The 72,089-nt window shown below is 33.7% G+C and overlaps 2 protein-coding genes across 4 annotated transcripts; both read right to left on the bottom strand.

Moving 5' to 3' along the window:
* Positions 1-6,058: 6,058 nt before the first annotated feature.
* Positions 6,059-15,953, bottom strand: LOC149419175 (uncharacterized). 3 transcript variants are annotated; one of them, XM_089638135.1, is made up of 3 exons: positions 15,766-15,953; positions 11,297-11,536; positions 6,059-10,284 (listed from the first exon to the last, which is right to left on the bottom strand). In XM_089638135.1, exons 2-3 carry the CDS (start codon positions 11,505-11,507, stop codon positions 8,345-8,347), a joined length of 2,151 nt encoding a protein of 716 aa, XP_089494261.1. In that variant the 5' UTR covers positions 11,508-11,536; positions 15,766-15,953; the 3' UTR covers positions 6,059-8,344. The 3 variants fall into 3 exon arrangements, with proteins under 3 accessions (XP_089494261.1, XP_089494260.1, XP_089494259.1); XM_089638134.1 differs by having other exon boundaries at positions 15,762-15,953; XM_089638133.1 differs by having other exon boundaries at positions 15,571-15,953.
* Positions 15,954-18,192: 2,239 nt separating this feature from the next.
* On the bottom strand, positions 18,193-30,055 carry LOC149419176 (uncharacterized). Its single transcript, XM_089637942.1, has 3 exons — positions 30,035-30,055; positions 21,231-28,517; positions 18,193-20,380 (listed from the first exon to the last, which is right to left on the bottom strand). The coding sequence occupies exons 1-3, from the start codon at positions 30,053-30,055 to the stop codon at positions 20,105-20,107; spliced, it is 7,584 nt and encodes a 2,527-aa protein (XP_089494068.1). The 3' UTR covers positions 18,193-20,104.
* Positions 30,056-72,089: the final 42,034 nt, after the last annotated feature.

Consider the following 72,089-nt stretch of genomic DNA (forward strand, 5'->3'; position numbering starts at 1 on the left):
AAGTTCTAACGACCCAGCACGCGAAGTGATAGATACCATAAACTATTTGAATTTGCACCAACATAATTTTGTTTACAATGTACATATGTGATCGCCTTTTAGATTTAGCCCTTTCTAACTGCTCTAAGCTATGTGTTGAAATGTCAAACAATCAGCTCGTACCGGTTGATAGTCATCATCCTCCCTTACATATTGCAGTAAATATGTACATGAACAAACCCCCATTGAAACACGCAACGCTCACAATCAAAAATGCCAATTACGATTTATTAACTACCAACTCACAAATACAGACTGGACCTTTTTGACCGATGACAGTGATATCCATAAATAAACCACTCTCTAGATCGATATCTTCGAGCTTTTTGTATGCCCCCATTTTTTCACCCCCTTAACCACAGACGACCACAGATAAAACGGTCGTTTGGTCCAGACAGGTAAATATATCGTGGACCATAAAGAAATCTTAAGGCCATTTAAAAAAAGAGCAACCATAGACAATATAACTGCACCCAGCTAACATCGTTCATTCACTAGCCCAAAAAAAAAATATTTTAAAAATAAAAATATTGGAATGCAGGAAAAGGAAAATAAAAAAAAACCCACAGCTATGCACACATCAAAATATTTTTTTATTTTCAAAAAGACAATGAACAAAATACAAAACAGGGTCAGTACAACCGATGCATTGAGCATTGATTTATCATTGAAGTAGAAGATAATACTAATATATATAAACAAAACATGAAACAGAACAAGACACAGAAAAATAAAAAGTAATGGTCTCAACTAGGAATCGAACCCAGGATTTCTGTCTTACTGCAACAACTTAATAGGATTTAAGTTGACCTTGCACAAAAATACAAGAATATATACACAAAATACATATTCAACGTGTTGAAAGATTTAAATTATGTCAAGTAATAAAAAAAAGTAATAGAAGCAGGGCCGACCCTGTGCGGGCGCAATTGGAGCAGTCCGCTTCGGGCGCTGAATTTCAAAGGGTGATAATACCTAAACTAACGTAAGATTATCTTTCATAAAAACCACGCTACGCATACATACAAATCATCAAAATATAATTGATGACAGTGATCGCCTATCTACTACGTTAGTTTCAAGGAGCGCTAAAATTTTACTTGTGCCATGCGCCATTTGGCTCAGGGCCGGCCCTGACTAGACGAACAACAATAGTAACGTCTTTTGACTTTTACATGGTATAATTTAAATCATAATACATAAACCATAATATAAGAAATAAAAATCGTGTACATAATAAAAGCTTGTAAAGAAATATAGCTTGTAAAACAACAAAAGATATTATTAAATAGAAGTTAAGAACATGTAATTAATATTTCTATTTTGGATACTGACAATTCGTGGTGGAATCCATTATCTATAAATAGTATAAAATAAAGTGACATTCGCGTCTGTCTGTTTGTGTACTTAGTTCTTCTTAACCATGCAACTGATTTCGATAAGGTTTTCACCATCATTTAGAGAATTTCTTCCGGAAGGTTTAGATAAATAACACATGCATTGACACATATTGATAAAAAGCAGAGAAAAGTCGACATAAAGATTATTTTTGGCCGCTTACATTGCAAACGCTGGCGAGACCTTATGAGAATATCAAAATAATGTACTACGGAATTGTATACCTTAAAAAGGGCCTACAGAAAAGTCTGTTACACATATATATATACAAAAGTTATACATATCGCAGCTGCCGTCAATGGGTTTGTTAAACATAAGGAAATTCATCAAACGGGCCTCCTATTTCTGTGCAGAGTCGAGAGTTTTGCAGATATTTTGGAGCTCCAGATCAGAGGCGTCTGATAAATTCAACCGTGGGGTGCACTTGCGATTTGTTAGGTGTGGGTTAGCAGTTGTATACTATCTGCAGTATCTGCGGGCCCTGTTGGTACAGTACGCCCAGCTTCTGTGAGGATAACTTAAGACGTTACCGGGCGTTGATTTTTCCATACAAACGTAGTCCCCACTTATCTTTCTGGATTTTAACCCTAGAGCAAATATTTCTTTAACATAAAATATATATCGGCGACTTGCGTGTTGGTACGTTTTGTTTTTTTTGATAAATTGCTTCTTATAGAAGTTATGATCTTCCAAAAAACAATTAAATTGCCTGATTTAAACGCAGTCAAAAGTTCAGTCTACAAACTAGACAATATATTTTGAAAAAAAGCAAAACGGTCCGACATAGAATAGTTTCTTCTTATGTAGTTGGTAAACAAAAATTGAAAATCGGTTAACTTTTGGAGGAGAAAAATGGGGAATACAAAACCTCGATTTTTTTAAGATTTCATTTAGGTATTAGTAGCCCGAGCTGCATGTGTCCCTTTCGCTCAGTATTCGGGAGGTAAGGGTCGGGGGGACAGGGTTTAGATAAATACGTATGTATTTGTGCGAAGTGATATCACGTAGTCATAAATCGATATTCGATATTCTAGTGTTGTGTTGTCCCGAGTAATCGATGTTTTTTTTTATTATTTTTTCCGTTTGGTCACTTTTGTGTTTGTTTGGTGAAGTATTCCGATATTCTTACTTTAATTTCATATGTTTACGTAAAATAATATCTGTAAAAAAAACATCCGTTACGGCCAGACCGACTCCGAGGTGATTTCGTTCCGTATTGCCAATATGGATACAAAACACTCAAATGGATAATTTTTTTAAAAATAACTTTTGGGTAACTAGCATAATATTATAATTCTTCAATAACCTATAATGTATATTGTTATTTTATTTATTTAACTTCTATTTCGACAAATAAATATACAGCAAAGTGATGTAGCGTAGTATATCGAATTGTGTCGGTGCACTAGTGTTGTCTTCCGAGTTATTGATATATTTTATTAGTTTTTTTTTGGTTTAGTGACTTATTTAGAGTATACCATACTTGCCGATCTTACTAAAATTGGACAAAATTCAATTTGTATACGTCAAGTACTATAATAATTTTCAATTTGGGAGGTGGTTATGGGTACCGCCGCCCCGGGAACCATTTATTGGATAACCTCTGTCATAGGTCACCCCAAGTGGTTCGCTACGTTTGGTGACTTGAGCAGGGGTGCCCGGGTTCATGGGGGTGAGGATTGTCCGGGTCTTGGGGATATATGCATCGGTCCGCCAGTTGCGTGGCAGGCCGGATCGGGAAGCCACCTGACTATTGTATGTGCGCGCTCAAGTTGAGACGCGACTTATTTGGACAAGTATTATAACAAAACCCTGTAGCAACCCGATACAGAATTTGGTCGTAACACGGACAATGTACCTAGCATGAAAGTCAAAAAATCCTCAACTTACAATGAATAAAGAATTTTTTTAAATACATATTTTTAAAAAGATGCCATTTTCGTGGTGATCTGTTATAACAAAACACAGTAGGAAAAGTTGCGCCGTTTAGTCATGACATTTTCTATTATTTTCGAGTTACATGGATATTTAAATACTAGTTCATTTTTACTCATGATCAGATTTTCAGAACCCCGACATGTCTGGAGGTAGAGTGGAAAAAAATTGAGGTTTCCTCCACACCATCCGATTTGCAGTGTGGTGATTGGCAAGGGTGTTATGGCTTTCATTTCATTTTCAAAATTTCAACGAATGGCATTGGCGTTGGCTCTATTAACAAAACACAATAATAAGATTCGTAAAACAAAATAGTGAACAAAAAATTGCAATCTTATATCGAAAATTGGTCACTTGCGATGTTTATGTTGTAAAAATTGGTCATTTTGGCCAAATAATCATCGCATCTTAGTTTTATACTATATCATCTTAGTTTTATTTTATTTTAATTTATTATTTCATATAAGTTAACATGAAATAATTAAGGGAGATTAAATAAAATGAAATACTATGATAAAGACGGAAATAAAAAAAGGCATATGTTATGAGTGTATACGGTTGTATCCCAATAAGGTGTAAATGGTAATGGTATTGTGTAATAGGTATATTATATATTTATTTTATTACATTATAAAATTTTAGTAATATTGATTTATTTTTATTTAAATACAAAAATAGTGTATTCTGTACAACTAATTATCTACATTGGGTTCTACTAAAATAATTTATAATATGTCCACTCAATAGCTCACATATTATAATGTACATTCTAGCTGAAGGGTACCCGGCATTGCTGGGGGTTATCCTTAGGAGTCATATACAAGGGTGGACCTTTCTTTAGGACCTTTTTAAGATATACAATTCCGTAGTACATTATTTTGATGTATCTCACAAGGTTTAGCCAGCGTTAGCAATTTGAGCGCCCTAAAATATATTTTAAATCACTTGATTACACAATGACTTTCCTCTACTTTTTTAAATATAATACATATTTATAAATTACGTGTGTAAACCTTTCGGAAGAAAATCTTTAAATGATAGTGAAAATCCTATCAAAATCCATTTCGTAGTTTAGAAGAAAACAAAAACTAAGAAAACAAAAACTAAGCACACAAACAGACAGACGCTGATACTTTGTTCGATACTATTTAGAGATTTTAGTAAGACCCAGTAAGTGCCCAGTAAACAAAAACATTATATGCCGAGACAAAAACAGTAACGGAGAAATAAGTCGGAAAAATAACCACAAACACCAGATATACCTACATGACAAAGGACGGAAGACGGGAGATGCGGGGCGGGAGGACGAGCGTAACATGCACACACTCTAAGTTGGGTGGGTACCCCTACACATCGATAGCGCGCTCGCTAAGCAGAGTGAAATAGCAAGTGATTTTTAAAATATCTATTGTTCAAATTTCTCAGCGCCCGGGTTTCCCTCTGGCATCCAGCATATCGATGGAAGGCATGTTGGGAATATTGCTTTCATTGAAGGAGTCTAGATTGTCATTTGGATCTCTTTTAGACGTAATCAGACGTGATTGGGTGAAATCGGATGATATGAAAATGGTAACCGTCCATTCTCTGCTTCAAAACCCTACGAGCTGTTTATATTTACACATATTATATTTCATTTTGAATTATTTGATAAATCTTTCTTCATCTTCTCGACGTTCTTTACAGTAAAATGTAAAGAATTCTACCTCATTTTTTCGTTTATTGTTCATTGGATCATTTGATTTTCTGTCTTTCTTCTTAGATACCTACTTTCTCTTCACGCAAAATTGTCACTTCTTCCAAAGAAACTGAATCATCTTGGGCTGGCGCTCAGAATAAATGTTGATTTCAATGCTTGTTTTGGATTTTTAAAAATGCTCTTCACTTGCCTGCAGTTTTTTATTCTCTCGCGTCTGGTTGCCATGGCGGCAGTTTGTTATTATCGCGTTTATATTATTATAGCCATTTTAGTCTATGATTATAGCCCAACAAATCATGAGCCGTCAAATCCATTAACGATATAAGAATATAATTTATTTTTTTTTTAAATAGTTCATTTAATACTTCTTTTTTTTAACTTAACTTTTGTGTAGGACAACGGTCATATTGATGTTTTACATTAACTTCCGTCCACACTACGACATTTTGGTATGTTAGTATTACTGATATCTCGTGTTAAAAATAAAATGGGTGTTTAGGCATTTTTGATTTTAAATAACAATGTATTTAGTTAATTAAAAAAAACGTATTTGTATTTAGCGTGGCCACCAAACCAAAAGATTACAGTTATTAATTCATATATTATTATCTCACATTTCCTTGTTTAGTTAAAGATTGGTCTTTTGTTCTTCCTCTTAGAATAAAATGCAATATTCTTTAACTTTGTTTGTGTATTTGTTTATTTGTTTGTTTGTTTATTTGTTTGTTTGTTTATTTGTACACGCCCAATTAGGGCTTTTAACAGTGATCAGATGATTTCACAGATATTGGTTTTTGTTCCCAGTTCAAAGCATGTAAAATAAAATAGTCGAGTTGATAAAAATATTTATTTACAAAATATACAAAAAAATAATCTCCATTTTATGAAAATAAACACACATTATGTATTTAAAGAAAAAAAGTCAATTCACGGTCACGGCATTTCTTTACCAAACCAGCTTAAGAATACACGTCACACAGAATTTATAACATTTATTTTATTTTTGTATTCACCCCACACAAAAGGTATCTTTTGATAAGCTGTGTGGAGGGTCTTTTGTAAGGAAAAGAAGTTCTGGGTAGGTGAAATGTATAAGAATCTAGGGATCAGTATGTCCAGGACCGACGGACATACGAATATATTCCTCTAGAGACCAGTTGGGGAGGTCAAAAGAGTCTCTCTAAACAAACCTCTCCCTATCTGGCAAGCCACGCATGCTGGTGGGCTAGCACTTGCTGACTACACCGCGCCCCCGCTAAATCACCAAACAGCAAAGTAGCAAACCACTTGGGGTGACCTATGGCAGAGGTGTTGGTTATCCAATAAATGGTTCCGGGGTGGCGATACCCAAATCCGCCTCCCGAATGAATTATATCTACCATCTAAATTATATTACTGACTGATCTTAAAATACAATATTTTGGCACGTTTTGTATGTATTATTCTAAGCATCCACAATTGATTAAACATAGCCACACTGTCACAAATAAAAATTAACCACCTTCGACAATAATATTTTTCTCATACACCGTAATATATTGTCCGCTTCTGTTTTCTGTTGGTTGTTTGCACAATTCGTTTTCAGGATGAAATATGGCGAAATGTTATACTTTTCTGATTACTCGCGCTATTGAAGTTTGGATGTAAACACTGCCACTCAAACAATGACATTTACCCACTCTGGCATTGACACATTTGCTAAAACACTTGTGTTTGTGGCTGATACAATAATAAGTAAATACGTATATGTTTCTAACGCCATTATTCATCCAGGGCTGCTATTCATTATTTTAACTTCATTAAATTAACCTGTTTTATACGAGATAAAATCGAAAATGTTTTGCTTGATGTATTAATTTTAGCATGATATACACGATGAAACTCACGTAGTATACGCGGGAAGTCGATTATGTGGTATAACTTTTTGATTTGAGCTTCGTTTTCTAATAAATCGACTCTGAAGATGTAATTTTTGGGCCAAATAAATCGGTCGCTAGGGGTTTAGCACCAGCTGTTCAGTGTCTGTTAAAATGCGTCGAAGCATAGACCCGCTACAAAAGTTTTATAACCTCAAAAAAACAAAAAGTAAAAAAAAATCAAAAATATCAGATTTTTTGTTGGGTTCTCTATGTGATATAGATCACTAGTTTTTTGTTTGTACTGCAAGTTTTCGGCCACCGTGTATGATACTTTCAAACTGTTCTCTCTCCGACGCAAGCAGTGCACATCACTCTGCTCATCACACTATATGATACACAAATGGGGTTTCAATGATACTGAATTGTGTGAATGTGGAAAACAACAGAACACTGGTAGAAGAATGCCACCATTATTTACACTATGGCACATCTGTGCTGAAACAAGTGACTCCCAGTGCCGTTGATTGGCTGGATAAACTCAGCATTAAATTTTGCCCTCCATTATACTTAGAAGAAGATAAAATGTTAAAGAATTGAAATAGCCCTGTTCAGGTGTACGCTTCCGAATCCCACTAAAATATTTATAAAAACAAAGCTATACGGTTGGGAGCTCTACACTGGATGAGGGTTTTCCAATTACGAGGAGATTAGGCTGTTTCTGTCTCAACGAAATATATCTCAAGGCTGGCAGAATCCTTTTATGCGGGTATCCACAGTGATAGAAACGAGTCCATAATAAATTATTCGCCCTCTTCCGGTATAATAAAATGCGTCAAAAGATTTAGCCCCCTGTTCAAAAAATTATTTTTTTCTCAACGATGTCATTAATTTCTACAGTCAAAAATGTATGCCATTTTATAAAAAAATAAAAAAGGGGAACAAAAGGATGGATTCAGCCTAAGGAATATGAAAACTTTTGGTATCCATACAGAAAATACACACTATGTCTATGGCATAGGCAAACTTTGAGAAACACACAAAAAATGGACACAGTCCTCGAATAAAATATTGCAACTCGTGAGTATAAATATAATGGATGAGCAAAAATGAAGATGAACGAAGGAAAGATAAGTGAAAATGAGGTTAATCTATCCCTAGATCCCCATAATTCCCATATTATATGCTCTCTATTGACGTGCATACCTCCTTCCCATCTGAACAGCGTTCCCATGTGTATCGGTTGCATAGGGAAACTAGCATAATCTAAAATACTTCCGAGGATAACTTTTCAGCTTGGGAAGTCACCATCTTCAGCTATGAACTATGACGATACTAAAATACAATGGTTAATTAATTATGGTGCTTCTGATCCAGCCGGCTCCTATTTTTAAATAATTTCCTTGGTTACAGCAGCCGTCTATGATAAAAGGGTGATGCCGTTGCATTCCGAATAACTTCGGTCTCCGCAAAATGATTTCAGTCCATCGGAAATGAGCTCATCTGCTGCATAGAAGTTATCTTTCTTTTGTAGAATAGCTATAAGCTGTCCCAAAAAGGCGTGGCATGGTTTCCTAGTAGAAAGATAATAGCCAGCTTCGTCGAGGGTGAGAGTCAGCTTTGTTGGCATTGAAAATATATTCAACTCTTGGAAGAACTTCAACTGTTTGTAACCATTATTTTCTCTGATTTTTATGTTAGGTCTGCGGATTGTGTCTGAAACGGGGTGCAGTTTATTGAGTTTGTCGTAAAGTGATTGTGTCGAGTCACTTTCCGAGCTACTGCTGTCGTAACTTCCACTGTTACTTGCACTGAGGTAAGAGGCTGAACCACTTGAGTAAGAAGAGGTGTCTGGTTTCTTCTCCAAGGAATTGTAATCGTTTTGGAATTCCATCATTGGTTTGGCAAGAACAGCTTGTCGTTGAAGCGCGTCTTTGATTCTTCGGATAACTTCGTTCGATGTACTGTCGGAAATGTCTTCGATACGTTTACGAACGACAGGCATATGTGGTGGGTCGTACCTTATAACCATTTCTGGTTGTTTCGGAATGATTTCGTCGCTGTACTCACTTTCAGACGATGATATAGCATAAATTTCTCTTCTCATTCTGTTTCGCTTTTCCATATCTTCTAATCTTTTCTTTATAATATCATTATTTGTGATTTTTCCATTAACAAACCGTTGAATTTCATCATTGACATTCGCTTTCGGTTTGAAATCTAATTCATCAGAGCGAGAGTGAGACTCAATGGAACTAGGAAGACCATCGGCCGATTCGTCAGAATACTCGTAGGATTCATAATCCGAAGATTCATACCTAGATGAGTGATCGCCTCCAGGGATTTTATTAAGGTTTTTTACAAGCCTTGTTTTACTATCGTCCTCGGGAGAAGATGCTCTGGACGAAGACCTTCCTTCACTTAAATCATCGTATGATTCATCACTAACACTTTTTGAATTGTAATTATGATTAGCATACGAACTTGCCGCTGCTTGCGCATTGGCACCTTTGAGATTCATGAAAGCTTCTTTAATATCATCCGAATGTATTCCCATTTCAGCGCTCACCCCTCGAAGGCCTTTTTGGAATAATTTTAGTTGGTCTTCCTTATTTTTGGCTGCTTCGATCGAATCAATGGCAGTTTTCGAATAGTTTTTCTTCAACCCCATGACTAGATCGTGCAACTTACTGTTGGCGCTTTTATTTTGGCAATATTTGCTAGTTTTGTCCAGAAACATTTGAATGGGTAAAGATATGCCTCCGTGTTCCCACAGAGTCAGCACTCGTATGACTACTGGAATGATTTCATGCGGGATATTTCTCCAGACAGACCTCAGGGGACTGTGTCTGAAGTAGTTTGTAAACGTAGACTGCACAATCTTGATTTTTTCATTGTTAAGATTGCCATTTTGGCCACCAAAGTTGATGGCAGCAGCGTCCGTATTGTCATCAATTTCTGCGGACGATGTGCCGAAGAATTTGTACTTGCCAATACCTTGGTGATAGAGTTCCCAGTCCTTGAAACGTGAGTTTCTTCTATAACTGCCTTCCGATATATCGTTGAACAAAACAAACACGTTTAGGATATAACTGGGGTGGTGTTTGACGGTGGCTTCGAGAACGGACTTGAATTTAGAAGGGTCGAAGATCTCGTTGTTGTTAACAAGGACATGAATGTAGATGTTGGTATTCATGGTGGCCATGTTCCCCCTGGCGGCATGCGTGTTGCGCAGAAGACACTGGTCCTGGTAATTATCGGTGGACAGGGAAGTCTTCCCGAGGTGAGTCATAATCATGATGCACCCAATGGTGATCATGATGAATGCGATGGATCCCAACCAGCAAACGAGTAGGTGGTCTGAAAAAAAAACTGACATCAAAGCACAATCTGTAGAAATATAAAAGCGATCTAAATTTTGCATCATAGTCTTGGCAATACAATGCAATCGAAAAAAAAATTGATTCTACTGTAATTCATGCAGAGATTGTTTATAAATCGGTAGAAATTTATTTATTCATGTTCTCCATAAAATGGTTATCCACCAATATATTACAAAAAAGATTACAATTTTGAGTTACATGTAAGAATAAAAGGCCATGGAGACAACTTTACCATTTTGTGACATCCGTGAAAAGAAAGTAAGTGACGTTAAAATTTCGATGGTCAATACAAAATCGTCAATCAGTTGAGTCGCTATGTTGATTAGCGAGTTCTGGTAGGCAGCAGTCCTCGTTTTCGGAGTATATAAGAGTGCATGAGATTCCCAATCAGTATACTTTTTAGGGAAAAATAAGTTGACCTCTTTCAATATAAGTCGATTAAGTATTATTTTGAAAAAAAGTTTGCATAAAAATATTTTTCGGAGTCCTTCTAAGGTGTTGAAATCGAGTATTCCTGTTTTAAGTGATGCAAGCATCGACCAACAAGTATTTTGTGAGCCAAGCGTTACTCCGATAAGTGTTGGCATAACTTGAAAGGTACCTACCCGCCTTGTGACGAAATATTATTTACAACTTTTATTCTTCAATGAAATGCTGAAACCGATTTTTATAGGACTGGAAGATACTCTCAATACAGCACTGGTCGATCGACCACCATTCTGAATTAAAACGTTGTTTGGAATAGCTTTAGCCGTGTTTGGTGGTGATCAGATCTCAATAGTCAGGTACTTGTCCTCTTTCCTTTTTCCAACGCCTTCCTTTTTTTGTTACCTTCAACTTTACATAATAAATACCACATTTGGGGATGCGATTGTCTCACTGGCTCTAGATGGTGTCACGAAGTTTCGTGACAAGGTCCACGTTTCAATATCTGCTTATATAAAATATTTTAAATGCCCTCTCTTAGTTTTCACACTTTCTAACCCTACCTGGCCACTTATTCATGACTGAGGTTGCCCCCATGGCCATGGTCCTCGCCCTGCCCTTCCCGACCCTGCCCGCAGTCCTCATTCTCGCCTTGAAGCTCATGGGCTTGCTCCACTTGTAATCCATGTAAGTCTCCTCGTCAGACCCTTTCTGCGAACGCGCCTTGTCGAGGAACGAAACCAAAAGGGGGCTATCTTCCTCCCTATCACACATCGGGCGCAGGGGTGGCGGAAAAATCAGATCTGAAAACAATTAGATATTTATTCATACTATAGGCAACAACGGGGTAATTTCACAAACTATGAATTCCGTTTAAATGTGTGAAATGTATTTTTTTTTGATTCTGATCATTGTACCAAAAATGTGTAATTTTCATTGAAATATTATTGATTTTAAAAACTATCTAAAACCACACATTTCCCATGGTTCCAACTACTGGCTACAACGTCATTATGACACAGAAAACGCCAATATCTTTTTTTTTTTTTTTAATGTATATTTATTTAGTTATAAGAGTTTACATCTTATACCTAATATATTATTTTCTATGACTACTACAATATCTGGTGTCGCCCGGAGTCACGTGACAATAACGCAGCCGAATTCACGAATAAAAACAAACAGGCGGCAAAATAGAAAATGGAACAATTTAAATCATCATAGAAAATGTATTCATTAATATAAAGATAAAACAAATAACTTCATTGCGGTAATACAGGGTTTTCCAATAAGAGGTGATATTTTGATATTCAATCGTAAAAGATCAATGGTTTCGTTACTTGTGTGGCACGTAGCGCCGTCTTGTTAAAAGTAAACGTTGTCCAGATCAATACCATCCAATTCCGGCCATAATCTCTCGATAGCGCAATCCATTCACCGTAACTGTTGCTCCAGCCTCATTTTCGAAAAAGTAAGGTCCAATGACTCCGCCGGACCATAAAACGCACCAAACAGTCACACGTTGAAGATAAAAAGGCTTTTCAACAATAAATTTTGGGTTTTCCGAGCTCCAGATGCAACAATTTTGATTGTTGACGAAGCCACCGAGGTGGAAATGGGCCTCATCACTCAAGATGATTCACTAAAGTGAAGTTGAAGTTGCATTTGATTCACTAAAGTGAAGTTAATAATTTCAACGCGTTTTCGAAGCGTGTATCGTTCCATTTTTATTAATGACGTAGTTTCTACTTGTCAAATGTCAAAAAATGACAGCTTCGAAAGTAACATCTACCGAAATAGCGGGCTATTCAAAATAACACCTCTTATTGGAAAACCCTGTATATTTGAGAATAATAAAAAACTGACAACGCGCTACTATTCCATATTAATAATACATTTCGTCCAACAAAAACGATAAAGCGTGTTGTATATTTAATTTTAGGAATTCGGTTCGTGTTTTCAGAAACCTTCAATAGAACGTTTTGTGGAAAACTGAACAGTTGTGTGTTTACAGTGTTATGTTTAATGGTAGAAGCATTTATAAATTGCATTAAGTGTGACATAAAATTACATTGATGATAAGAAATATTATTTACTCAAGTTGAATTATATTTTGTTTAGGTTATTAGTCGGTTTCTTTTGCTAGGTCATTCAAAAGATTTCCCTATCACAAATTCTAAATACGTGCTTATGCATTTTAAGCAGATTAATAAATGTAGGTAGGTACCTATTAAACAAAAATAGTTTATTCATATTTTTATATACATAGGTATGACAAATATTTCCGGGTTACGAATAACCTGACAATAATTTGAATATCTCCTAGTATTATATTACGGTAAGAGGAAGCTACAAGCCAAAAATGTGTATATTATTGGTATACCTTATATTGTAGGTAATAGGCATTAAAATCGCTTGACAAACTAGGCATTAGAAACGTCCGATTTCAAGCACTAAACTTGTTTTTATTTATTTTGTAAATAATTTTATAAGAAAGCCAAAAATTTAATCAAGTGAAACTGTCACAGATAATCTTAACTATAATACTGTATATTTTAAAAGTTGTTTTCTTTACGCGTTCATACATTTCTATCGAAAAAAAAAATTTCAATAGAACATTTAAAGAACATTTGAAGTTTACATTTATATTTTTTACAGAGTAATTTTTTTATACCTATGTATTTGTATTCTACTCAAACGGAACGATAGAAAAACCTTCAAATTTATCTAAAACAATTAAAATTCGTAATAAAGATTAATCAAAATAGTGATTTAGCACTAAGCTTCGCCGTAAGTGGAAAATGTTGCTTGTGTTGTTATTAACTTAGCTAGCCGAAAAATTGAACTCACGACGCTTGGGTGGGACCCAGATGCGATGCCAACTCACCCACTGACCGGACAAAAGTTAAAAAATATATAAGTGTCATCTTATATTTTTTCATACCTACATTAACAACGCTACCATACTTTGGAGGATTCAAAAAAGTGGTGGGATAGATTAGGCTTAGTTCTATAAATGGAGTTAGTGAATATATTACTAGTAGCCCCAAACATGTTGCCCAGTAATGCCCAGTCATGCTTCCTATTGGTTAGTGAGTGCGTCTGATACTTAGTTGTGTATGTAAGACTAAGGACTCTACTTCATCAAACTTCAAAGTTAATTTTCAAGTTCTGTAAAAGATTTTGTCAAGTTCTATTATTATTTTAGTTCCATCAAGCAGCTAACCTATGATGATATAATAACATAACTTGAATAGGACTTTCACAGAACTTGAAAATGAACGTTGAAATTGTTCAAATTCTCCGAAACATTCCGTCCTAAGAAAGTTACATTTTGTCTTCTGTTCCGTGAAACAGAACATGAAATCGTCGGTACATGAAATTTAATAGTTGTCACGATTGCTGGACTATCAATTAAGTTGTTAATGACTCACTATAATTCAACCAGGTCTGTTATGATTCTCCTATTCTCAGACAGCGTTATTAGATGCAATTGATTCATCGAACTGACATAATTAATGTATTCAATTACGATTTTAAGATAAAAAATTATATCCTTAAGAAATTTGTGCTGACCTCCTTCTACATTGTTAGATTGAACTTATACAAAGGGGACCAAATAGATGAATTATATACCACTTGACTTCGAAGAAATGAAATATAGAGGGTTCTAGTACAATCTATGGACCTAAAATCAATTAATGTTTTGCAAAGGAAGCCAATCTTCAGCCGCATTAGTTATATTGTTAATGTGTGCAAGGAATGTCAAGTTTTTATCGAACAATACACCCAAGTAACAAATTTGCGACACCGGTATTAATTTAATATTATTTAATGTATATTCATGTAAGATATTATAATGCGTTTTGGAAAATCGTATTACTTAACATTTCTAAATGTTCAAAAATAAAGCATTTTGTTCACACCATTGGTGAAGTTAATTTAAGTTAGTTTGAAAATTTTTGCAATCGTTTACATATCGTAGTCTTTTATATATTTCAGGTCGTCTGTAAAGAATAAGACTTGTACATTAGGATGTCATTGATGAATAATAAGAAAAATATCGGGCCTAGGTGGAATCCTTGAGGAACCCCACTTGTGACCTCAAATATACAGGGTGTCCTGGGGTAAAGTGTGCTAACTTCGGGGGGTGGGCTACATGCTTATAAAAGTAAAAAAGATGGAGAACTTTTTTCAAAATTCGAATGTTTTAAGTAGTTTTTAGGTAAAACAGTTGAATTGTTTGTATGGGAAAAATGAAACAATATTTTAGTATGGAAAAAAGGAAGTGCATTTTACTCCCGGAAACCCTATTTAAGATTGTACAGAAATAATATTTACGCTAAGCACCCTATTACTAAAGTAACTGACAATCCAATAGTGAATTTTATGTTATCTGATAAGGTGAGGTAAGGTAATGTATCACATAACTGTTTTTTTATTTATTTTATTTTTGTTTGATGAATATATTTTCTATAAAGGTTTAGAATGTCCCATTTTCGACATGTTAGTTTATATTCGGGAATTCGGCGGCGTTGACGCCACAACAGGCGACGTTGGTGACAGTCGTCTTACTAGACATCTGTGTTTTCTATGCCGTAATGATGTTGTAGCCAGTAGTTGAAACCGTTTCAGAATGTGCGGTTTTAGATGGGTTTTTAAATCAAAAATCATGAATGAAAATATTAAAATTACACAATCAGAAAAATAAACTTTAAATCTTCCACACATTCTAAATTATACAAGTAGGATTTTTATTTGTGTTTTCGGTTGATGACATAGACATAATAATATATTAAAATTAAGAATTACCTAACCATATGCATAATGTACTCACCGCTGAATTACTTACAAAACCACATTTTTAATGCACTCACTTAGAAACCATATCAATAATAATAACTATAATAAAAATATAATATTATTGAAAAAAATGGCGCCTAATGTCAAAAAATTGCAAAGCTTTTGTTTTCGTCGAAATTTATTTGAATTTCGAAAATGTTCACATGGATAGTTGAAAACAAGTACCTACTAGTTCCGCAGAGTATAATGTATGGTCTATCGTTTGGTGCACCGTAAAATAAAAATTATTTTAATCGAAATATTGTGTCGACTTTTCGACGTTTAGTGTCGATTATTAGCGACTCGAGTGCGCACTGACAAACTGTTAGAATAATGGATCTTTCTGCCTGAGAATTGAGGAGCTCTATCGCCGAACGTGCAAATGTAATAAATCAAAGTGTTTAGTCATTATTATTGAGTTTAAACAAATGTTTTAACCGCTGAAGTCACTATTTTCCACGTATTGTCCTTGCGGAGCAATTGTACATACAGGGTGTTGAACGAAAAATGCTGAGCACTTTTTTTTGTAGTGCTTGCGTAATTCTTCTTCCTGCTTTCTTATGATATATGTTATACGCATAAATAAACTAGATATTGTGCATGAGTGGTTACTACCCGGATGCGCCCGAATTTAAAAACAAATTTTTCAAAATCATTTTATTGAACAAACAGTAAGGTATCGTGACTTATTTCTGTCACTTAATGGACACTTCGAAGCTCCATAGCTAATGATTGTTGATAATTATTGTGTTGATCTAGAAAATACAGATAGTATAGTAAGAAACATAAATTTTATCATACCAGAGCTGATCGTTCGAGAGTTCTTTGCGGAGTAAGCCAACACTTTTTTTTATATTTCGTAGTGAAGGTATAGCAAAGGTTTAATATAAAGTTTAGGGATGTTTTATTGTGAAAATGGTTTCCGAAAAAAACTGTAAACCTGCCGAACAGTAAAAATGATCTTAGACCGCAAGGAATCATAAATAATAGAAACAAATCGGGATTTAATGGCATGGAAGCGTGCTGAATGTCACCAAGCTACAGTCAAACTGTACGGGCTATCGAACCAATGAATATTACACGTTTAGTGTGTATGTATGAACAAAGGCGTGGCTCCGCTGTATGTACATGCGATCTGCAGTAGTATGGGTGAAAGTTGTTGGCGACACTGTGTGCGCGGTTTCATATTAATTTTGCTGTACGGTCCATCTCACTTCTTTATTATCTATACAAGGAAAGCACGATTCAGAATTTTAAATTCATTAGAAATTAACTCGAATAAGGTTATTTATCTTAAAATGACGCCACAAATTGATTGTGCAATTATTGAAGAAATATTTTAATATTTACCGTCGGATTTCAAAATAATATATTTTTTTAATCGTACCTACGAAACATATGTACCTGCTTGTAATAATTTATCTAATAAACACCTGTACATTGCTATTCGTATAAAATAATGCTAAGAATCATTTTGACACTTGTGTCTACACCCAACAATGAAAATAGAATTTTAAATGTAACCTTTCTTTACATGTGTTGTTAAGGACGCATACAACTGTTGCATCGGTTTAAATACAAAAAAAATAATAGTTAAATAGGTAATATAATGTACATTAAAGGTACACGTTGATATTCATTGTTTTAACTGCATTCTATTCATATAACTGGACGATAATTAACTAATCACTTTTTTCATAATACAGAAAAGGTATTTAGGCTAGGTTAGGTATTCAATTTGGGAGGCGGGTTTGGGTATCGCCATTTATTGGATGACCAACATCTCTGCTATAGGCCACCCGAAGTGGTTCGCTACGTTTAATGATTAAGCAGGGGTGCCCGGGTTTATCGGGTGTGGTGTGTTCAGGATGCGGCTGCACACCAGCTGCGTGGCGTGCCAGATCGGGAGAGGCTGGTTTGGGGAGACTTTTTGACCTCTCCAACTTGCACCGCAGTGGGAAGGATATTTTTATATATCCGTAACTCCATGACACATAGATCCTTAGATTCCTACCCAACCCTCATACCCTTAACCTTCCCAGAAATTCCTCAGTTCTGTCTGCCCACGTTCAATGTAAAACACATGAAAAACTCTTTACTGCCGCAATTTTTTTTTTTTTTATAGTGAATACCTCACAAGAGTCCCAACTGCTCCCGTCTGGAGCCAGTGAGACTATGGCATCCCCAATTGGGGAATGTTGTGAGGCTGAAGGTAAGTGGGGAAGGGAAAGAGGAAGGTGGGGAAGTACCTGGCTATTCAGATCTAGTCACTAAACACGGCTAAAGCCATTTGGAGCAACGTTTCAATTCTGAATGGTGGTCTTACACCAGGGCGATACTGGTAGTATCTTCCACTCTGGAACGTGCCGCAAATATACTATATATTATTTTAATTAATTAATTGTGAAATAACAAAAATTAATCAAATAAAATTTATTTGCGCACGCCGGGTTCGAACCCGCGACCTTCGGAATGGCAGTCCAATGCGTTACCACTGGACTATGCCGGCCGTCAACAAATGAGCAAATGATCAAGCGATCAAATACAAGTAAAAGAAGTTAATCATAAAAAAATCAACAGCTTATTTTTTAACATATTTATTATTTTCGTAATGCACTATAAATAATTTTCAAGCATATTTACACAAAGCATTTATTGATGGTATATTGTACCTACAAGAAATAAAATTACTCATAAACATAAAATATCTTAGACCTAAATACATACAAACTACTTAATTACAGATTATTTTATTTGCTAAATTATACGTTCTACAAACATGTTCACATCTAAAGTGTGCGCATAATATTCGGTAAAAGTCTATGTGAATGTTTTAAACACGCAAATAATTATGTATTATGAATAGCGGTTCAAAATATGAAATAAATAGATTATTCGAAAGAAAAAGTAATTTAGTACCATCACCACAATCCCCGCAAACAACCATTATTGTTTTATATAAATAAAACAATAAAGTTGGATGCAATAAAAATAAAATATTAAAATAAATAAAGCTTAGATGCATGAGCATATATCATGTACTCAATATTATTAACACGTTCTCAAATGGAGTACCAACTTATCTTCTTTAAATTATGGTTCAATTTATATACGGAGAAAATTTACTGATACAAAATATTGCAATTTATTAAAAATCTTGTAAATTATTCGTATTCCAATTGAAAACGTGAATGCAGGTCTTTAACGAATGAATTTCCTAGCAAAATACTTATGAGGACGGCGGAACACTTGTTCGAAAGTTTGTAATATTGTGGCATTTCGTCATTACATTTATCAGGAAAAGCACACTTGTATAAACACGAATTCCGATATCATCTGAATGGACTGATAATTTATCAGGAAATGGATTGCCATCACGTTTTTAACAGGATTGCAATAAATCAGCTGTTACTTATTTTTCTACGTGTACGAACTTTAATCCTTAAGGACGGGTTGTTTCACAGTATTTGAACAAATCAACAAATTTCAACCGTAATTTTCAAGTTCTGTGAAAGTCCTATTGACGTCATGTTATTATTACAGTTTTCTGAAGCAACTTCCCAGAGTGACATAACAACAGAAATTGAAAATTGACATCGAAATTTTATGAATTGTTCAAATTCTGCGTAACAACAGTCCTAAGACTATTTAGGTAGGTACCCCATTGATTTTAATATTAATTCTAGCTTGTTTTATATACTACGTGTTTAATAATATATATCTTCGATCAGCTTCGCTTTTCACTATTATTAATGGCATTTTTTTGACTAATTGTAATTATTATTATTGAGCTTATTAATAATGGAAGTCATTTTAAACATGATGATTTAAAAAAATATTCGTAAATTATTCAGCAAAATCTACACAATACTGTCTTAATAACTGTGGCCTTCAATTTATTATAAACTAACTAAAATGACTTAACTCTTACTAACACTAGCGACTTCTATTAATTGTAAATATAGAAATCGATGTGTCAATGCGCAAATCAGTCGCAAGTTAATATCTTACAAGTCTTTAACAAAAATCTTCTCAGTATTTATTAAATAAACTTAATGATGTCATGGATTTACTTAATTTTTATGAACACATTCCAGTCTGTCAAGATGCTACCTAGATTTTATTCCATTTCGTTTAAGTGGTATTTCTGAATTGCGACTACCTCTTTCAGTGACAATATATTTTTTAATCTGTTAGACATGGTTTAGAGTTGAGCTAATCTATTAACTCCTCAATACGGTCCATATCATCTATAAGACAGATTTTATTCCTTAAAAACAAAGATTTATCTATTATAGTAGGTGAGATTAATTTTCTAGAAGACAAGTCTTGTGTGAGATATTGAAGGAAACGATTTTCTAAGACAACGTTTCGCAAACGAGATAATAATACGAAAACTCATTAACAAAACAGATTGTCTCATAAACAAGTGTAATTATCTAGTAAACAAAACGTTTGCCAAAAGACAAAGTTTTTAGTATAGAAAACTACGTTTTTAGAACACTGTTTCTCTCGAACTAAGAGATTGGTTAGTACGCTACGTTGGACGTTTCTGTCGGAATAACCAGTCTTCTGATCCAGTTATTATGTGCTTTGGAGCATTTTGATATCCTAGACGCAATCTCACAGCGTCTACTGACTGGCCAGTAGATGTAGTTCTCTGGACACTGGTAGATATAACCGTTCATCTTCTCGGAGGTCTTCGATCGTTCGCATTTGAAGAAGGCAGGAGAACAGTGGTCTTCGATGTCGAAGGTAAAATGACCCTCTGTTGGACATAAGAGACGACCTGCTCTTACGGTGACCTGAAAAAATCATACATTTTAGTTCTAGACATGTAAATCTATACAAATACTAACGATACAATTTAAAAAGAAAATAGCTAACATTGTTTATATTTGAAGAAAAATAATAAGTTGAAGAAATTTTATATCTAGGTGTCATTGCAGAATTAAAGCTTAACTTTAAAAAAATGCAGACTGCGCAATTTAAAAAATTGGAAAACAATATTAATAGGATTAGAAAGAAAGTAAATAAAGAAACATGTCAGATAACATGAAATACAATTATAAAAAAGAGAAAACAAATAATTTGCAAATACTACAAAACAAAGGGATGCCAAAAATACCTACTAAAGTGCAAAATATGCACAAGGATATGAGACATGTTATACAGGAGCTAAATTTTATGACGATGAAGCAAACTATCTATTTCAATGTATTTATTTTTTCACATATAATTAACGTCGTTATGATGTCCAAGGAGCTCAAAAGAAAAGAAATGCTAAACAAATTAGAATGCCAATAAGGAAAACAATCAAGCACGCAGAATTCAGGAATAAAATTATGTAAGAAATCACTGTAAAACTGATATCAATACTGAAAAACAAGCAAATACCACTGCCACTATTATTAATGTTACGTTTGCAATTGAATAAAGTAAAAATTTAATATATTGAAAAATTAAATATTATTTATTTGGAATTTCAATGTCTTTTACATATATTATTAATGTTTGTAAATTATTTGTACGCATGATGGTATGAGTTACCTCAAGTAACTAATGAATTAATTAATTAATGAATAAATAAAATGCTGAATTGGTCTAATGTTATACTGAGGGAAAGTATTCATTAATTTGATGGACTAAACTTACTGGAGGTATATTGGCTTCTCTCAGTCTTCTAAACGTCTTCTTCTCTGCGATTTCTCCTTTGCATTTTTGGTCTGTATCTTCTTCTGCGAGACACTGTACTTTGTTCTCATCATAGATAGTGTCGTCAGGACAACTGAGTACTGTGACATTCATGTCATAGTTTTTGTCACTCGTTGTACACTGGTAGAAAAGGTTGCAGTACTTGGGATGCCTTCGGAAGCCAGTTGGACAAACGATGGCTACTTGGTCACCTTCGAGTTTACCTACTGGACATTCTGTTTCTTTAGATGATTCCGTTGTGCTTTCAGTTGTTCCTTCTGTTGTCATTTCGGTTGTCCCCTCCGTCGTTCCCTCAGTCGTTCCTTCAGTAGTTCCTTCTGTTGTTCCTTCAGTTGTTCCTTCGGTTGTTCCATCAGTTGTTCCTTCAGTTGTTCCTTCAGTTGTTGTTTCTGTTGTTCCTTCCGTTGTTTCTTCTGTTGTTCCTTCAGTTGTAGTTTCGGTGGTACTTTCGTTTGCTTCTGTAGTAGTTGTTTGTTGAGTTGTGGTGTTGTCTTGTGTTGTTGATTCTTCACCTTCAGTTGTTGTGGTTTCTTGTTGTGTGGTGGTTTCTTGTTGCGTTGTAGTTTCTTGTTTAGTTGTTGTCTCTGTTGTAGTTTCTTGTTGCGTTGTTGTTTCTTGTTGTGTTGTACTCTCTTGTTTATTAGTTTCTTGTTGTGTTGTTGTTTCTGTAGTTGATTCATTCTGTGTCGTAGTTTCTTGGCTGGTTGTAGTTTCCTGTTGGGTTGTTGTTTCCTGCCGAGTAGTAGTTTCTTGCTGCGTAGTAGTTTCTTGCTGCGTAGTAGTTTCTTGCTGCGTAGTAGTTTCTTGCTGCGTAGTAGTTTCTTGTTTGGTTGTTGTTTCTTGTTGAGTCGTTGTCTCTTGCTTTGTTGTTTCTTGTTGCGTTGTTGTTTCCTGCTGCGTTGTTGTTTCTTGTTCAGTGGTTGTAGTTTGCTGTTGTGTTGTAGTTTCTTGTTGAGTTGTGGTTTCGTGCTCAGTTGTAGTTTCTTCTAACGCTTCAGTTGTAGTTGTTGGTTGACTTTTGCCTGAGCAGTCCCGTGCGGGATATACAGATTCTTCATGGTTACAAGTTTCAACCGCAGGATCCCAGATTGTTCCTTCTCCGCAATCGAAGTGGTACACCGAGTACCTCTTTCCTTCGTTCTCATTTCCTTCATCCCAATCAACGCACCTGTAGAACTTTTTGCAGTCTGATGGATGTGCAAAGTATCCGGCATGAGGGCAGTTTATGGTGTCATTTTTTGGTTTATCTTTATCGCTGTTGGTGCTATTTTTATTGCTTTCTGTGGTAGACGACTCAGTGGTAGATGTTGACGAAGATTGAGTAGATCCAGTTTGTCCTGTGGTTGATTCTGTAGAATTTTGTGATTGCTGGGTTGTTGTTGAACTCGATCCAGATTCTTCACCTTGTCCATCAGAATTACATTTTCCTTTGACATCTCTTGGATGGTTGCAGTTTCCTATTTCGTCATCCCAAACGGTTCCATCTGCACAATCAAAGTCATATTTGGTGTATCCCCCATTCCCATTATCAACACACCTATAGAATTTTTTACAGTTATTTTTATTCCCATGATATCCTTCCGAAGTACATTCTTCAGATGACTGAGATTCTGTTGAATTTTGATTGGGTTCATCTGTTCCGTTTTGTTCATCAACGCTTGATTCAGTGGTTGTAGTCGAAGTTGTAGAAGAAGTCGATGTTGAACTTTGGGATGATGTTGACTCATTAGATTGAGACGATGTGGAGCCACTAGATTGGGATGATGTAGATCCAGTAGATTGAGTTGTTGTTTCCTCGTTGCCTGATTCGGTTGATCCTACTATATTCTTACCGCAACTCTTAACCTCATAATCGTGGTTACATCCTTGAATTTCTTGATCCCACGCAGTTCCATCTCCACAAGTAAAATCGTACTTAGTGTAGCCACCTTCTCCATTGTCTACACACCTATAAAAACGCTTGCAATCGTTTTCATAACCATAAAATCCTTCAGAAGTACATTTTTCATCTGACGGTACCGGTTTCGAAGTGGAGGTGGTCGTTTCTTCACCGCGGTCAGTGGCGTTAGTATTTTCTTCTGTGGGTTTTTGTGTTGAAGGTTCTGAAGACTCAGTGCTTTCAGGCTGTTTATCACCGTCAACTTCATTTTCATTATCGGTTGGTGGCTTTCCACTGCCGCCACATTTTTTAACCTCGTTTTCATGATTGCATCCTTGAATTTCCTGATCCCAAACTGTTCCTTCTCCACAAGTGAAATCATATTTCGTAAAGCCTCCTTCTCCGTTATCTACGCACCTATAGAATTTCTTACAATCATTTTCATACCCGTAAAATCCTGCAGAAGTACATTTTCCATCCGATGATGATGTTGGCTTTGATGTAGAAGTTGTTGTTTCTTCACCGTTCTCAGTGGTCTTAGAATTTTCTTCTGTTGGCTTTTGCGATGATGATTCCAATGACTCGGTGCTTTCAGACTCTTTATTACCATCGACTTCATTTTCGTTATTGTTTGGTGGTTTTCCACTGCCGCCACATTTTTTAACATCTTTCTCATGATTGCACCCCTGAATTTCTTGATCCCAAACTGTTCCTTCTCCGCAAGTAAAATCATATTTGGTGTAACCTCCTTCTCCGTTATCCACGCACCGATAAAATTTCTTACAATCATTTTCATATCCGTAAAAACCTTCCGATGTACATTTTCCATCTGGTGTTGATCCCGACGATGTAGTCGCCGAAGATGAAGAAGTCGTTGTTTCCGATCGTTCAGTTGTGGAGGATTTATCTTGGTTTGGATTTTGAGTTTCAGACGATTCCGTAGTTCCTTGCTCGCCATCAACTTCGTTTTCGTTATTTGATGGAGTGAAGCTGCCACCGCATTTTTTAACGTCATTTTCATGATTGCAGCCTTGAATTTCTTGATCCCATGCAGTACCTTCCCCACAAGTGAAATCGTGCTTAGTATATCCCCCTTCGCCGTTGTCAACACATCTATAGAACTTTTTACAATCATTTTCGTAGCCATAAAATCCTTCCGAAGTGCAATTACCACCGGATGTACCTGATTGAGGAGATGATGTGGTGCTTGGCTGTTGAGAATTTTCTATTGTTGAAGAATCCTCAATGGTAGTTTGTTGCGCTTGAGAAGAACCTGTTGTCGATGTTGATTGATCTTTGTCGGTTTTATTTTCTTCACTTTCTGAACTTTCAGTAGTAGCTTGTCCTCCACTGCCCCCACAATTTTTAACTTCCGAAGCATGATTGCAACCTTGTATTTCCTGATCCCAAACGGTACCATCGCCACAAGTAAAATCATACTTTGTATATCCACCGTTACCATTATCTACGCACCTGTAGAATTTCTTGCAATCGTTAGGTTCTCCGTAGTATCCTTCAGAAGTACAAGTACCATTATTTTGACCTGATGAATTAGACTGCTCCGTGCTGGTTTGAGATGACGAAGTTGTTTGCTGCGTAGTGGGTTCTTCTTTATTTGCGGGTGTTGTGTTGCCAGTTTCGGTACTGTTTGCTTCATTCTCTCCCTTCTCTGATTCAGATTCATTATTAGATCCAGAAGTTGAAGTTTGAGATTCGCTCGAAGATGAGTTGCTCGATTCGCCACATCCTTTCACTGCATACTCATGATCACATCCTTGAATTTCTTGATTCCATACCGTTCCATCCCCACACGTGAAGTCATACTTATTGTATCCACCATTTCCATTATCAACGCATCTGTAGAATTTCTTGCAATCTTTACTATCACCTTTGAACCCTTCTTTATCACATGCATCATTCGATTGAGATCCTTGACTATTTTGATTATTATTTGAACTAGAATCCTGGCTATTATCATTGCTGTTTGAGCTAACATTATTTTCGTTGTTATTTGGGTTGGAATTTTCGTTGTTACTATTGACATTAGAGCTAGAACTATCGTTATTGTTGGAATTAGAGTTCGAGGTAGAAGTTTTATTTTCATCAGCATTATTTGAATTTTGGTTGTTATTGTTTTGATTATTATCGTTATTACTGGAGCTGGAGTTATCGGTTTGGTTGTTGGACGAACTTTCCTGATTTTGATTGTTTTGAGATTGGCTAGTTTTTTCACAAACTTTGACTGCATTTTCATGATCACATCCTTGAATTTCTTGATTCCAAACTGTTCCATCTCCACAAGTGAAGTCATACTTGGTATATCCACTATTTCCGTTATCAACGCATCTGTAGAACTTCTTGCAATTCCTACTATCACCCATGAAGCCTTCTTCCTTACATTCATCATTTGATTGAGATTCCTGATTATTTTGTTCTTCTTTGTTAGAATTCTGCGACTCTTGACCGTGTTGATTATTATTTGAACTAGTACCTTTGTCATTATCATTTTTATCATTACTGCTTGCGTTATCATTATCATTACCATTTGAGTTAGAATTGTCGTTTTTATCATTATTGTTGGAGTTTGAACTGGTGTTAGAATTGTCGTTTTTATCATTATTGTTGGAGTTTGAGCTTGTGTTAGAATTGTCGTTTTTATCAGCGCTATTACTTGAAGTATCATTGTTATCATTATTATTAGAAACACTCTGGTTATTATTATTTGAATTTTGATTGTTGTTGGAGTTTTGATTATCGTTACTACTGGAACTCTGGTTAGTGTTTGAGTTTTCAGTATTTTGATTGTTTGATGTACTTTCTTGATTATTCGAAGATGAGGTACTTGACCCACCACATCTTTTAACTGCATTTTCATGATCACACCCTTGAATTTCTTGATTCCACACAGTTCCATCTCCACATGTAAACTCATATTTAGTATATCCACCATTTCCATTATCTACGCATCTGTAAAACTTTTTGCAATTCTTGCTATCGCCCATAAACCCTTCTTCTTTGCACTCGTCGTTGGATTCAGTTTCTTGACTATTTTGTTCCTCTTTGTTCGAATTCTGCGATTCTTGACCATTTTGGTTATTGCTTGAATTAGAACCTTGATTATTATCATTTTTTTCGTTGCCGTCAGAATTTTCGTTTTTATCATTATTGTTAGAGCTGGAACTGTCATTTTTATCATTGCTATTAGAATTGGAACTGTCATTGTTGTTATCGTTGGAATTTGAGTTAGAATTGTCATTGTTGTTATTGTTAGAATTTGAGTTAGAGCTGTCATTGTTGTCATTGTTTGAATTTGAGTTAGAACTGTCATTTTTGTCACTGTTGCTGGTGGAACTCTCGTTATTAACATTGTTATTTGAATTGTTTGAATTTTGTGTATTTTCGTTGTTATTCGAATTTTGATTGTTATTGGAATTTTGATTATCATTGTCGGTAGTTTGGTTGTTTGACGAACTTCCTGGGTTTTGGATGTTTTGAGATTGACTGGTTTTACCACATCCTTTGACTGCATTTTCATGATCACATCCTTGAATTTCTTGATTCCATACCGTTCCATCCCCACACGTGAAGTCGTACTTAGTGTATCCACCATTTCCATTATCAACGCATCTGTAGAATTTCTTGCAATCTTTGCTATCACCCATAAATCCTTCTTCTTCACAAATATCACTAGATCCCTGATTATTTTGTTCCTCTTTATTAGAGTTTGGTGATTCATTACTATTTTGATTGTTATTTGAACCAGAACTTTGATTATTATCATTCTTATCGTTGCTGTTAGAACTATCATTTGTATCGCCGTTATTAGAGTTAGAATTATCGTTCTTATCACTGTCGCTGGGTTTTGAGTTCGAATCGGAACTATTATTATTGCTGGGACTTGAGGTAGAGCTGGAACTTTCATTCTTATTGTTGCTAGAACCATCGTTTTGGTCACTATTACTTGAGTTTTCATTTTTGTCATTGTTGCTAGATTGTTGGTTGTTCGACTCATGATTGTTACTTGAGTTCTGAACGTTTTGATCATTGTTACCAGAATTTTGGCCACTTTCGTTATTACCTGCATTTGATGATTCACCTTTACCACCACAGTTTTTCACATTCCATTCATGGTCACATCCTTCGATTTCTTGATTCCATACGGTGCCTTCACCACAAGTGAACTCGTATTTGGTATATCCACCATTTCCATTATCCACACAACGGTAGAACTTTTTGCAGTCTTTCGAGTCGCCTATAAATCCACTTTCAGTACATTGGTCATTTCCACTGCCTGAGTGTTGTGAGTTATTGTTTCCATTGTTTTGGTTTTGGGACGATTGGGTTGCGGAATTGTGATTTTCATTATTGGCATTTGAATGTTCAGAGTTATTATTTCCGGAATTATTATTATTTGAGTTGTTATTTCCAGAATTTTGATTGTTCGAACTTTGACTACTAGAACTTTGGCTACTCGATTCTTGATTTGAGTTGTGACTATTGGAGCTTTGGTTTGAGCTTTCACTGCTCGAACTCTGTGAATTAGAACTTTGAGTACTAGATCCTTGATTGTTTGAATTACTATTACTATTGCTACTGTTGCTGCTGGAAGAAGAAGAGCTAGAAGAACTGCTAGAGCTGCTTGATGAACTGCTGGATGAGCTGCTGGATGAACTTGAGTTTGAACTATTTTTATTCGAATAATTGTTATCTGAGCTTTGTGAGCCTGCCCTAGCATTTATACTGAAGCATCTCAAATTATTTGCAGCCCAGGCATGGTTACATCCTTGAATTTTTCGATCCCATACTGTGTTTGAACTACAGCTGAATTCGTATCGTGTGAAACTCCCCTTTCCATCGGCGACACACCTGTAAAACTTTTGACAGTTACTGCTATGTTCCATGAAGCCATCTGCAACGCATTTGTCATCACTCTCAGTTGGTTTGTACTTTTGAGACTCGTAACGTTCATTTGTTGTTGTTTGTTTCTTCGTAGGATTTGTGCTTATGGAAAACTGTTTTTTTGGCGGACTTGTTGTAGTTTGTTTAGCAAATGTTTTGGTTGTGGTTGCTGCCTGTCTTGTGGTACCCTTTGTAGTTTTTGGTTGGTTTGTTGTTGATTGTTTTGTGGCTCCTTTAGTTGGAGAAGTGGTCTTTCTTGTCGTTTGTTGAGGCTTAGAAGTTGAACTCGTGGAACGGTATGGGCTGTTGTAATCTCCACCGTCTAATTCGTTATTATCTTCGGTTTCAAGCTGTTGAACTGATCCACCGCAGTTTTTGCGGCTACTGCTGCTGGGGTGATTGCAAACTTGTGTAGAGGGATCGTAAACAGTGCCCGGACCGCATTGGAACTGAAAAATAAACGAATTAATTTCATTTAACATACCGATATCGTTATATTATTTTTGAACTAGTTTGGTTGACAGTGAAAAGCGATGAAAATTTCACGATGTAAGTACTATCGTTTTATAGTTTTTGGGATATTCATGGGATACTACTATGGGATACTACCCATGGGATACTACTAAAGAAGCTAGAACACCTAGGCATAGTAGGCACTCCCCTGAAGTTACTGTGTAGCTACCTCTCTAATCGACACTGTCAGACCTTTGTTGGAAAAGGGACAAGCAACATGGGAACGATAAAATGTGGCGTGCCTCAGGGCTCCGTACTTGGACCATTGCTATTTTTAATATACATAAATGATATTGCTAAATGGGGACTTAAGGGTACAATACAACTCTATGCAGATGACACAGTGATTCTTTATCACAATAATGATTTAAACGAACTTGAAAAGGAAATGGAAAGGGATATAGCTTGCCTGGCAAACTGGCTGCGACTAAACAAACTTAGCCTAAACATAAAAAAAACACATTACATACTGTTTGCAAATAAAAAAAATGTAAGTCTTAATATAAGTCTTGATAATAACCGCCTTGAAAGGGTTGATGTTACAAAATATCTTGGCCTTTTCATTGATTCACAACTCACATGGAATCACCAATTTAAACATGTTCTATCCAAAATTACTCCTATAACTGGTGTTTTATATAGACTTCGCGGGTTACTTCCTCCCTCTCTATTAAAATCGATTTACCATGCTATGATTCACTCACATCTAATATATCTCGCCGGAATCTGGGGATTTGCTGCAAAAAAAATGATTTCAGAAGTCCAAGTCGTCCAAAATAGAGCCCTGCGAAATATTTTCAGTCTACCTTGGGACACACATGTCAAAGACATCTACAGAAACACCCAAATACTTCCTTTTAATACCATTCCCACTTTTGAAATAACGAAAACTATATTACAAGTAATTCAACACTCGGCACATTCCAACACTACACTCTATTACAATTGCGACGTACACCAACACAACACAAGAAATCACAACAAACTTCATATACCAAAAATCAAATCAACAAAATATGGACTAAGATCCCTAGAATACATAGCTCACACAAAATATAATCAACTACCCAACGAGATCAAATGTGCAAGTCAATGTAAAAAGACCCAAACTAACATGCTCAAACTTCAACTTATTAATGACTATCTGAAATAATAATGTTGTGTATGTCCCATCATATGTCCATTTAATACATACAACTATATGTTTCATGTAATGCGTATCATTCCCGCAATGAGTTTATTAACTCCTGGGAGTACAATGCTTTATATAATATACTATATTCTGTATTGTATACTTTTAATAAAAAAAAAAAAAAAAAAAAAAAATAGTTTTTGCTGATTGAGAAACAAAGAGTTTTTATGACGAATTAGACTACTTCATAAATTGATAATTTAGTAAAAGCACATATTTTTCTTTGTGGAAAGTAAGATTATGTCCTTCATTTAATGTTACAGGTTTCGTAGTCAGTGGCATCGCTAGTGAAGATTTTGGAAACGAGAAAAATTAAGGTATAAAAAAAATCATCCATTCATTAGTTCTTTCTTTGGCCATCTCAAACGTAATGATATTGCAGGTAACCTTCTCAAATACTTGGTAAGTAATAAAGAATAGATAATAGAAAAAAGTGAGAAGTGCCATGAAACATTATTAGTACGCAACCGACCATGAAAGCGTCGCCAACAAATACTATAGCTATTCGCATCTAAGCAGAGCGGCTTTCCCGCAATTGTTTGTACCTATCCACCAAATGCACAATTTTAATTGAATCTGCCGCTTTTATAGCCCGTGCAGTTTGTTGGTAGCTCACAACACTTCAATGGCATATCTCCCTTTATTATTTCATATAAACGTATTTCGGTCGCACATTTTTTGTTTTTAGTTTTTCAACTATTAATCTTTACCGTATAGCTAGTATATCCCCTGCCATTAGGAACACATCTGTAGAAGGTTATGCAGTCGTTTTCATCAGCGTGGAAGCCTTCTGCGGTGCAGGAGAATGGCTGGCCAGCGGAGCGCCCCGGGGCTGCGGCCCAGGCCCCCAGCGCGCGCCCCCTGCCGAGCCTCTGTCCAAACTCAGGGAAAAGGTCTGCGGATGTTTCTGTAATTAAAATGAAGAATTCACGTTGTAATGCAGATAGCCATCTACCGATTTTATGTCGAAGCTTTATCGGTGATACAAACCCTTTCGGAAATTAAACAAAGTTGTCGCTTTTTTTGCTATAGTTTATTGATGATATTTCTTACCATTTTGTTTCACAGAACTGAAATAATAACAGAGTTTGAATAGAACTTTCAGAGAAATCATGAAATAGTGAATATTAACTTCTGTTCAAATTCTGTGAAACAACTGGCCTTAAATAATTTTAATAAAATTATGCAGAAAATTAACGATCAATTCAATAGTGCTAAGCAGTTACAGATATATTCAGAATCGAAATTTTGATTGCAATGTCTTTAGCGTATTTAGTGATTATGTCTGAATAAACAATGTGAAGTTTGGTTTTAACTCGACCATTTGGCATTTCGTCTGTTTGTAGTATGTATTTATCTAAAGTAATAGTATGTTCGTTACGTTACGGTTCCGGTTGAGATGGTGGCCTGGTCGGATACTACATTTTTATTCTGCCAGAGTTCCCACGATCGTGTTTCCTGTAACGTACTGTCAAATTGGAATAATCAATATCATGGTAGGTATCTACCGGCATGAAGGAAATTTGAAAAAAGAATTATCAATAAGATTATGTTACACTTCTTTGTAATTAAGTAGGTAGGTATTTGGGTACTTATTTACAAAACATTTGGTTGTGATTGATATCAGAGAAAAATAGGAACGTACTTTTTCGGACGCGAGTTCTACTAACTGTTCACAGAACTACTAGTATAACTTATTTATTACAATCCCGAATGCATCTGTATAGTACGATTACTGTATAATAATGACTAGCCATTTAATAAATAAAATTTCGAAATTTCAAATTTGGAAATTCATATGTCATACGGCATATTTATATTCTGGTCTAGTAATGTGTAATTTCTATCACCTAAGAAATTCTAAAAAAAAGTACTATAGGATTCATATGTCTTATACTGATTTATAAATGTCTAAATTCTAACTATACAATTGTAAATGTTCTCCAAAATGCCCTGGAAAAAATCTCAGACTTGTGATGTCCCGAAAGAAAACAATCATCTATTCTGAATGCAATTAATAATGTTATCCAAATTGACTCTGGTAATAAATTACATCTTTGCGATTCTTTCAAGGATAAAGAAACCATCCTGTCACTTCGAATGCAATCAAAAATGTTCCCAAAATTTGTTTTGACAGCATTGCCATTCCAATGTAAGAATATTATGTACTAAAAACACAATTTGGCTGTCCTGAAACGGGAATCCTTCCCAGTTGGACAGACAAAGGTTCATTTTGTTATGTATTGTTTGTAATTTATATTTATAAAATAAATAAAATAAAATAAAATAAATATTTTTACTAGGCAACACTAGACAAGTTCTTAGTAGTTGCCATCGATAATTCGTCGCCGCAGTGGTGACTGGTGACGTCACGGGGGCGTTGACCCCGCCTCCAGCCAGAGTGACTCTGACCATAAACTTGACCAGCGCAACTTGTTTACTATTAGTGCTGCCAGTGTCAGTGTCGCCACAAGTCAGTCCGTAGTCCCCAGTCGCCATGGAACATTGCACGCTTGTAACACGCTACCTTGAAGCTGCAAGATAGTTGTAACAGGGTTGCTAAATTAAATAAGTTTAACGAAATATATTAAAAAAACATTTTTTTTAGATATTTGTGTGCGTTTGGTATACAAGTATCGGGAAATTCTTAGTACATACGTGAAACTGGTGAATCTACATCACAAAGAACTAACTCCTAAGTGAGCGATTTAAAATAAACATTTGACCTAAAAAATTCCAACTTCGGAGTCGATTAATTCGAAAACGAAGGCTCAAATCAATGAGGGGGTACATATAAATCACTCCTTCTCCCAATCGATACAATTAAAAAAATTCTTATAAAAATTATCCTAAAAAACCGTATTACTACCCAACAATAAATGTTTTCTAAGAATTCGCAGTTCCACCACTTTTACGACAAAATTGCACTACTTCAGCTACACAAAGATATTTTTAATGAAAATAATACCCCACTGCTAAATATTAGCATAAAGAATACTTCTGTTGGTGGACTAACTGTATTACCCGTACGAACCACAACAGCACAGAATAACTATGTATATAAAGGAATAAAATTATTTAATCAATCACCCGCTGATATGCAAACAGAAAAAGAATACGATAAATATTTAAAAAAAATTAAATAAATTCATTTAGTACCACCATATAATTTTAACATTCTCTTAGATATATTCTTGACTGTTTTGTTATTCCTAATGTTTTATGTACATTCCATATACATTTCTTGTTTTAATTACTTTTATAATCTTAAAAAATATTATAAGTCTAAATCTCTAATTTGTTGAATTGTTTTTGAGTTTATAAATAAGTTGTCCTGTCCTAACCACAAGCGTTAGCTTTTGTAGGAGAGTGTGTATATTATATTTTGTGAAACAAAAAAAAACAATTTTTTTGGCGCAATCAATAATAACATTGACGAATACAATTCTCCATATTATTTTTTTCGTGATTCTTGCTAAATTATTTATTTAATTTTTTTTAAATCCTTTAAACAGCCTTGTTTTCAGTCTATAAAAATTCATTTTTTCTCTTTTAATCAAGTAAAAAAAATAATATATTTACATATTTGTAATTTTACCAGGCCGTTAGTTTGTTTTATTCACCTAACAATATATGCATAGACAACACTGATTACAATTTATGGAAAACCTTGGAGTTTAAACAAAGTCACATTACTTTTAATCTTTAACGAGCAACTTAACAACTAATAACTTATTTAATTGGATTGTAACTTAAGTTAAAAACAGTGTGTTGATTTTCGATTTTTGGCAAAAACACCCACATTTGTAAATCCCGTAAGATTAATTACGGTTAATCAATGTGGGAAAATATCACTCTGTGATTCATTATTTCGTAATACTTTTATACTCGTATGTATGCAGAAATAACATAGCCAGTTCATTCTAAAATAAATGCATGTATTATGCCGGAGATTTATGTAAGGTTTGTGACAACCCTGCTTTGCAAGGATATCTCAACAAATAATAGCGTGGGCGAAAATGTGTAACTGTAAAGGAAATTATTTTCGTTCAAGGCGAAATTTCCTGTTATTCTACGGAATTTAATGCAAACGTAACACATACTATTATTTTAATCAATGTAGCGGAGAATATTGTAATGATTTATTAAAGGTTAATACATGTAGTTTTTAGAAATGGAGTTAAGTTAAGATAAGTTTAATTAATTAATGAGCGATATACATTTATTTAAATATGTTTTAGATATTTCATTGTTTGTTTGATTTATGTCATTATTGCAGCAAATGAGCGATATACATTTATTTAAATATTTTTTAGACATTTCATTATTTGTTTGATTTATGTCGTTATTGCAGCAAATGAGCGATATACATTTATTTTAATATTTTCAAGACATTTCATTGTTTGTTTGATTTATGTCGTTATTGCAGCAAATGAGCGATATACATTTATTTAAATGTTTTTTAGACACATCATGATTTGTTTGATTTATATTTTTTACATTCTGGAAAGAGCCGCAAAATAACCAATGTGAAATGAAACAATTTTCATCGCTCAAACAGGGTTTCGAACCTACATTGGGTCCAGTTACATTCCCCTTACTATTATAAAATAATATGTTTTAAATTCGATTAAGCATTTCACAAGCAATTATAGTCTTTGACCACTTCCTGAGAAACCAGTATATTAAACAAGATCGCATTATATTTAAAAGCATCACTAATTTAAAAAAAACATTCCATAAATGCCACATTTTCCACCGATATAAATTGTAAAGGAATATTATCCCGAGGAAATGGGAGGAACTCGTAACTCGTTTCTCATAAATTGTTAATAATTTGCAAGCCTGGCCATAAATATATACAAATTTGTATGCAAAACTTAAATTATGCAAGAGAATATTATTTCCAAGGAAGGGGATAATGTGTCAAAGGTTTCGAGCGGTGTTTATAGAATGTTGTATCTATAAATACGGGATGTATGCATTAATGGGTTAGGACGTTGGGTTATAGGAAATGTGCATAACTTCATGTTTGATCTTAGAACTAGTTGTTTACATTCATCATTTTGTTGGTAGATGTAAAAGAATAAATAAAAAATACACGCCCAACTTAGTATATGAGTCCTCTTATAGGTTCTTCGACGAGTCGTACATTAATTGTTACTTAAATTAATATGCCCCTTTCAGTTAATTCATTCTGGTTTAATATATTTTTTTACGACTGCCTTATTGAAAAAAAACAAATCACTAGATGAATCTGCGTATGATAAGATGTGATTTAAAATTTTCACTGTCGAGAGTATTATCATGATTTGTACTTCTTTAGCCAACGTTTCGGACAGGGTTACAGTAATGTGCTACACCGTAACGCTGTTCGAAACGTTTTCTAAAGAATGAGGAAGCGACACACGGCATAATACCCCAAAACAAATCACGATACGTATAAATGATAATTTAATTATAAGTTAGGAATAGCCAAAGAGTGTTAAAATGTTTATTATTATGACTTCCGTAGATATTGAACGCTCTTAACTAGTTAAACATAACTAAATGAGAGATTGTATATTTTTTACATTCCTCCAGTCACTGCTTGTGAAAATAAACCAGTCGTAATCCAGAATCCAATTATACAACACTATGAAAAGATGGAAGTAGGTACTACGAAAATATACCATTGTTATTAGTCATAAGCTATGAGACAATAACAACCATAGCCAGTTTGACCACACAAACGTATTTGGCAATAAACTATTGAATTCTTTAAGCATTTAAAACTCGGTTTTAATTCATTACAAACATCTACAAAACTATAATTGTTCATATTCTGCATAATATGAACGCTTGTATTCATTTTTAAACCTGTAACAACATTTTCAATTGAACAAAACCTGCGCAATGCAATTAATTCGATCCAAAAATTTCGCCTGCGGTGTAACCATTAACTGGGCGCAGCAGGCTTCGCGCAATGACGAACTGCTCTTAACGAGGTTTGCACTGGAGGCATTAGTCATGGGCTTTGATTTAGCGCAGTGTTTTATAAAAAGCTAACACGATTATTATTGATGGTTTAATCGAGTATGGGTATTCAGCTGCGAGCGCTTTTCGTAAAGTACTAACATACAACACGCGTTATTTACATATATACTATTGTATTGTTTTAATTATTTTGGTTCAACTATTGAAATATTATTTACTGTAGAGTTTGTCAATAACACTTAAGGCGATGCACTACGTAGTAATGCAAAATCATGTGTTTTGGGTTTGAAAATTTGGTCGCCTAGAAATTTTTCAGATGCTTTAATTAAATACTACGAGTAGAATACATCTTGGCCTTTGAAATAATTGAGTATTTGTAAGTCTTTTTATAAGCCCAGAAAAAATAATGTATAAGGCCTATGAAAACTGCTTTAAAGTTCAAAATCTCCTACTTACGAACCCATTTTCGGTTATGGTTTTATTGTATAATGTGGTAAATTAAATTATTTATAAAATGATTGGAAAAAAATTTAATATTTATGCCTGAACATCCACAAAATAAAATAAAAGGCACCTTTTGGACACGTTTTTTTCTTGCATAAATCCAAACAGGCGGATAGTGTTAAGCAGGAATTTAAACCTTATCGCCATCTACGTAAGGGCTGTTATTGATGTCGGCTCGATTTAAAATACTACACGACGTAGTGTATCGCCTTAAGTTTTATTTACCCGTAGTCCGAATTTAAGATTGGGTTGTTTCAAATAGTTTCAATTTTCATTTTCGGGTTTTGTGAATGTCCTATTCAAGTATGTTAATTTCAAGTTATTATATCAGACCAGAACTGAAATAATAACAGAACTTGAAAATAACTTTCACAGAACTTGAAAATTTAGTTTGAAATTTGAAGAATTGTTCAAATTCTCTGAAACAAACCGTCTTAAGTGTTACATTAATTATACATATAATATCTCAATTATTTCAGCATTACTTCATAAAGATTGAACTTGTTAATGCAATGCAAGTGCTTATGACATTTCATTTAGAATCCGGTCAAAGCCAAATGGTGGAAGTATGACAACAATAATATTATTATTTTTAATTGAGTCAGTGACGTATCTAATTACTATTGAAAATACTAGCCTGGCTCCGTTCTTAAACTAGGAAAAATAAATTGTTTGTATTATTTAACGAAATAAAAATATTGGTTATGAAAACCCAATCTTGTAATGGTTTAAAATAAATATTTTATTTGGCTTATTGTAATGAAAGAAGAAGTACCTACGTCTCATTTTTAAATATATTATATCTTCATATTATGTATCTTAATGTTATATATATTAATTATGAGCTTCAAACGACTTTAAGAGACTTCCAAAAAACATTGCCATTTTCCATATAGATTTGTTTAATTTAAAAAATACCCTCAAAAGTGTTTCAATAAGTTATTTTTTTGCAGATTATTACATCATTACCTAGACAAAAATGCTTCTACACAAAGTAAAAACTTTCAGTCACTAAAATAGATTAACCGGACATTTCATACATTTACCAAGTTAGTTAGTAAAAATACATCTTACCTACAAGAAGTGCACGTTATTATTCGCTCCAAATAAAAATAAAAATAAATCATAGCTAAAAACCTGTGGAAGCAACAAAAAGTTATATCGGTGTTTTACCGTTGATCTATATAGTGAAACATCCTATTTACTAATCAAATTTATCAATTAAACAAGTGATAAAATGAACAAATTGAAATCAAGTGACAGTTCAATGCCATTGTCTCAATGGTAACAAGTGAATTTAAATAACTTTCTTTAATTTCCCTGTTTATAAATTCCCTGGCGAGAGATAATTAAATAATCACAAATTGTTTCACAATTGGGATCTGTGTGATAGTTTTAAATAAACATTATTAAAAGTGATCTCATAATAACTGGAAACAATAATATAACATTTATCTAAATCACTCGAAGACTTGTTTCCTAATATATTAAGCTAACCCCACGAGTACATGGCAAGCCTGTCGTAGTGTAGTGGTCACCGCGCTTGACTTGTTTGCTAACTGCAGCTGTAGACGACCTGAGATCGAACCCTACATAATCCAAACATTTTTATTTTTATAAAATTAATACCCAATATTCGAACCATTTAAAAATGAACAGACAGAAGAAAACACAAAAGAAAGTGACATCTGGCGACTCTGAGGAAGATGAGATGATGTCTCATTTAGACCGTAAGTGGCTAGACGAAATGTTGAAGAATCTTAAAAGTGAGCTATTTGTGTACCTCAACTCACAAATAGTAGAACAGTTGGGGGACATCAAGACCAAGCTGGGGGGATTTTGATGAACTCAAAACTTCACTTCAATTCTTTTCTGCGGAGTATGACAGACTAAATAAAATATGCAACATAAATGAGGCAGAAATCAAAAAACTTAATGCTGCGAATGCTCATCTTCAGCAGAGCCAACAGGAACTTCTCACTAAACTGAATGATATAGAGCAGTCAAACAGGAATTGCAATGTTGAGATTCAGATGGTTCCTGAAAAGAGGGATGAAGTAATCAAGGCTACAGTGTTAAAATTGTGTACCGCTGTCAATTACACATTAAAGGAAGATGACATTAGGTCCTGCCATCGAACACCTCATCATCCAAACGCCGTTTCAGGTTCACGACCAAAGAATATTATTTTGGCTCTTCCCAGCCCTCGTATGCGTGACGAACTTCTATCAGCAGTGAAGGCGTTCAATCGCAGGAATGCTGATAACAAATTGAATCGTCAGCATCTTGGATCCCCGGACTCCTCTCCAATTTATGTGTGTGAGCACTTATCTCCACACAACAAGGATGTACACGCGGCTGCCAGGCGCGCCGCTAAAGACCTTTGCTTCAAGTACGTGTGGGTCAAGAGTGGGCGCATATTCTTGAGAAAGGATGATACGTCTGCTTCTGTGCTTGTAAAAACCAAAAATTCTCTCCTCAAACTATCATCCAAAATGCAATCGGCAAACAACTCATCCTCAACGCATTAGTTAATGATGCAATAACATAATTCTCTTCTTTGCTTTCTACACTTAATAATGTTAAACGTTTATTATCAAAATGTAACAGGACTGCGCTCCAAAACGAATACATTTTACATAAATATTACCAATAATGATTATGATATTATTATGATAACTGAATCTTGGCTTGTGGAAAGCATCGCCAGTGAGGAACTATTTGATAATCGTTACATAGTATTTAGACGCGATCGTAGTGAGAATAAAAGAGGAGGGGGAGTGATTCTTGCGTTAAAGAAACACCTTACACTTGTAGAGCGGAAGGATTGGGAATCGAATGCTGAAGACTTATGGGTGACAGTTATTACTAAAAATCTCAAAAGGATCAATTTGTGTTGCGTTTATATTTCACCTGGAGCCAATCACTCCCGTAACACTTATGACTTTATGGATAAATTATGTGAACTGCGAGCGCTTCATCGTGTTGATAATTTTCTTATAGCGGGTGACTTCAATTTACCTTTAATAAACTGGTCAATAAGTAATGATAATAATATGAAAATTACAAATAGTCATCAATCTGAAATTATTTCTAAAATCTCAGACACTCTTAGTTTTAATGAGCTTTCACAATATTGTACTTTTCCGAACAACAATCACAAATTCTTAGACCTAGTTTTTAGCTCTTTCCCTGTAATCGTGTCACATACCTCCCAAAATCTTATACCTGAATGTAAATATCATAAATCAATCATTATTGATATCAGTACAGAGATAGAAATCCCCATGGTAAGTAAGAAAAGAACAATAAATCTCTTTAAAACAGCAAATTATTAAAATATAAACAATGTCATCAACAATGTTGATTGGGATGCTGAATTTTCTAATCTGACAACCGATATAGCTATTTACCGTTTTTACGATATATTGGATGAAATCATTCACTGTAACGTACCATCAAAAAAAGTTCAGGATAACAGCACATATCCATATTGGTATAACCCGGCTTTAATAAAATTAACAAAAGAAAAATACAGAATATTTAAAAAGTGGAAAAAATGGTCAAATCCTTTAGATTATCATGAATTCTGTGTTCTGCGAACGAGACAAAAAAAAGTTTCGAACGAATGTCATAGACAATTCATAATAAATGCAGAAGTCAAAATATCGCATGACCCAAAGAATTTCTGGTCCTATGTTAGAAGTAAAAGAAATAGTACGGGGTTACCCAACACTATGAAACTAATGAATGTAACTGCTAACGATCCTTTAGCTATATGTAATATGTTTTCAAATCATTTTGCATCCACTTATAATCACAATGTTACTCCAAAGGCTTTCGCTAATAATCCCCAAACTGATAATCCTATAAATATATCTACTATTTCAATTTCCAAGGAACAGATAGAAAAAATAATTAATGATATCTCATGGTCGTTGGGAGAAGGATATGACAAAATACCATCTTACTTTATAAAAATGTGCAGCAAGCAATTATCTAAGCCTCTCCTACTGCTTTTTCAATCATCACTGAAAGAAGGCATCTTCCCAGACCGATGGAAATGTGCTCTCATTACACCAGTATTCAAATCCGGCTCTAAAAACGACGTCCAGAACTATCGGCCAATTTCAAAACTACCTATCTTCAGTAAGATTCTTGAAAAGATTGTTCATGAGCAACTCTATGACTGTGTTAAGTCTGTTATAACTGATAATCAACACGGCTTTATGAAAAAAAGATCAACTGTATCCAATCTTGCAGTATTCACCGAACATATTTCAAAATCAATGAACAAACGAATCCAAGTGGATGCTATATATACAGATTTCTCCAAAGCATTCGATAAAATCGACCACAGCCTATTATTGTCTAAACTTTTAGCTTTAGGAATACACGGTCATTTGTACCGATGGCTAGTTTCATACCCAAACGGACGCTCCCAGATAATAGCAGTAAACGGTTTCAATTCTGAGATTGTCAATGTACCTTCAGGTGTCCCTCAAGGATCTCACTTGGGACCGTTGCTTTTTACTATATTTATCAATGATATTGTAAAATGCTTTAAGCATGCTAAAGTTTTACTTTTTGCTGATGACATGAAAATATTTCTTTCTATTAACTCTATTACTGAATGTTATAAACTGCAACAAGATCTTAATAGGCTTAATGATTATTGTACTGTCAACAATCTCCACATGAATACTGCCAAATGTTATGTAATAACCTTTACAAAAAATAAAAATAAAATTGAATATAATTACCATATTACAAACAGTCAACCACTCAATAAAGTCAATCAAATTCGAGACCTCGGTGTACTGATTGATGACAAACTTTCATTCAAGGCACATGTGGATAAAATTGTCAAGAAATCATTGAGCATGTCAGGATTTTTATTCCGTATTGGAAAGGAATTCAACAATATCCATACACTCAAAATTTTGTATTACTCCTACGTCCGTAGTCATCTTGAGTACGCTTCTGCCATATGGAATCCTTTTTATAACATTCACACAAAACGCATTGAAGCTGTTCAAAGAAAGTTTGTACATCACTTGAACTTCAGGAGACAATTACGTTATTACGATATGGAAAGCTCTATCAAGCACTACGGACTTAAAACATTAAAAAGCAGGAGAGACACTGCGGACATGATTTACTTACACAAAGTGTTGAGTGGTCATATTGACTGTCCAGCCCTTTTGTCATCAATCAATATTAAAGTCCCAAGTAAGAAAACTAGAGACAAATCATTGTTTCATATCGAAATTCCTTCAACGAGTCTCAGGCAAAATTCTTTCTTACTATGAACTTGCAATCATTATAATTAAACTTATTTTGATGCTTATATCCTGTCGTGTACCTTAGGAGATTTAAAAAAAATTGTTAACAGAGTATTGTAATAATTAACCCTTTTCTAAATTTAATACATTACATTGATCATTTATTCATTATCACTCTTACATATTATTTGTATTTAATATCAAATGTACGTGTGTGTATGTATGTATGTATGCATGTATGTATGCTTATGTATGTATGCAACTATGTATATGTATGTGTGTACGTATGTATTTATAAGTGTATATGCATGTGTATGTATATATATGTATGTATGTGTTTATACGTGTATATATATATATATATACATTTTCTCTTATTATTTCCTTGTTTTTAACATTTATTTGTTTTTAACCTTTCTTTGTTTTCTTTGTTTGTTTTTTGATTTTTAACCTTCTTTATCTTTATTGCATGATGTGAACATTGGTTATTGGGTTGTAACCTAATTCTTTTACCTATTTTTTCTCTCTCTCTATGCATGTTATGTTATAAACCTGTTAATGTTCCTAATAAAATAAAATAAAAAATAAGTACCTATCTACAGTTTCGGATAAGCTAAAAAACTCCCATACTGGGTAGAAAAAATAAAATAGCAAAAACCATATTAGTAAAATTTTGATAGGGTTTTCACTTCGTTAGAAAACATCTCCCAGAAGGTTTATATATAGAATACATGCAAATAATATTTATTGAACGTAGAAAAAAGTCGATGTTTTGTAATCAAGTCGTAAAAAAAATATTTCGTGCGCTTACATTGCTAACGCTAGCTAAACATTATGAGTTGCATCAAAATAATGTACTACAGAATTGTATTTTATCTTAAAAAGGACTACCATAAAGTGTATTTTATAATAAGTATAATATCTCCTAAGGATAACACTCAGCAACGCCCCGGGTACACGTCAGCTAGTTTTAAATAATGCTTGAATCCATTAAGCTTTCGTACAAATTGATTATTATAATAATATTGCAAAATAAACACTTTCAATTATTATTTCTTCATGATGACTGCCTGATGCTCTTTCCCTGATAAGGGCAGACATCGAAGTCGGAACCCGTTTATTACAAGAAGAATGCCTCTTCCATTTGCGGTCGGAGCAGAATAAGATGCTGATCGGATGATGTCCTTTCTTCCTCTTTCTGATCTTGCGATCAAAAATGATAAAGGCGTATGTGCTGGCGAAATAATTGGTTTATGTACGTAAGCTTAACGTTATAAAATTACAATACGTAGGATTTACAGCTTGTGTATAAAATAATAGGCATGTTTCCCGATTTGGAAAATATAAGCAAACAAACAATATTGTAGCTTGGCCTTTTTTGATAGTTAGATGAATATATTTCAATTCTGCATGATTCACGTAGAAACGACGACACCACACGCCAAATTAAATAAAGTTGCATTGGCGCAGACTTTTAATATTACCGATGGAGAGTTTTCTTAATGAAGGAACATGACTTTTTATTGGTAGATGTACTAAATTAATTTTTAATTAAATGTGGTGAATAATAAAGAATGTCATAAAACCATGAATTTTAAACTATTCCATCACGAATTGTTAGAAAAAAAAAATATTTAGACTAAAGTTTTATTTAAGCTTGTAAAATTTGAGCATCGTTATACAAGTATCTATTTCAAATTTACTATCATGCAGAACTTCTGTATGAAAAGCACATACAAAAAATCATTCCATGAAAAAATGATAAACATCTTCCATAAGTCTACCCACTTCTCGAGCAGATACGTTTCTTAACTAGATATAACTTATCAATAACTCGATAAATCTTCCCCGTATTAACATCTACAAATCGTGTTTCCATTTACTTGAAATGGGTTCAGGATTCAAAACAAGTTTAAAAGCATATTATGATCCTGAAGTTACCACAAATCTTTTCAGATAACATGCTGGCAGTTTCCTGTACATAATATTTCTTCGCTTCTCGTATCGAAGTAAGTGCGAAAAGCTATTTAACCTATCTTGGACTTAAAATAAACCAATTTAAAAGATTTTATCGTTTAGAGTCATGTTTCCGGTTATACTACATGAACGTTAGGAATTTTAATCCTTTCGTAACTTGGAGGTCAAAGGAAATAGCAAGGAATGTACAATTATGACTGTGTGAAAATATTGTTATTTACACGTGTAATAGTGGAGTTTTCATTGTTTTTATTTTTTTTAAGTTAGCCACGCTTACGCAAGCAGGAGGCTCTGAGGAATATAACAAAATCTAATGGCGTATGTTGTCTTTGGGGTTACTGTGAGAAGGGTCTTTTTAAAGAAATAGAAGAGACGAAATTTAGGGAAGGTAACACAAAGGTAGGAATCTAGGGGAGTCAATGTGACCAGGAGTAGTGGACGTATGAATCCGTTTATCCCAGGCGATGGGTCGATATTGTATTACTGGAGAGGTCAAAGGGTCTTACTTGAGTGTGATCATTTAAGCATGATGGGACCTTTGCCCATAAGACCAATGCCATGACAAAGTTTAAAAAAGACTAAAGTGTTAATATTTTTGAGTGGCCAGGTAATTTTCCAGAGGTAACTTAACTCCATCGAAAATGCCCGAAAAACAAGGTTCATGAGACATGACCCAGCAACGTCAACAATCTAAAGGAAGATTCCCATAGTCCCTCCTGAACCTACTTCACCAGAATTGCTGAAAACATGACCAAACGACTGCGGATGGTGACAACATGTAAGGATGACATGACAACAATTAATAATGGTAACGAAATATCCACAGTCATATAATTGGATATTGAGATTTTGTGGTGCCATTGACCCTGTAAAGATTTTTTTCGTCAGCACTGTTTATTTATTTATTATGTTACATACATTATAGTGTCTACCAAATTATTAACATTTCTATATAATATATATTTAAAATTGTTGTTAATATGGTGTTTGTTTTATGCTGGGTGTAAGGTAGGTCTGAGTAGGTGACACTGTGGTGGGTAATGTTATAAGTTTCGTGAACACCTCACTGGGAGAACCTGTGCTGAGGTGTTTACGAGGTTATGATTAAGTGGTACAAATAATAATAATAATAATAATTGGATGACTTGTATAGCGCTGTTTTTGTGCAAAATCACCTTAAGGGCGCTGTACAAATTTGTAATACATTTCTACAGTGATCTATGTTATTACTAACTATTTATGGAGATAATAAACAGTACAATACGTACCTGGTAGGTCACATGAGATTAATACTTAATTAACATTATCTAATTGTTTATTAGCGAAATTTAGATACAGGATTTGGGACATAATAAAGTTTTTATGTTTATTGGTTTAATTTTCTTATATAAATGTAAGTTCGGTTTTTTTTTAATGGTTATTGAACATTGTTATAAAATAAAAATAAGGCAGTTTTTCATGGAATTGCCTATATAGGCAATATATATAATATATATTTACATATATTTATTTTATGTATGTGTATATTTAGGCAATTTCATGAAAAACTTGTTGACATAATCGGTCTTATTTATAGTTTGATTATGTTTGGTTCGGTGTTATAATGTTGTCTATGGTTCCATGGGATAAGGCTAGGACTCATTCAGCCAATCGGATAATTTCTACAATCTTTTTTCTATCCCCACGTTTTTCTCTTTCAAAAATTATTTTAGATTTTTATAAAATTTTTTGTGTACATATATTACTAATATTAATATATTGACCAATACCGATGCACGCGATGTCATGCATATTTTAATACTTACCATTGTTTGATTAAAAAAATGCGTTAAAAATAGTTGTAAGTTTCAACGCTCGAGGTCGGGAATGGCTCTAGTGTCATAAAAAAAGCAAATTAATAACAAATCAAAAGTGGTGAATTTTATTGTAACCCAGAAGCTATGAATTCTCATTGTATGCCTCAAAAAATATTATACGTACTGTTAGAATGTATTACACGCTACTGAAATATTATCACTCTTCACTTAATTGTGTTCCTGATAGAATGAACTCATTTAAGAGCAGGTGCGCCCATTATTTTTTGATTTTATCACCTCATAATGTTGTTTTCATTATTAATATTTATGTAATGACTAAAACTGAGCCACTCGCGCCATGAATATATGATTTACGATTTACTTTCAGCTTCCAAATCGAGTGAAACTTGCTGACCTCTGAGTTCATAGGAATGCGTGCAGCTATTAACGATAAAACTGCACATTTAGCGTGGGATGAGTTACGTTATGAAATTATACTTACAAAATTACACACGGGTGAAATTACACATGATGGAAATACACGTACTGGATTTATTCACGTTAAAATACCCAACTTTACCATTGTTTTTTTTTTCAAATATGAAATTTATTTGCAAACTCCACAATTTAAACCAATTAAAAACAGTTTTTGTTGACATGTGTGCTTTCAGTTATTTAAGGGTAATGTGTTAAATTTTAAGGTGTAATTTTCTTCATACGTAATTTCGTTCACAAGTTATCGTTAACATAATATATCATGACCATACAAAGAGTTTTCACTGGAATGCAAAAAGTTTCAAGAATTCATAACTTGTCAATTCATTCGTCAGACCCAATCCCATTTTTTTTTCATTTCTATTATTTTGATGATTTTTTCGAATTTGTTTCGAATACATTCGCTAAATGGTTATCATAAAATTTACCTCCACTAAATCGTTGTTGTAAAATTTTCCTTCGTTAAATCGAAATCATAAAATTTACCTTTACTAAATCGTTATTAAACACTTTACCTTCTCAAAATCGTTATCATAAAATTTAACTTCACTAAATTGTTATTATATACTTTTTCCTTCTCTAAATCATTATCATAAAATTTACCTTCACTAAATCGTTATTATAAATTTTTCCTTCGCTAAATCGATATCATAAAATTTACCTTCGCTAAATTGCTTTCACAAAGTTTACCTTCGCTAATCGTTTTTACACACTTTTACTTCTCTAAATCGTTATCATAAAATTTAACTTCGCTAAATCGTTATCATAAAATATTTACTACCCCCTTCCTCGACTTAATAATTAATAATAAAAACGTGACGTAATATGGCAATTAAATATTTTTTACAGTTAAACGTTAAACGTTCATTTCAAAGCTCATGATGGGAATGACTCTGAGAGCTGAAAATACTTGTATTAAAAGAAGCTGTGAATTTGAGAAATTTAAAACTAGAACGCTGAGCTATCTTTCGAAGTCAATATCCTTTGTCACTAGTTACATTGGTACATTATTCGTATATCTCGATCATGAAATAAATGATTTCCTCATTTCAAACGTTTTATCACCATTTCTGTTAGTGTTCAGCATTTTGTCCCCGTAATTTGCACATTACATGAGTGAAACAAAGGAGCACGAACAAAAACTATCCCATCAGCGTGCCTCAGAGAAATACGTCTTTGTTTCAGTCACATTCTCTGCAAATACTTACCGAGTCTGTGGCTTTACTGAGAATCTCGAAACTCAGCAATCACAGTAGGTAATAATTGCATAAGGATGGAATCGCGAAAGCATGATTATTGCATCCTACATGCCATTGGAGCATTAATGTAATTCACGCAATAAATATTGCATTTTTTCGGGAAGCAAATTGCAATGTTCGTTTCCCCGAACTGATGGTCGTGATTATTTGTATCAGAGTCCTTAAAAGTTGTAAGACTGAAATTTAAAGCACATCTGTTTATTTGTCATAAAAACCCGCGAAAGCTGAACTCTGGCGTCGTGAAAATATAATATCAGATGCAGAGATGTGCTTTATTTCAAATAAATCCATTTCAAATGGAAAAGCAAAATGGGTATTTTCCATTTTGCATTTTAAATGCTTTTCTAAAAACCATTTTGCATTTTGCATTTTAAATGCTTTTCTGAATGCATTTTCCATTTTAAATGCTTTTTTGCAACATTCTTCCTACTATCTCCACTCATCTTAATTTGATAAGCCCCAAATATCAGTCGGTCCTCAACCTCGCTATGAGAGATAATTTACATTTGTTAAGCTGCTCCCTGGTAGAAGCCCTGGCAATTGAGTGATACCATTACAAACAATACTGATTCAAATACTGAACATGGGGCCATGACTTTGTAATATTAAATGTTAGATAGCAGTTTTTACGTTGGCAACATTAGTCCCGCGCAAATTTTTTGTGGTTTCATAATATGTCGTGGTGTTTTTGGATTTACCATGCAATATGTTTGTTCTACATTGATGTCCATTATTAAATGACAAAATTGTTTAAAAATTCTATAATTATTTTAATTGTTTGACCTGAGAAGCCATTTTGCATTTTCAATGCATTTTGAAAATAGGTATTTTGCATTTGAAATGCTTTTCTAAAAACCATTTTGCATTTTGCATTTTCAAATGGAAAAGTTTTGACTCATTTCCATTTCGCATTTCAAATGGTTTTGGGTACCCATTTTGCACATCTTTGATCAGATGTCTCTTCATGGAATATTCTAGTTTTAGCTTGCAAAGTTATTCATTTTAGGGTATGTAGCTTTAAAATATCTACTTAGATTTTGAGCATCAGAAAAATAGAGGTGTTCACCCCTTTGGTCAGAGTATTTATAGTTAGATTCAACACTCTTACGAAATATATTTTATTATTGAACTTTTTACTATGGAAAATACGATATGACCTTTTTTGGAGAGTAAATGAATATTTTAAATCTTTATGGCTTACGATAGAAATGATGTAACGATCTAAAATAGAACTTAAACACACAACACAAAAATATGCTTATTTTTACGTATCAGTTTTGGTGTTTTAAGGCGAAGCACTTAAAAGTAATGCAACATCGTGTGTTTTTTGTTTCAAAATTTGTTCGCTTACAAATATTTTAGATGCTTCAATTAAGTACTACGAGTAGCGCCCAGCATAAAATAAAGTATCAGGCCTATAAAATATGCTTTAAAGTTCAAAATCACTTACTTACGAACCGTTTTTCGATTACGCTTTTATTGTAGAATATGGCAAATTAAATTCTTTAGAATATTTGTGTTTGAACTTCTTAAAAAAAAAAACAATATTGTCATTTTTTTCCTTGCATATATTTTAACGCGGGAATTTAAGCCTTTTAGCCATCTTCATGAAGATGTGTTATTGTTATCGGCCCGATTCCAAATGTTACACGACGTATTGCATCTCCTTAAACATTACACAAACAGGGCTTTTACTATTTTTTAAAGATTATGTATTGAAAAACATTTAGAACCTAAGTCTTACTAAATAGAGTTTTTTGATATTATAAGATAATTACAATATTGTCAGGTACAAGATTTAATATGCTTTTTGTAAAATCATGTTCATTCTATTTCAGCCTTGTTTAAACCTACAATCATTTGTGAAAGTATAAAATACTATTACAGGAAGTTTTGATATAGTATATACTTCTGCTAATATTATATCGCATACCAAATCACAAAGAAGTAGGTAACGTTTAACTTTTAAAGTGCGCTGAATGCTACAAGATAAATTGCAGCGTTGGAAATGCTCCCCGCAATTATTTTTACAAGTACCCCTTGCGCTCCGGTGTCGGTGTTGCAATAAGGACAAAAACAAGAAGACTCCCAGCTTCCTCTGTAGGTAGGGTGACCAGGTGCGAAACAATAAAATGAGAACTATCAGAAATTCAGTTGAAATGAAAAATAAAAAAAATTTACTGGGTAAGATTTTGTTAAATACTAAGGAAAATACATTTACCTTAAAGTTTCCACGTTGGTGTCACTGGTGTAGAATCATGTTTCCCATAGCCTGTGTTGAACAATTTTGTGCAAACCCATAGCGGCAGATGCATTCAGGTGTAAAGTTTTTATAATAACGATAATAACCACAACTAATGATCGAAGATATCTGCAAAAACTCAACCTCTCCTAATTTTTCTGTCAAGAACTTCCAGGCCAGTCTAACTATTTTCTGCTTGCAATGTAATTTCTATCACGAGCTTTTGCAGAGATGCAAAATTTCAAAGAAACATTTGGTAGTTCATTCCGCTACGATAAACAAAACGGTTTTGTATTGTATTTTGTGTGAAAAAATTGTTTTGTGTGCGTGAAAGAGTCAATCCAAAAAGTAAAAAGAAAGAAAATATTATGAGAGATTATAATCATACTATTTTCCCGTATGGTCACCGTACAAGAAGGGTCCAATTAAATCAGGATTAAACTCCATGGTTATTATTACATCATCTGAGAGCTAACTGACTATCACGGGAGAAGCACGTAACTCATTTTTCAATCAGTGGGTGTTCACAAATCATATACCCACCTGTAGTAATACAGTGTAATGTGATACTTATTTATTTTTTTAATATATGATCATATTTTTTTCAATCTGTTTCTGTAGATACTGACGGCGTATGTACGACATTTATATATGTATCATGAAACATGTTTAGCGACATTCGTCGGTTTTGGCCCCTAGGTACCAAATCCACAGTGCCTGTCACCTAAGTAGAAAAATCTCAAATGTTTTTCCTACCCAAATCGAAGAATTGATTATTAGATTATAGGTATAATTAAATAAGGAAAAATATACATTAGTACAAAGTTAATGAAAGAAATAAAGAAGAAACCAAAAACCTGTTCTGCAGTGATCTCGTTAAAATATCAACTGAAATATTTTTTTCATTAGTACTGCTTTATACTTTAATAGAGGCAGATTAAAAACATCAGCTAACATAGTTTGGAGGATTGTGATCATCGCCAATTTAAATGGGTTGTTGGCTGAATGATTTTGTAATTCTCCAATCCGCAGAATCCAAGGTTGCGTGATTACTCTCGGTGTGCAAAAATGAGAATTTGGATATCTTCAATTGAGTTTTTATTTTAACAAAACTCACGTTACAATAATTTTATGAAAAAAAAGATCGTGTAAGTTAGAGGATATTTAGTGCTAAACCGGCGACTAGCCACTGGAGATAGAATGAATTATTTGCCGCGCGAGGTATCGCGCGCAGGTTCACAGTGATACCAGCCTCACAAGAATATAGGTAAAAGTAATGTATTATTTCATGCGAATTATTAATGGTGTGTAATCTATTTATAACAGAATTGTAGCCTGAAACCATAGTATAATTGTCAGAATAATATATACTAGGGATTTTGGAAACCTTGATCTAATGGTATGAACACGAAAGTGAATCAACATTAATAAATCAGGGTGATCCAACTGATAATTTTCAATTTTGTATAAAAATATAAGATCAAATTTTTTTCTTCTGTCACTTAATTTCAACAATTTCAATATATTATGTAATAAAAAAATCATAAACTATTGATTCTAAATTAATTCCAAGCCTTAAATAAATACACTTCAAAATTTAGCTATGGACTCTTCAAATGATATTGATGTGTTTATTAAAGACAGGTGACCACATTGTATAGTATAGTTATATTCTAGAATGCTTCTAACGTGAGATGAAAACAGGATTTTTAATCTATAAATATTTAAAAATCCTTGTAAATAATTATTGTAAAATCCAGCGTTTTCATAGCAAAATACCTATATTACTTTTTAATTATATAAAAATTTATTTAACATTCATTTCTACAAGCACCCTGTATACGTATACTTAGCTTTTAAATTAACCGCCCGTACATCAAACTAGTTTTTACTTGTCATACAGATCATTACTAAAACATATTTATGTGAAACTGCTATTGGCGAAAAATTTATTGATTACTGAGTGTTTAATAATCAATTGATTTGAAAATATTATGGAAGAGGTATAGTGCACGATATTGCTGTTGATGAGTTAAGGTAAACATGAAAAAGATTGTTTTATAAAATAAACGGTGATTTCAGCCAGACACTATCATTACTTGGAGCCTGTAGGACTGGTACAATCTCAATTGTAAATGTTCGTTGGTAGAAAAAAATAGGATTGCGAAGATCTAGGACATGACCCCAGGACCCTTGCCTTGCCGGGGAGCCGCTCTACCAACTGAGCTAATTGGACCATACCTCCTCCGGTCATATTTAACTGTATTTTTTTTTAATCGCTAATATTGTGTTAAAAAATTAAATATTTAATGAGCGTGAATGTAAACGCACTTATAAGTAGGTACTAAGGCAATTTCATTATAAACAATGGTCTTTGTCCATCTTCTTCTGTATAAAAAGCATGATAAATGAAAATACGAGAACAGAAGCGGCCATTCAACCCAATTTAAATTGAAAGTAATTCCTTCGAATCAAAGCTCTTCTTCCTGAGAATCTCAAACTTGATATTATGTATTTCAATTTTACTAATGAATTAAACATTCTCAACGATTTTTATAAAACGTTAACTGAAAAGTAGAAAATCTTATGTCACTACCGATGTAAGCACCTAAACAATAATACAAAACTGGTAGAGAAATGAAAGTAAAAAAAAAATAACTGTAAAAAAGTCGTACTCCGTAATGAATGGTTAAATTAAGGAGACAAATTTCAGCTAGTATAATCATTTACGTTTTAAGTTTTGGAACCATTGGTTGAAAAATATCCCCCGAAAACTTTGGAAGTAAGAGGTCCGGCATCATGAAATTAGCACCGTTTTTTCAATCATTTGTTTCTTGGTTAACACAGTTTTATGTTTTAAGATCGCTAAACGTAATTTCCATCCTAATCTACGGAGTTATAAAAAGTTTATTTTTTTTAAATCTTTCAAGGTACAAGAAAAAATAACGTTGAGCCGAAATACAAACATGATTTGGCAGTTATTTTATTTTATTCATAAATTAAAGATTTCATCATGCAGTTTGAGAAGCGACTGGCTGACATCAAACTCGTGTAACAACACGTGATTGAAGCTTGCTAAAAAGCTCCAGGAGGAGCTTTGCCTTCAGCGCCGAAGTTGATTAACTCGCGGGATCACCGCCAGAGGCGCCTTCTGTCCGCGATGCCGTCTTTCCTGTTTGAAAAAGGAACACACCCTTTCTAGCGAAGAAAAAGTATGGCGGTAAAGATGAATAAACGCAACTATTATTGCTATTAACGTTTTTAATAACTTCAGTTTGATGAGAATCTGATAATATTATTACTCCAGCGTCTGGACGGTGTAGGCCCTGTGATTGGTCAAATTCAAATTGTGTTTAAATAAGACTTTAAAGATTAAGACACGATTTCATACTGAAATAGAATCGCCACATGTAATACGATATTTCTTAAAAAATATCGTTTCTGCTCATACAATTTTTGGATAATATCGAAGAAAATATGTCTTAGAAAGTTCATAATCCATTGGATTAATTACATTACAGTGAAAATTATCCACAATTACGTGATTACGTTTGACGTTTGACGAAAAAAGCACGCGTTAATTCAATATGGCCGATACCCGATACACATCGCGGCTAGGTGGCCGACAGAGCGCCCCTCTGGCGGTGAAGAAACGAATCAAATGACTGGCGCGTATATTTAAATATGCAAAATTACTTGAAAATCAAGCGTTTAATAATAAGATTTCTTCTGGAAGTTTAGTTCTACTTTGCAATGGCATTTTTCATTATTATTTATAATTTTTTTTTTGCTTATTAATTACATCTGATTTTATATTGACATGTTTTCTAATTTCTAAAATTTCTAAATTATTTATTTGCGATGCTTTAATCCTGAGTGAAGTATTTTAAGACCTGAATTTTTATCGAAAGTGTGATTCAAAAGATGATTTGCAAACTCATATTCACTATTTCCATTTAGAACCCTGAGATGTTTTTTAGTTCTGACTTCAAAGTTTCTATTGGTTCTACCTTTGTAAAATAAATTACAATCCAGCCCAATTGAGTTTATAAACTCCTGATTTTTTTGTTTGATTTTCGCAATCTATATTATTAAGAATATATTTATTCATTCTGTTATTAGTGTAAAACGCCGGTTGAATAGTACCAGGAATGTTTATATATATAATTTTAGAAGTGTCGTTATCCACAAACAGAATTCTACGCCATTGTTTATTTATATCTTAAGAACTAGGGTAAAAATACCGTTTGAAGATAATATGTTTAATTATTTTATTTAGTATTTCAACTATCAATTTATTAGAATAACCGTTATTAAATGTTATTTGTCTTATGAATATATTGTTTTATGGTTATATGCAAAAAAAATTTCAGGTCTTAAAATACATCACACAGGATATAAAGCATCACAAATAAATAATTTCGAAATTTTAGAAATAAGAGAACATGTTTATAAAAGTAGATGTAATTAACAAGAATTTTTTTTTATAAACTCTCTTTTAAATATTTTCCCACTTAACTGGTCTTTCATATTGTAATTCCTAATTCTTATAAACCCAGCCTACTCTTACCCCTCCCCCCTCCTTCCACTTCTTTTTTCCAATTGTAATCTATATTTAATTTTTGACTTCGGTGTATACTTCGTTCATGAAACATGTATTGGTTGTATATAATAAAGTGAAGTTAAAAAAGTTATTTGTTTTTTAATAAAATAAAGTTTAATCGGATAACATTATTTTATCTATTTCCATTGTATATCAATGCATACGTACATAATAAAATGTAAACATTATATTTATTTATTAATTGGACAATTTGCATGGCGCCGCTTTTGTGAGATATCACCTCAGGGGCGCTATTTTGTAATAATCTACCTTTATATATAGATTTTTACTCTCCTGATGAAGGTGTATATATAATCTAACTTTAAACTTTATTAGATACAGTAACAGTTTTAGGAAAAGAATTACCACCAGTTGGAGTAAAATTCACACCTTTTAATTAAACCGACTGCTAATCACATTGCACAATTACCCTCCTTTTATCCATAAACACGGGTACACTTAATCAATATGTAATAATGTATTATTTCAGTCAACTTTGTTGTAACTATCTTTAATTGTTGTGACAAACTATACGATATTGATTCAACTTATAGACATTGACGGTTGTAACACATATTTAAGCACTGCAAGTCTCCTATGAGCAAATTATATTAGGTACCATAACAGTTAATATCAGTTGTAGACATGTAGTCAATAATAGTTTTTCATTTGAAATAATCCATCACAAATACGTAAAATTTCATTTATTCAAACAACTGTCATTCTTATTATGCCTAAATTGAGCATGTTATTATTCATTAACTCCTTCCTGTTCCGTGTTTTAACAATATATACTCACCCTCTCTCTGTGAATGACCTAATATCTATCCATTAAATGTAACTGTTGTTAATATCACTTAAACTGGGCGCAGCCCAACTAAGTGCCGCCCGCAGGGCCTAGCAGCAAAAACCCGCGGAGCGGGTTTTTAACTGCTAGTACATATACATACTAGTGTAGACACACAAAAAATCACGGGATATTATAATTTGTGAAACTGGAATTTTTTATAAAAAATACATTTGCTTCAGGAAATTTACATTTCGAATATTAGTAAACTTAAGTTATGACGTCTATTTAATGACATTAAAAAATCAAGACACGTTATTTTCATACTAATCGAATAAAAATGAATCACCGCTTATGAAAACCATAGCCACTCAAATCATAGTTGTGTGCTAATGAAATAGCTACACGAATGGCCCGCTAAGGTATGTATAATTGACCCATACATAAACCACTCACACTGGAACATAAATAAACCACGCACTAGATCGATATCTTCGGGCTTTTTGTATGAAACAAATTGATCCTAGAAAACCATAGATATGCCAATACATAGACAGTACAATTCTCATTTGCAGCCTACATATTATATTATACACCAATGAAAAACTCTGAAAGTCTATGGAATAAATAAAAATGGATATAGTTAGTGACAGTTATACGTCAGTATATGACAGTTCCAATTTTCGATCGAATTTATACCCCCTGAACTGGACCTAGTTCAGTGAAACCACACGCGCTGTCACTCATTTAATATTTCTCAAACAAGTAAATAATTATATAATTCGAATAAAGAATAATTAATTAAAAACATCATTTTGGTACTACATTTATGCCAAGTCTCATATGACTTAATATATTGTATACTCATCATCATTATAATTAGATATAATTTTTAAAATTAAAAGTTAATTGAACCTGAATATGACCTTCGCCGAAAAACGGTAAGTTCTTTTACGCTTGACCCAAAGGTCACAGGTTCGAATCCTGATGCTGTAGAATCGGGGGATCCCAGAAAATTTGATCACTGTGAACTTAAAAGTCATTTTGAAATGGAACAAATTATAAAAGCCGAGTCTAATGAAAATATATCAAAAATAATACATGTTAACTGAAAAGTATAAATGAAAGGATGCATTTATTAACATCAATTAAATAACAATACAGCAGCGAAAATAGTCTTAATGATAAATAGTGATCTTGTAGTTGTAAACGTTGTTCTGTTAGTTGTTGCATAATACATTTTTCCTTCAGATAAATAATATGATGCCAAGGTTTTGACGGTTACAAAAAACTTTAAATGATTTTAAATCCAATTTCGTAGTAGATATTTGCTTTAAATCCTTTACATTGTTATAAAACACCTCATGAGTCGTAAAATTATTTATTTATTTAAAAAATGTTATTGTAGGGCAGATTATTTATTCATTTACAGTACAAGAATTCTTATTTAGACATTCTTAACATTTGGGAAGAAGTTTATATTTAAAAAAATTTAAGGTTATTAGCACCATTCCGCTTATCATGTTATGCTCTGCTAAAACATCTGTTCTGCTATGTGATATCTTGAACAAATTGTAGCAACAACTACGGTTGTACAGGGTTTTCCAATAAGAGGTGTTATTTTGATATGCAATCGTAAAATATCAATAGTTTCGTTGCTTGTGTTGCAACCGCACCAAACAGTCACACGTTGAGGATAGAGAGGCTTTTCAACAATAACTCTTGGGTTTTCCAAGCCCCGGATGCGACAATTTTGTTTGTTTACAAAGCCACTGAGGTGGAAATGGGCCTCATCACTCAAGATGATTTGCATTTGATTCACTCAAGTGAATTTTAATAATTAAAATGCACTGTTGAAGCGTGTATCGTTCCATTTTTATTAATGGCGTAGTTTTTACTTGTCAAATGTCAAAAATGACATCTTTAAAAGTAAAATCTACCGAAATAGCGGGATATTAAAAATAACACCTCTTATTGGAAAACCCTGTAGTTTTCAAGCACATATAAGCGATTGCATTCCAAGAAGAATACCAATATCCTAATATTTGTAACTCGATAATTTACCGGTACAAATATGGATAAAAAAGTGGTTTCCGCTGAAATTGGGTGTTAATCCCATGTACGTTCTCACTATCAATGTAAAATATTATCTATTTTAATATTCCTAGAAAAATATTAACCTCTATATAATTACACGGAGGAATGATGATTGCTTTTACCCTGAAAAAATAATTAATAATACGTGATGAATGTTGTTTTTGCTCATCGCGAACAATTAGCAATAATAATACATCGTGAATCGATAGGAGGGGATTTTTTTCATCAACATATTATTGCGGATAGCTCACCGTATTCCTCGTCATCTGCGGTGGTCCTTGATAAGAAGAGTAATAATGTCAACAGCGAGAATGTGGCGCAACGCGACATCCGATTGAATGTGGCCATTTTGTTGTGTGAAGGGGTTTTCCCGCTCTCGAGAAATGCCACCGGAAACGCGGCTTACTTCACCAGGGACATCGCTGGAGCAGGTATCTGGAAAAATGAAAATATTAGTTATACCTGATGGGTTGGCAAATGGGGTACATGTCACAGGCCTGATATATGATGGATGTCTAGTATTGTCTTCAATGATTAAAAATAATACTCTATTTCTACCAACATTTAATAAAACCTATCAATATCTTTCAAAACCAAAGCATATAAAGTATTCTCAAATATATGTTAATGTTTACATACTTTACTGTTTGTATCCTGATGAAGAAACCTTTGGTTTTGAAATATGTTAATAATTGTTTATTATTTTTTTGGTAAACTAATGTTTAAGACAAGATTTTTTATGCATAGCACAAAGGGTAACAATTATTTTTTTATAAGCAATAATTATTAGCCTGAAACACTCATCCACATTGAAAAATCATCCTGATATGTCCTCTCGGACAAGTCCTGTTGGCGTCATGTATCTTTTAACCCGTGTCCTTTCGATTTCCGGTCGACAGCTCTGACCACTGAGCTATGGCGGCTTATCTCTTATCCGCGAAATAATTCAATATATACTAGTGTTTCATTCAACAATTACTGCTTGTTACATTTTTTCACCTGAAAACAACCAACTTTATTTTATATGTGTTTCAGGCTAATAATTATTGCTTATAAAAAATAATTATTTATTAAATAGTTGTTTAAACAAAGTTTATTGTTTTCATTTAATAACTTCTTGCTGTTTAAAAATGCAACACATAATTCTTAAGGCTTAGGTAAATGATGCCTACAATGTAAGTTTCGATTGAAAATAGCAAATTTTGTGCATATAATTAAATTGTTAACAAAATCGAATGCTATTATATTTTGGAACTAATAATAATTTAGATGTTATTTCTGTAATATTAAATATCGGCCAATTGCTCGACGGCGGTTTGCAATGATAGGATGTAATTATTGTCAATTAAAATTTTTAATTAACATAACCCAACTTATAGTCAACATGAAAAAAAATGGAGTTCTACGAATTAAACGCAAAAACAATTAATATGTAGTCAACATATTTTAGGCAACAACAACAACATTCTAAACTTTTGGTTTATATTTGTTATACTCCGAGGCAAGGTAAAATAAGAATGGATGCAGGTATTTAATGTTATCATTGTTTGTATGTTAATATACTGGTCAGTAAAAGTTTTATTATTATTCCCTTATAAAAAGACATCAACAATTTGAAATGTAATCACAATAAATGTCAATCTGAAGAAATAGTTTTAAACCAACAAGAAGACTTTGATCATTGCAAGGAAATGACAACTGTAATGCATAATTCAATCCATTATTTATAAACCTGTCAAAACTGAAAACCTTTTCAAGGCTTTTTAAAACTCATATTTCGCATTATAAATTGAATAACACCCCGTTTCTAAAGGGCACCACACATTAAAGTCATATACTCGTACATTTTTTTCTTTCACAATATTATGCATTTTTGATTCGAACATATATTAATTTCAAGCGACCTTTACTGACTTCGTGATAAAATTAACCAAGAAGCTAAAAGGGTTAAAATGTGAGATAAGGTTTGACAAAGACCTTTATGGAGAGTGATTTTGTTATTTCGGCTCATCAAATTCGAAATGCTTGCAAAAGTCATCGCTATAATTTTGAATGACGGGTGCTTTTTCAAGCTACTCTGTTCGAAAGAGATGAGTTGAATTTCACGTTTGATTGAGTTCAGAGAAGGAGTTTTTAATTTAATGATATCAATTTGAGGATCGCATTTCGTAATCGAACCATCAATGATGCGAAATTTGAAGAGTGAAGAAAAAAAACATTAATTCAAAAGGAACCACTGCCTTTAATTTTGTTATTTTTTATATACAGAATGGTCTCCATCATCAGGGCAAAAGTGTGGCAGATGATAAAGATGGACACTGTAATGCTATCCGAAACGTTAGATAAATAAAGAGTTAGCACGACACGGCATAATACCCCAAAAATAACTCACTATAACAATTTTGGCAGTGAAAATCTCTAATCATATCAACTAAAAGATTTATTAAGTATCCAGGATATGTTATTAAAATGTTTTCATATTTTGATAAATGACCGGTTTGAATGTTAAAAAAAGTTGTTGCTCTGAAATATTGACAGTTAGATAGATAAAGTTGTTGAGTGGGTATCTAATCTACTAAAAAATACTATAATTTTAATAACGGTTCAACCATGTTTAATATATGCACTGATTCGAGCCTTTATGCAGGAAGTTAGACAAAATTGAATAAGTTTGCTGTTCTTGATGAAAAAAAGTACAACAGTTAATGGATTCGCTGTTTTTTGTTGATAGAATTAATGGTTCATGATTCTCCATTGCATTATTTTGGCTGGGCGGAAACCAAACGTCACAAGGAAAAGAACAATTAGCTATTTCTTTGATATATAGTTATCTTTTGTCGGCGGCTTGGGTCATCGTTGAAGATGGTAAATAATCTTCAGTTGATTCCCCAATGGTTTTTTTTGTCTTATTGAGATTTCGACTGAACTGGATTAGAATAATTTTATGTTTTTGTAATAGAAGACTGTCTCCTTTTGGAGTGGTGGGATTTGAAAAACCATTCTGATTTTAGGTTTGTTGACCAAAGTTGGTTAGTATGGACTACGTGTTAACAGTTAATAAACGTGTTATGGACAAACGATTTAACTAAATTGACGATATTAATCTCTAAAAATAAAGTCTTAGTTAAAATTTTTGGATGAAAATTTTTACCCAGTTCAGGGTACGAATAAACTTTTCATGATAATTTGTGTTCAGTGAACTTACTTTTTTATTATCTTTACCTTTTTTTCTTGTAAAATTTTAATGTGGTCTTACTTGATACAGTAATTCTTAGCAGAAGGCAAAGGTACACATTAAGCCAGGCGAGCAGGGCCAATAAAAATAGGATTCTTTACAATTTGAAGATTTTCTCATAAAATTTTTCATCAATTAGTTTTTAGACCAGTGCGGCGGTTGCACGATACATAAGAATGTAAATTTTGTAGGTTTATTTTGAAACTAACAAACCATCACGCCGTTTTCCCTCAGGGGTAGGCAGAAAGGACAGATCGACAAACAACTCTGTCTTGGCACAACTCCTTGTCTCATTCATACTAGTAAATACTCTTCTGTTATTCTGACTCTGTAAGGCCCAACTCAAGTAATTGGTTCACTTTATCAAGCCATGTCTTTGTCGGGCATCCCGACTTCTTCTAGCATTCACATTCGCGTAATATATTCTCCTTTTACTCATTTTTTCGTTCATTCGCTCCACATGCCCAAACCATCTAAATGTCCCTTTCTTAATCTTGCTGAATACAATTACATAAGCCTTGCATTCTTTGCGATTTTTCGCATTTTTCGCATATTTGGTTTTATCACACATACGCCTCAGGGATCTTTCAGTCTACTTTCAACCTTCATCTGCCAATTTCATGCCTTACTGCTATACACTAGGGTAGGAATCAGCACTTCGTTGTAGACTGCTAACTTCGATTCTTTGGACATTTTTTTTGTTTGCGCTATCCGCGTTAAGCCCTCCATTAATGGAGTTACCCGAATTTACCCTTCTTTCAATATCTCTATAAGCCTTTCCATCTATCGTTAATATACTTCTCAAATAAACAAACTCATTCACTTGCTGTATATTATAAGTAGTACAAAATTTCTTCACTTGCTCAAACGCCATAACTAAAGATTTAACGGTTTTATAAATAATTAAATACTCATTTCTTTGATTTCAGACCATACCTTAAATTTAAAATATACCAAGTTTTTATTGCAGGATGGTTCACGCTATGAACTCAATAAAATAACATTGTCGTATTATTTATTATTTTTTTGATAAATTAATGTTTTAAAGACAAGATTTTATTTATGCATAGCACAAAGGATAACAATTATTTTTATAAGCAATAATTGTTCGCCTGAAACACTCATCCACATTGAAAAAATCTCCTGATAAAAAATACATGACGCCAACGGGACTCGAACCCGTGTCCATTCGATTTCCGGTCGAAAGCTCTGACCACTGAGCTATGGGGGCTTATTTCTTACCCGAGAAAATATTCAATATATGCTATAAAAAAAAAATGTAAAAAGCAGTAATTGTTGAATGAAACACTAGCATATATTGAATATTTTCTCGGGTAAGAAATAAGCCCCCATAGCTCAGTGGTCAGAGCTTTCGACCGGAAATCGAATGGACACGGGTTCGAGTCCCGTTGGCGTCATGTATTTTTTATCAGGAGATTTTTTCAATGTGGATGAGTGTTTCAGGCGAACAATTATTGCTTATAAAAATAATTATTGTCGTATTAGTTTAATTGCTCTTTAAGAATAACATCCATGAAAAATAATTACTTAAAGGCTTAATCTCACATTCACATACAAGCTAAGTGCGCACATTCCCCATTCCATCAGACCTTTAAGGTACCAACATCTTCTGTCAGTCCCTTTGTTACAGTTTGACAGTCAGTTCCTTTGACGCTCCTTGAATAATTGCAGAGAATTGCACTGGAATGACGCCGTCAGCCGAACATCCCGAGATGGACGAGTCATTGACCGATCTGCACTTTTTATCTGAAGCCGACAACCTACCAGAGGTCAACGCTCCCCTGTAGAGTTAAACAAATCATGCAGCTTAAATTAATCACTGTTTTAATAAAGCTTATAAAAAAATAAAACAAAATGTTTAAAGGTTTGTTTAACGTTTGTGGGGCACGATCGTCTCCTACGCAAATGTGTAAAAAATTGTATGGTTGAATGAATACCATGTTTTTGAAAGGGACGTCTTAAATTTCGAATGAATAATGATACCTATATAAGAACATCGGTAGTATTTTTCGTAAGCAAACCTTAACGAATGTTGCGCATTATTGAATAACAAGCACACATATTGAATTGATTGTTCATTTGCGCAAAATTATTTTTGTTTATTGAGGTTAGGTTGGCTAAATTGAATGATATGAAGTGGAAAATTAAGATCGTTGAAGTTTTGAAAAATGAATCAAGTCGCGCTCTGGATTGGATAATTAAAACTCTAATTTTTGTTGTGGTCAAAATTCGTAGTTCTACAAACTTATTAAGATTGTATTATGTAAATCATTTCATTTCAATATTCTATTAAAATACACAGAACTTGAACAATTCATAAAATTTTAAAGCTGATTTCCAAGTTCTGTGAAAGTTCTATATCCAGGTATTCTGCTGCATAATTATTATTCACCGACACTCAAGAAATCTACTCATTAAAAATTGTCTTATTGGAATTAAATTGGTTTGAATAGCTGATTAGCAAACATGATATTATAATAACCGCAACGGTCTTTGGCAGTGCATTATTGCATTGGTAAATTCAATTGCGTGACCTTCGATCGCCTGCAAGGCTGGGCATGTCAGCGTATAAACAAAGATGTCATCATAACACAACTGACCTGGTTACTAATGTCAATGTCATTGTTGACCTCGTTTCCTTATTGTTTCCTAGTTGCCACAGTACCCCTACTGTACCAATTGCATGTACACGAATTCGCAGTCACGTCGCGTCTTGTGGGATTACACAGTTACAATAAATGTTTGTGTGAAAATCTTGAAAATAGGTTATTGTAAATAATGGTATAAGCTTAGTATCTTTTAGTATGTACTCAACGTGGGTGCCATGTAAGAAAAAAAAATTTCTACAACCTTGAATAAATATTTGAATATAACTTGTAAGTTGGTATCATTTTAAAGTAACATACAAGAATTTTCATACAAAAATCAGTGGGTATCCTCGATTACAATATAACAGAACACAGTTAGGCGGAATGAATTAACAGGTTAATTATATCAAAAAGATTGGATAGTTAGTAAACCAAAAAAATAGAGATAGGCTTTTTATCAAGATACTGTTAAAAATGTGACTGTATGACCATTTCCTAATAAAATATTAGTAATTTAGAATATATCAACGAGATGTGAAAATATTATCATTTTTAGGAACATATGTTCCTATTTTATCATAACATATTCGTGCCTTTTGGATAGTTAGTGAAATCATACGTTACATCCCTCCAGTCCCGTTTTTAACAAAAAATGAATAATTTGACCAGATTTTTAATAAATTAACAATATTTTATATCAGTGAGTTTTCTCCGTGTGCCTGTGTATATTTGTTTTATGTAGGTTTTGTTATTTAAGCGAAGAAAAGACGTTTTTCTTTTGTTTCAAGAATTTTGGTAAAATCAATAAGTTCCGTATTTAGGTGAAGGAACAATATTAATTCGTATTTTACACTTCCGAAAGCCTTGCATTAACCGCCATGACGGTAAAAGGTAGTTGACACAAATGTACGTTTATTAATGTAACAGTGATAATGTGTCACAGTTAATCCTTGCTAATGTGGGTTACACCTGTCGCTTGTAGGGAATACCCTTCAGTACTAAATTCCAATAAGTGTAGAACGTTAGTTCTTTGTCCCAAATCTTGAAAATTGTATATATTTCATATATTTGTATAAATACTTGTGTATATTTAATAAATTAGTATATATATACATGTAATTGTATATAGTTAATATATTTGTATATATAATTGTATATATATATACATGTAATTGTATATATTTTAACCTCCTACGCAAGTAACTTCCTTAGAATCGAAGATTTAAAAAAAAAATACTGAGCTGGCGAAATTTTTTTAACAGATCGTTTTTCATACGTATTTTAACTAACATTTGATATACATAATAGCTTAGTTGAAGAGTTATCAAAGAAATAAAAGTTTTATATTAGTTATATAGAAATTCAATGTAGAACAATAGCATTATGCTTAGCTTAGTTATTAATATTATTGAGGTATGTTATTATAGCCTTCTTGTAACTTTATTCATTTTTTTTAACGTTTTTGTAATTTTTTTTAATTCACCGACATTTAAAATCAAAATCGGCTTGAAATTGTGACAGTTATCTTTTGAGACCATGACAAAAAAGCTACATACCTACCCTCAACTTCATAAGCAATGCAGAATCTTTAACATTGGGAATATTACGCTCCTACTGGCTCCGTGCGGTTAAACATGCTCTGATATGGTTTTCTACAAAGCTGTTCATATCGTCGATTATAATATCCCCATATCCAAAAAATTGACCAACACAAGAGTACTCAAAAAAACTTACATCCAACTCCCAAACGTAAGTCGATTCGTAAAACGATAAAATAGGTTTCTCCTTTAAGTTCGATGTCATATCATTATTCATTTGTTGAAACTGCGAGCAACTAAAAGTAGATTGCACGTTCTCCGCACTTAATCTTCAGGTTTGTGTGGGCACATTACCGTACGAGAATCCTTCGCAAACATTGAAAAAACTCTTCGGTACTTGGGCATATTGTTAGAGTAAGCTTGAAATCAATATGTTATGCCTTTGAATAGATTGAAGATACTGCGAAATAAATTGCAGAGTAGAATGGTCTGGCAGAGAAGATAGGAACAGGTTGAATTGCCTATTGTTCGAATACAAATTGCAGTGATCTTATCCCGAAGTCAGACCTATCCAACACCCACTCCTTTTTCCTATGTCCAATGATTAAATAGTTCCAATAGTCAAACAAATATTTTGTTTATGGCTTTATTTTGGTAAACAGTCGGATATTCGAAGGAGTGGCGAGAACAGGGAACGTTTAGCAAATTACCGAACACTTTCTTTAAAAAAATAGAATGATCGGCGATACATGCTCTACGAAGGAAACACGAATTAAAACTTATGCACTAAGTATTTCGACGCTTGGTGCATAGCGCAACTTTTATGCGTGAAAAACAACGATTAAATTGTCTCCTACTAATTAATTAAGTGCTTTCGGAATGGATTGCATCTAATTTTTGTCTAAGAAATAGTAAAATCATAAGAATTTTTTTTTACAAATGCTATTCGTTAGGAAAATAACGCCACACTGACACTATTGTATAATTATTTTCCACAGCGTTCAGAAACAAAATGGTTACCTTTCCCCGCGCAATTATTCCACCGATGTAATGCAAACGTATGTACAGAAAAAGAAAATACTTTTGTTATTCCTATTATGTTAATAGATTATTTAAATGTCTTCTTCTGTTGATGTTTTTAGTGATGAATTTGAACTAGTCAGTGCTTGTAAGGGAAAGAAACAGTTACAGGTTAGCTAGAAGTGAATTGAATAAACTCATGTTTATGGTAGTAATAGGTCGTCTATAGTATAAATATAACTCAATTCTTAGCTTTAACCGTCCTAAAATCAATGAAAGACAAGGCGCTAGATGTCACAATTATCATAATATTGTACCTACGTCCAGTTTGACGGATGGTTTATTTCCCATACGTTCGTGACGTTCCTACAAATGTAACGTAATCCGCGGCATTCAGTTCAAACTTGAATAAAATAGAACACATTTCATGGCCTCGGTCCAAACCGTCCGGTATTTGGTTCACCGCGATAGATTCGTATTGGAAGAAGCGCGCGAATATTTTTTTGTTTACCGCGAAACAAAATGCGCGCTAAATGACGCAACGTGGCAGGCATTTTTGTGTTTGGAAGCCGCCATAGATATTGAAGGCGGGAAGATGGATAATTTGAATAAATTCCGACAGAACAATACAGGGAAGGGAGGTACCTTGAAAAAATGACAATGTAATGGCAAGGTGACTAAACGGAGGGACATGTGAGTAGCTAAATACACTAATATATATCTTTACAATACCGGATTGATAGGCGTAACTTACCTTGTTTGTATCGATTTTACTAGCATGGTCGCACTATTGATATCCAGACCGATATTGATAATGCAAATCGACACACGCGGGCAACACTGGCTCATCTGTATATAAATTGACATTCTTAAATGTCAGAAGGTTACATAAGATTTAAAAATACTAATAAATTTACAACTTTGAATTTGATAATTTTAATTATTTAAGTATTTTTTGACAATAAAAAAGTAGAAAATTATTTCATGAGGTCATTAGTAATAAATAACTTCTGTTTATCGATGCTGAAATGAAATCAATTGATCGCGTCTTAAATGATTTGAAGTCTACAGATCGTCTATACGATTTTTTTCAGTTCTAAGAGCTTAGTTAGTTCACCCCCATTCCCCATACGCCAGTTATTTTGCGCAACGAACGATATTATTAATGGCTGATCCTTTGACCTCTCCAACTTGTCAACTATTCATATGTACGTCAATTCTGGACACACTGATCCGTAGATTCATAACTACCCTTCATATCCCTTTTCCCTTCCAGAACTTCTTCTCTTACTTTTCCTTAAAAAGGCTCCCGACACAGTATCCCCAAAGATGACAAAAGCCCTTAGAGAAATTATTTCCCTCAAAGCCTTCTATGTAGGGTTAATGTAAAAAAACGACTAATTACGTCAATTGACACAGGGTTTGATCGATCGTCTATGCAAGACGTTAGGCTAGGAGTTTAAATAAAATGTGAAGAAGTTTTTTAAATTGCTCAAAAATGAAAAAAAAATCTCAGTATCGCCCTGGTGAGATGTCACTATTCAGAGTCAAAATATTTAAAATTGATTTAGCTATTACCAAAGATATTAGAAGAACGAGATATGATATGATGGCCGCCGGACCGTAGCCGGAGTACTACCTAATTAGGGTACTTTGAACGGTATCGGGACGTGTACGCACAGAAATCTGTTCTATGTATTAGTGCGGATACCTTAGCGCAAGCGAAGGTGTGCAGTAGTATTGGTGAACAAAACCGGCGACACTCGGCAAAACAATTCCACTCAGTACGAACTGCGCATAGCACATCTCGTTCTTCTAATATCTTTGGCTATTACAGTAATATTATCGAACGTACTTGGCTTGTTTGTTTTTCACAATGGTATTTAAATATCACTTCAGGAGAATTATGCTAAGAAATCAGAGTAGAAGATATGGGCAGGTACCTACTTCCAAAATTATTTTTCCAAGGAAGGATGCCACAACATCATTGAATCGTAAAAATTATTGAGTGTTCTTAATTTAAAAATAAAACGTACCCAGTAATTATTTGCGATCAAAACAAGTAATTAAATGACACCTATATTGTCTCATAAACGCTCATTTTTCGGAATTAAATACAATATTTTTCTTTGACACGATTTGTGACATCATAAGAAAAATTATGATTTTTTATGTCTTTTAACCATTGCAAGTCATCCCATTTTTTATTTAAAAAAAATATCGTGCTTATTTTTTAAGGTATCTTCTTTAACTAAAGATACTAACCTGTACTAATTTCTGTACCTACACAGGTTGTCCAAGGGCTAAGTGCACAAGTAAAAGTAAATGATGGTAGAAGTAAAAAAAAAAAGTGGGTGTGTCAAGCCTACGCAAGACAGAAGTGAAACTTCTAGTATTCCTCTCTCTCTATTTTCATTTCATCATCTCTATTTTCTCTCTTAGGTTAGTTTGAAAATTAGAGGTTAAATAATTCAACGACGAAGCATGGATTTGCTTTTTCTAATATTTTCTTATAGATGAATGACGTTCGATTAATGTATAGTTCCAAAAATTTTCAATTTATTCACAAGTATACAATATTACATAAATAACAATATTACAATTAAAAATTACAAAGAAATTACAATGACAATGATGTGTTCATCACCTCTATCTCGTCACTACTCATTTTTAACACTGAAATTCTGTACCAAACCGTATGAACCACAATCAATTACGTATTTCACTCGTATTACACTCACGACGCAGTATACTAACCAAGCAGCTGATGCTTGGCGTGGCGCAGTTCGCTGGTGTCTGAGAGAGGGGAAAGAAGAGAAGAGAGAGAACGTTCGTGAGCGGCTCCCCCACCTCAACAAGCGCATATGGTGAGAGAGGGACAGTGAACGGTGAGCGGTGGTGGGGGTACCCGCATTTTCGTGTCGATCCTGACTCGGTTTTACTCCGTCCCCGAAAATCCATTACGCGCCTAAAGAAGTTTCACTTCAATAAATAACGTTTTTCGAAATTCAAAAATATTTTTTCAATAGAATAATATATTTAGTGTCATTCTGACAAATAAAACCTTTACACGAACACTGTCTAACGTTGGAATTTCTAAAAAAAGTTATTTAAATTTTTTGCATGTAGGTACGTACTTGGTATCTTGTAGAATCACCCCCCAAAGTTAGTACACTTTACCCCGGACGCCGTGAATATTGTAAGTAGGTACCTAAATAAAATGAATGAGTATAACGAGTATAATGAGTGAAGTAGCACATGCTTGTTAGCTTTTGTAGTTCTCCCTCTCTCAAGATCTTTTCATGACCCATGTTAACACTTCCCCATACTTTAAAAATCCTCATCAAACCATTTCAAAAATATTTAAAAAAACATTTTGTTTGCAGAAATATTTTTTAAATTTACTTTCGTGTAGAAAAAATGATTGCACGAATCAACTACTGTCCAATTTTTTTCATTTTGTAATAACAAAATCATGACTTGGTCACATACATATTTTATCCTACCTATCTTTTTATTCAGGTTCTTAAATAAATCATTTCTCTGTTTTAGAATAAAACACCATATTGCATATTTTCTTAATTCAATAAGAAACAAATCGAAAAGTCGTGTAAAAAACTTTTGCGGAGTCGGTAGGTGGTTGGTAGGTGGAAAAACACTAACTTCTACAAGCAGTTGATATCGATAGCTTCAAGCAGTGACTGTTTAGTTCTCGTAGAAAACAAAAACACATACATTTTTTTTGATCGCTGGCACTTAATTTTCGCCGTTCGCCAGCTGATTCTATTTTCGTAATAACTTATTTGTTTTTTGCAAATAATGTTTTTGATAATTGTGCCTTACTGTCTTACCGAAAATGTGTTACATTTTGTAAAAAATCAACCCTAAAAAAATTGACAAATGCCTATCGGGTAGGACCGACATTTATTTTGTACATTGACTTCTGTAATCATCCAATTTCAAGACGTGCCAAAACGTTTGTGTATGTATACGTGATTGACACCAAAGTTGACAGAATGCATTCTCACCGACAATGAGTCTATTTACCGAGTTTGAGTTAGATAGGATGTCAGAAAGTGTGTTAATTTACACTTCCTAAATTTATATCAATTGATTCATTCATTTCCGAAATAAAGATGAAATTCAAGTAGATGTATAAATACAAAAAAAACAGTATACAATCTGCTGTAAGTAGATTCTCCAGAATAGCTAGTTATATTCAGAGATGATTTTTGAAAATAACTTCAAGTACCTATACGTTGGAGAGCTTGTTTTTATAAAATCAACTCCTTGAATCAGTCCATGTACTTCCAGCCCACGACTACTGGATATATTTGAATGAATTCGTTTAAATATCCATGGAAACTATCTGAAATCAACGTTGTCTCATCTATGTAAATTAGTTTAACCAGTCTAGTTCAACACCTAGAACGTTTGGAACCACAAGGAAGCGATGCGGCGAGCTTTTATCGAGTGTCGTACCCACAACGAGAGCTCGCAGTTACGACAAATTATTGTGAACTTCGTAGTAAAAGCGTGTCGTGGTAATACGATCGCATTGAATACATATTCAATATAACGGGATGCGAAGTATTTGATAGTGTTTATCGGGAATATATATTATAGAACTTGTGTGGAAGGTGCAGAATGTTTAACATATTTATTGTTGCTTATCAGTATCGAAGTATTGAGCTTCTTACTTTCGTGCTTATCAGTTAGACTTTAAAATGATTGCATTTATAGCGGAATTTGTAATAAAGTTGTGTAAAAGGTTGCGGAATAGTAAGAAAATTCACTGGAGAGGATATTTTATGTCATTTTAATACCGTTATTTTGAAAATGCTGACTTTACAGTTATTTTTCATGGCATGGGAATCATGCTAATATGTATTTATTTGGAAAAGTTGACAGCAAATCTTTAATTATATAATGATACAATAATAATATTATTAATTATGCCAATTATGAACTTTCCACTGAAGAATAGTTAATGGTGTTACAATGGTGTACAATGGCATAGAGATGTTCTCTTAAATTAATTTCTTGTTTAGTTAGAAAATATTAAAAATATTAAAATAACGGAGGGTGGGGGGGAGGAGGGGGAAATAAAGGATAAGGATTAAGAGGCAAAGGACGGGAATATATAGGAATTGAACTTCTAGTTTGAGTTTTGTTGATTATTGAGTTTTTGTTTTATGTCGCGTAAAGTCGAGTTAAATATGTCAATATGGTTATAATTTAAGTTAAAAGAGTGTGTGGATCTGTAGATAAATGAGTTTTGTTTGGAATTTGTCTTACAATGAGGGAGATTAAAAGTAAGCGACTGTCTGCTGTTGCGATTGGGAACATGGAATAATAGGCGTTGAAGAAGATCAGGACTATCGATTAAATTGTGTGTAATTTTGAATAACATTACCGAATCTGCTATATTTCTTCGGAAAGTTAACGTCTGTATATTGAAGAACTTTGCAGAGTCTTCATTACTGATATGAGATCGAAAAGAGCGGAAATTAAGGTACCTTAAAAATCTATTTTGAACACTTTCAATTCTATTTTTATGTATTGCATAGCCTGGGTTCCACACTTGTGATGCGTATTCAAGGATACTACGAACGTATGAGAAATACAGTGTTTTGAAAGTAGCAATGTCTTTGAATTGTTTACAGGAACGGATTATGAAACCCAGCATAGAGGATGCGTTAGTGACTACGTGGTCAATATGTTTATTGAAATTCAGTTTACTATCAAGTATAACCCCAAGGTCCTTAATTTTTGATTTGGTAGATAAAGGTTGATGATTAATTGAGTATTCGTGTATAAATATGTTTTTGTTTCTAGTAAAGCGTACGATGAAGCATTTGGATATATTTAATTCCAGACAATGGGCATTAACATACGCGTTTAAACGTTGTAAATCCTTTTGCAGCTTGTGACAGTCTTCGATTGATTTTATAGGTGAGAAGATTTTCATGTCATCTGCATATAGGATGGTCTGCGAGTGTAAAAAGCAGTGACCAATATCATTGATATAGATATTAAATAGTAACGGTCCTAACAGGCTGCCTTGAGGAACTCCCGATGTTACAGCAACAGAGTCGGATTTAAATCCAGCAACCACTACTATTTGACTACGGTTGGAGATATAAGAAGAGAGCCAACGATAAAGATTGCCGTGAATACCAATCTTTAAAAGCTTGTTCAACAAGGTTGAGTGATCGACCTTGTCAAACGCCTTACTATAGTCGGTATAGACAGTGTCCACTTGTATTCTGTTATCCAAATTATCCTGCAGGTACTCTGTGAAGGTTAAAAGATTTACCACTAATGAAACCGTGTTGGGTCGTATTCAGGCTGGGCTTAAGAGCAGAATATAGTTGGTCATAGACTATTTTTTCAAAAATTTTGTTAAATATACAAAGTTTGGAGATTGGCTTGTAGTTTTTAACGTCTGTTTTTTTGCCATTTTTGAAAATAGGAGACACATAAGCAGATTTCCATATAACAGGGACAGTGCAATCGGTTAGGGAACGATTGAAAATTAAAGAAAGGGGTAAGGCTAGATTGTGTGCACATTGTTTGATAAAGATTGAAGGTATTTCGTCAAGACCGGCACCTTTGCGAGTATGAATTTCCTTAAGGTATTTTAAGACATTGTATGGTATTGTATGCATCACATTAGATTAATCGCATTTAAGGCGATGCACTAAAGGTATTTTAAGACATTGTACAGGTATTGTATGCATCACATTATATTAATCGCATTTAAGGCGATGCACTACGTCGTGTAATATTTTAAAGTGAGCCACTGTCAATAACAACCCTTACGTAGATGGCGATAAGGTTTAAATTCCCGCTTAACACCATCCGCCTGTTTTGATTTATGCAAGAAAAAA

This window comes from Hesperophylax consimilis, chromosome 12 (assembly GCF_061612785.1).
Source record: "Hesperophylax consimilis isolate HC1 chromosome 12, BYU_Hcon_1.0, whole genome shotgun sequence".
Taxonomy (NCBI): domain Eukaryota; kingdom Metazoa; phylum Arthropoda; class Insecta; order Trichoptera; family Limnephilidae; genus Hesperophylax; species Hesperophylax consimilis.

What these genes read in the sequence shown, in the direction of transcription:
- LOC149419175 (XM_089638135.1), bottom strand. Translation starts at nt 11,507, where the DNA reads ATGTGTGATAGGGAGGAAGATAGCCCCCTTTTGGTTTCGTTCCTCGAC. An exon ending in AGTCATGAATAAGTGGCCAG is followed by an intron (nt 10,285 to 11,296) that starts GTAGGGTTAGAA and finishes TTTTTTTTTCAG; the next exon opens with ACCACCTACTCGTTTGCTGG.
- LOC149419176 (XM_089637942.1), bottom strand. Translation starts at nt 30,055, where the DNA reads ATGCCACTGACTACGAAACCT. An exon ending in TGCCACTGACTACGAAACCT is followed by an intron (nt 28,518 to 30,034) that starts GTAACATTAAAT and finishes TTTATTTTTCAG; the next exon opens with TTCCAATGCGGTCCGGGCAC. An exon ending in GAGAAGCCAATATACCTCCA is followed by an intron (nt 20,381 to 21,230) that starts GTAAGTTTAGTC and finishes TGATTTTTTCAG; the next exon opens with GTCACCGTAAGAGCAGGTCG.